The sequence below is a fragment of the Miscanthus floridulus genome, chromosome 6, assembly GCF_019320115.1.
Source record: "Miscanthus floridulus cultivar M001 chromosome 6, ASM1932011v1, whole genome shotgun sequence".
Lineage (NCBI taxonomy): Eukaryota > Viridiplantae > Streptophyta > Magnoliopsida > Poales > Poaceae > Miscanthus > Miscanthus floridulus.
Genome location: NC_089585.1, coordinates 83243090 through 83314040, shown reverse-complemented (window position 1 = coordinate 83314040; position 70951 = coordinate 83243090). Strand labels below are relative to the sequence as shown.

At 44.7% G+C, this 70951-nt stretch overlaps 4 protein-coding genes across 8 annotated transcripts; 2 read left to right on the top strand and 2 right to left on the bottom strand.

Moving 5' to 3' along the window:
- Positions 1-28825: 28825 nt before the first annotated feature.
- On the bottom strand, positions 28826-35025 carry LOC136460764 (uncharacterized). Its single transcript, XM_066460343.1, has 6 exons — positions 34870-35025; positions 34322-34406; positions 31186-31237; positions 29758-29850; positions 29496-29670; positions 28826-28846 (listed from the first exon to the last, which is right to left on the bottom strand). Exons 1-6 carry the CDS (start codon positions 35023-35025, stop codon positions 28826-28828), a joined length of 582 nt encoding a protein of 193 aa, XP_066316440.1.
- A 6467-nt stretch (positions 35026-41492) lies between these two features.
- On the top strand, positions 41493-47239 carry LOC136456227 (UBP1-associated protein 2C-like). 3 transcript variants are annotated; one of them, XM_066456021.1, is made up of 2 exons: positions 41493-42931; positions 47105-47239. In XM_066456021.1, exon 1 carries the CDS (start codon positions 41587-41589, stop codon positions 42928-42930), a length of 1344 nt encoding a protein of 447 aa, XP_066312118.1. In that variant the 5' UTR covers positions 41493-41586; the 3' UTR covers position 42931; positions 47105-47239. The 3 variants fall into 3 exon arrangements, with proteins under 3 accessions (XP_066312118.1, XP_066312116.1, XP_066312117.1); XM_066456019.1 differs by lacking the exon at positions 47105-47239 and adding an exon at positions 44851-45184; XM_066456020.1 differs by lacking the exon at positions 47105-47239 and adding an exon at positions 44835-45184.
- LOC136456226 (protein trichome birefringence-like 36) lies at positions 44846-50464 on the bottom strand. The gene is made up of 5 exons (XM_066456018.1): positions 48983-50464; positions 48679-48859; positions 47323-47504; positions 47092-47247; positions 44846-47008 (listed from the first exon to the last, which is right to left on the bottom strand). The coding sequence occupies exons 1-5, from the start codon at positions 49576-49578 to the stop codon at positions 46672-46674; spliced, it is 1452 nt and encodes a 483-aa protein (XP_066312115.1). The 5' UTR covers positions 49579-50464; the 3' UTR covers positions 44846-46671.
- Positions 50465-50591: 127 nt separating this feature from the next.
- On the top strand, positions 50592-58177 carry LOC136456224 (uncharacterized protein YNL011C-like). Of its 3 annotated transcripts, none has more exons than XM_066456016.1 (13): positions 50592-51200; positions 52178-52294; positions 52412-52544; positions 52658-52754; positions 52898-52941; positions 53184-53340; positions 53775-53846; positions 55093-55176; positions 55626-55727; positions 56510-56557; positions 56910-57035; positions 57177-57269; positions 57510-57866. In XM_066456016.1, exons 1-13 carry the CDS (start codon positions 50597-50599, stop codon positions 57543-57545), a joined length of 1713 nt encoding a protein of 570 aa, XP_066312113.1. In that variant the 5' UTR covers positions 50592-50596; the 3' UTR covers positions 57546-57866. The 3 variants fall into 3 exon arrangements, with proteins under 3 accessions (XP_066312113.1, XP_066312112.1, XP_066312114.1); XM_066456015.1 differs by lacking the exon at positions 57510-57866 and adding an exon at positions 57876-58177 and having other exon boundaries at positions 50627-51200; XM_066456017.1 differs by lacking the exon at positions 57510-57866 and having other exon boundaries at positions 50627-51200; positions 56910-57033.
- Positions 58178-70951: the final 12774 nt, after the last annotated feature.

The following is a 70951-nucleotide window of genomic DNA, read 5'->3' as shown; positions in this document are numbered from 1 at the left end:
GCATTCACTAAATAAGGTTTATTTCATAATGTTGTTATTTCATGTGATGTGTTTCAAAAACCCTAAGTACATATCATGACCACAAGGGTCAAATTTCATGTGATCATGTGAGGTCATATGTCATTTGACTCAAATAACCCTAATGGGCCATGTTACTGGTCAAAAATCAAAATCTAAGTGAAAGGAAGACAAATCAAATTTGAATTCATATTCGAATTATATAAGTCCTTTTTGCCCCTTTTTACTAATTCAAAATCCATGAGGAATTTGGGGTTGAGGCAAAAAGCAAAGTTGGAGATTATTTTATGTAGATCAACTTTGGTATTCAAAGTTTTTCAAGTTTACATATAAGATTTGGAGTAATTTTGAAATGATTCAAATTCTCAAATGCACCCCAAATTCAAATTTCAAAATGGAGGCAGAATTTGAAAATATTTCTAGAAGCAAAGTTGTAGAGTTTGAAAAATTGAACAACTTTCATTTTTGGATATTTTCAACTTCTTTAGAAAATTTGTGAGTAATTTGAAAAATGAATGCAGTGGCAGTTCTATAAATTTTTCAAAAATCTATCTCCACTTCTCTGCTTACTGCCGGCGCCACGCGGAGATCACCGCTGATCGGGTTTCACAGCTTTCACGTGCTGTGACACACCAATATCTCCGTGGCGAGTTCACCCGTGTGTTGTCAACACCGTACGCCCTCCATCTTGCTATAAATAGGAGTACGCCATCATCATTCGGAGTTTTCCCGTCGACTGCTCGCCGTCGGTGTCTTGCCCGCACTCTCGCAATTCGTCCTCGCCGTAGTATCTAGGGCCAATTGCTTTGGCCAGAAGCTTCGCCTCGTCTTCTTGCTCCTCCCAAGCCTGATCGTGTCGCTCCTGGAAGTCCAGCGCCACCGCGCAACGTCGTCTTCCCCGAGTCCGACCGGAGCTTCGCCATCCTCGGTCTCACGTGGTCCTGTTGATCCAGTGCGCCTCTGCCTTCACCGAGTCTACCTACGTGATCACGGTGAGCTCCTGAATGTGAAGACCGTTTTGCTTTAGTCCCTACTGCACCGTCACCATTGTTACGCCGTTCATCGACGTGCTCAGCCCGCCATGCCCGGCGTGGAGGTGTCTCCTATGCACCTTGTTCCTTCCTGATAGCTGAGTTCGGTTCGGGGGAAGTAGTAGATCATTTTGGTGAGGTCTGTCTCACCAGAGCGTCATCGTCGGCGCATTATGCGGCCGGTTAGTGAGGGTAGCACCGCCATGTTTGCTTTGAGTCACTGACAGTGGGGCCTGACTGTCAGTGCGAGTGAGGAAGAAGAATAGTGCTGATTTTTATTTTCTGAATTTGTGAATAGTGCTAAAACTTTGGGAATTTGTAAGAAATTCATGATAGCTCCAAAACTTCTGAAATTTTGTGTGTAGCTTCTGTACATGTGCTAGTATGATTTAAAAATTTGAAACTTGAAATTTGAATAAATTTTTAATGTTCAAATATTCAGTCCATTAATTGAAAAATGCAATTTCCATGATTTTTGTAGGTCACTGTATAATTCCAAAAATTATGAAATTTGTTTTGGTACACTAATTTGTCATGAGGAATCTTACATAAAATTTTCAGGTCATTTGGAACAAGTTCATTTTTGGGCTTAATTCCAAATTAATTCAAAAATAGATAAAAGCAAACCCTAAGTGTTTGATTAGTGTTGGATCTTGTTTTGGTCATGTTTTGTGACTAGTAGGGTTTCAAGATCCATTTGGTTAAGTCACATGTGTGGTTCTTAATGGTAGGATTGCAAGTTGGTTTTGTTGGCTTGCAACTGTACCAAGAAATAAAATGAATTGCGGGTGTTTTTACATTTCATGTACCGTGAAAGCATCATGTTTACATTATCATTATGTTAAAGCATATGTTATCATTTCATGTAGAACTCAAAAACGAAACGATTCTAGTTGAGCAAGTTCTGGAAGAATCTCCGGTTGTCACGGGATTCGATAATTGTGGTACTGATCCAGAACCTGAGATCGTCAACGAAGGCAAGCCCCGGTTTAAGCATTAAGCCATTACCTTGTTTACTTTGAAAAGTTTATCACCTATGTTACTTATTGCATTAAGTTGTTTAATTCAAATGTTACCTACTTGATGCATTACCTACCTTGTTACTTGTTTACCATCCTTGAAGATGTTTTTATTTACAAAGGTGTAGAATGCTTAGTATGCTTTATAGTAGGCTTTCAAAGTAAAAGTTTTGATACAATCAAAGATGGCATACTGGCCAAAGAAAGAAAGAAGGTTGAATGAACTAGAGACTAGTCAGGTGACTTATCTTGAATGTTGGGTAATGTTGTCGACTATGTCGCTTAAAGGCCACTCATTGTGGATCTTCTGAACGAGACACTTTGTAGTACTGGTCACATACTCCGGTAAGCCTACTTTGGCTAATCCGATACTAAGACGAATGCCCGCGCACTAGGAGTGGAGAGATTGCGGGAGTAGCATGTACCCTCATGGCTGGAATATGGCCGGATTTGAGTTGTGCTGTACTCTCAGGTGGTGTGGAGACGGCTTAGTATAGGAGGATCCGGTAGCGAGGTTGATATATGCAAGATTGAGTTCTACATATGTCGTGTGATAAGGAATCCCTAGCTGGGACTTGAATCAATTCGAATTGCCAGTGCTCCGCGGATATGGAGACTTGATTCATTACAGAAGCAATGCAGGACTGGTAAATTACTAAAATATGAGAAAGAATGGAATGAGAAGGAATGGAATATGGGAAACATGCATTTAGTTGAGATAATGAACTAAGAGAACTTAGGGGTAAAACTTGAAAATAGAATGAAGAATAGTCAGCTTTTGGAAAAGGACTTTTGAATCTTGCTACATCCTTACCTTGCCCCAAACCCCTGCATCTCTAAAAGTCTTACACCCCATTACGTCAGGTTAGTCTTATTGAGTACCTTTGTACTCAGGGTTTGTTAACCCTTGTTGCAGGTGAGTCACATGCGCAGGCTTGTTTTGGTCCCTGCTGCATGTCTGTGTTTGAAGTCAATGACGATGAGGAGTGATGAATGGCCTTTGGACAAGGCACTAGTTTGTATGATAAATAAAGTTAATGTAATATTATCCCACTACTATGGTTGTATAACACTTATGGTATTGTAAGTTTGAAAACAACTGGTTTGTAATTATGTTATCTTAAGACTTCCGCTATCTTTTACTCTAGTATATATTTGAATAAACTGTTGTAATCTGCAATGACTATGATTGGGATCCTGTTTGAAAAGAGAATCTTGGATGATTTGGGTTTCCCGAGGACACCCGACAGACCTGTTGAGTTGTTGGGAACTCGTGTACGCTATCTGAGGTCTGTTAAGATAACGATAGGTGCATGTGGGCCCGATTTCTTAGGAGGTTCTGCCACACAAACCAGGGCCATACAAACCTGTCAGGATGATGTGTCGACTCAACTGGTACAACTAAACAAAATGCTAATATGTTCTTACTTAGTTACACCAACATAAGATCCAAGCTTAATATGTTTTCCACAAAATGAACAAGCTTATGCTGATATACAGTTATGTTATTACAAGCTTGCTTGAAAAGGTCCAAGTTTACAATAACACAACTACATCTTCTTCTACAGCTACAGCCTATACTATTGGCTAGTCGGGTCACGCGGCACCTACTGCTCGCTGGGCCTGGCATCGTGCTCGAGTCTCGGGGACTCTTGTACTGGTCGAGCTAAAGAAGATGGCCCCGCCGATGCCTGGTTGGTCGAGACCGCAGGCTTCGTTGGTTGGCTTAAAACTGATGGCGCTTCCAGCTGACTTGTTGATGGCGTACCCTATACAGGTGTTGTCCCACCTCCACACAGGTTAATGTCACCAATTATTTTTGCCAACAAGTCCAGCTGGGTCATCCGAAGCTCCTCAGCCTTGTCTGGATCTACCACCTTCGGGTATCCAGCCTCCAGGCGTTTGAGATCGATCAAGGGGTAGTGAGCACGCACCATGCTTAGCACATGTGCGCCTGTGTACTCACCCGTCTCCTTCACGAACTCTTGGAACCATCCCCATGCCTTTTGGCATCTATCGACCAGTCCAAGCTATGGCGTCCTCGGCACGTTCTCTATAAGCGCTGGATCGATAAGGTTGAGGACCGGTAGAATGCTCGTTGCCACTTCCTGGCACCGGTACTTCCACATGTCCTAATCCTCGGAGATCTCTTGGCATCATGCCTTCCAGCCATCACGATCTTTTATCACGGCCTCCAGATGCTTCTTGGCATTGACTTTTAAAACTGCAAACCACACAAGAAATTAAAATGTCATACCACGACAAGATAAGGCGGGCAACAACAGTGAGCAAAAGGGTCTGGAACACTTACTTTTCAGTTTCTCTTTCATCTTGGTCGTGTGATCCCGGAGCTATGACTGGTCGTGTGCCAGTTTCCTATTGTCCTCCTTCAGGTGATCACACTCTACGACCGCACGACTATTCTCCTCTCGGAGACGGACCACCTCGGCTTCTAAGCCTGCACTACAGCTGTTACTACCAGCAATGCAACAACACTTGTCATGCACTCATTGTGATAAAGTGACTACTTACTTGTTAATTCCTGCTCTTTGTTACTGAGCTAGATGACCAGGTTCTGGTTCTGGGACTCTTGCTACGTCCTTTGATGGTTGGCGGCTTCAAGTTGGTGGCACAAGCGTTCCACTTCGGCCGTTAGTTCTTTATTGCTTGCTGTGATCCCCTCAATCTGAAAGAAGCATTTCTTACAATACCTTGCGGTCTTCATTAAGTCTTGCATGCAAAAGGCTAAGTAAGATAGTATGACTAGATGGCAAGATCAGGTGGTCAAGCAAAGCATACCTGGACTTCCATCACTAGTCATTTCGCCGCCTGTTCAACTTTCATGGTCTCTTCGACCTCTAGGATTTCCTCATGAACAACCCATTGGTAGTTCCACCAGCACAACACATATACATATTGTCGTCTGTCCTATGGATGGCCTAGGACCTCTTCTACTTCATCCTCTTTGGCCTCTTCTTCGGGTATCAGTGCTGGTCCGAAGTTAGCAGCTTCTGTGATCACTATGGCCTTCCCACGGGCTGCAGCTTCGACAAACATGCTCTATGCTCTTGCCTCCGTCCGTTGCTCCTCGGTCTGACCCATTACCCTTGGTGCTGAGGTATCGCCCCCCATAGGGTTGGTGCTTGGAGCATTTGTGTTTGGCTCGGTTCTTCCCTCGACCCCCTGCTCAGGGACTGTTGTCCAACTGCTGGTGGGCTGAGGCTCCGATGGTTTTTCTGCTATGGGTACCTCCATGGACGGCTGTTGCACAGTCTTCTCTGCAATTGCTATTGGAGCCACACTGCTCCTGGCTAGTTGATCTGGATTTTCGGTGGACGCCGACCTAGTACATCCAAGATAAGTTCAGAAGGCAACATAGTCAATAAAAATTGCAAGCTTACATCAAAGTTACAAATACTTACATGTTGGAAGCGCGGAATGATGTGGCAAAGGCATGTCTCTTTGGCCATGCTTGCTCCACATGCTATGCGGGTGACACCTAGTCTCCCTCTACATCCAGCACTAACGCCGGGGCTTGGTGCTCGACCCCTTCACCGCTTGTCCTCCACGCTGTAGTGGTCGGTGATGCGGGTCCCACCAACACGGAGGAGCCACCTTGCTCCGTCGACTCTAGTTGCCTCCTCCTCTTTCGAGGGACGAGTCAAAAGATGTCTGCATCCTCTATGTCATTGTCCGATAGAGTAAAGATCGCCTGACGACGCTTGCTGGCCACCGGCCGCTTACCAGCAGCTTTGACCGCTACCTCCTCCCCAACTCCGAGCATGACCCAGTTGACGTCTTCGATCCCGGCACTGGTCTAGGCGGTTGGGCCAGCAACTTGCGGCCAATCTACACTAGGGGGTGGAGACACGAACACTGTTGCTCTATCCCGACCATTAATCTAGGAAACATAAAGGAGATACCATAGTAAGTTTCTCTTACAACATAAAACTACGGGTACAAGGCAGGATGATTTACCTCTGGGGGAGGTCAGGCGAGCTTGAAAGCGTGCTCGATGTCGCTCAATCTGACATAATTTGGATTAGCTAAGTTAAATAGCTCTCTAATTCTAGCTCTGACTTCGATCTTGTCAAGTGCCTCTTGCCTTGTCCTTGTTGGGTCTGCGCTACCTTGGTACTCGTAGCCAGGATGTACCCTCCTCTAGCAGGGCTAGATCCTTCGGCTGATGAAGTTCCCGACCATGCTCGGACCGTCCAGTTTCTTCCATGGGATCATCCCAAGTAGTTCTGGGATCTGTTCTAGGTGCTTAGGCTTCTTCGACCAGCTGGTCCTCTTCTTCGGAATGAACCCCACGTCGCATAGTGTGATCGTGTTCAGCTCTTCACAGATGTAGAACCACTTCTTGTACCAGTCGTCAAGCGATGTGTTCCAAGGCAGTGTAGGTACTGGGCCTTCATCCTGTCATGAAGGTTAAGGTACACACCTCCGGCTATCTTTGAGCCGCCGCTTCCTTTCTTCCACAGATAGAAAAGATGGCGAAAGGAGTCGAAATGGGGCTAGAAGCCGCCATATGCTTCACAAAGATGAATGAAGGTTGAGACAAGAAGAATCGAGTTGGGATGCAGATTGCAAATCCTAATCTCATAATATAGACAGAGCCCCTGAAGGAAAGGGTGCACTAGAACCCCAAAACCCCACTTGAAGAAATCTTCAAAAACCACAATCTCACCTAGTTGTGGATCAGGGTACCCCTCGCCCTCCGACACACGCCATCCTGTGAGTTCCTTGTTGTGGAGTACTCCCATGATGACAAGGTCTTCGATGGTCTGCTCATTGCTTCTCGACTTCCACCACTCCTTCGCCATGACTCCGGCTTTCTTCTGGGCGTCACTTTTCGCCATGAATCCAACCTTGCTGATGAATGCAGATACGATGGAGGAGTGATTGGTGTTGATTTTAGAGGTATTAGGGTTGGCAAGAGGAAGAAGAAGGCTGCAGCGGCGAATGGTAATGGGGTTCGGTAAAAAGTAACTTACCAATTCTATACTATATTTAACCAAGAGTTCTATCGTTTCGTCTGCCCAAGATTCTTGGGAGACATGCGCACGTGCCACAGATGGTTGTTTTCACAACCTCGAGATCTATGCCAGTATATGCGCCTCTTCATTACCAGTGTGAGAGGGCCCACACTGACGCACCTCCTTACAGGTGCCAAGTGACTGTTTGCTTGAAAGGACAAGAAGGTAGTATGATGTGTTATACCCATCTACTCTTTTGACCAGACATGTCAGATTGGACTAGACAGAGTAAGAAGATAAATAAATACACCAAATAATAGTACAAGTGGCATTTGGTTCTTCGCCGCACGTCTCGTGCTCAGGGATGGTCCAAACCACTACCGTGCTCGGGGACTATCCAGACCACTACCGTACTCGAGGACTGCCCAGACCACTACCATGCTCAGGGACTGCCCAAACCACTACCGTGCTCAAGGACTGTCCAGACCACTACCGCGCTCAGGGACTACTTCGACCACTACCATACTCGGGGATTGTTCCGACCACTGCTCGAAGACCGCTCTCCTTGGCTACATGTGATTTGTACTTACATACAGTCGAGAGACATTTATTTGGACCTTGCTACAAGGCTTATACTTTGACTTCTAGTAAGCTCAGGGACTACATCGGTATGATGCACCTACCGGTGCATCTCGTATTGCTTGTACAACGATTGGATTCTTAACTTTAGTGGAAATTCTTTTTAGACCCTGGCACCACGTGCCTACGTCACCTACTACTAGGCTCGGGGACTAAGTGGGCACACTTCACCTTGTGGTGAATTTGTTTATCTTATCGACCCCTATGCTTTGACTGATTGCCAGAATTACTATTGTCCAAGGGTCACTTACATTTCTTTTTAGAAATACAAGTGGGTACACTTGATAAGGAAAGAAATCTTTTTCTTTTTTCTTTAAGAGCACCATGCATTCTTCGGACAACTAGAATCTTCGGCTATAATCGTGGTCTACTGCTCTCTGTTCTGACCAGAATGCTGGCACATTCGATTGGTCAATGTTTTAATCAGTTGGAGATGACATGAAGACAGATCGTATTAGTCGAAGGAGATCGAATGGCGTGTCACAGCATAATACATGGTGCTCGGGGACTAGCTATGGGGGTATTAACCCTTATACCCTTATGGCTAGGCTTGGGCCAGCCTAGATCAGGGGATCCAGTCCACTAGAAGATGACGTATGGCTCGGCCAACCTGTTCGGAATCCCGCGCAAGGAATCAAGGCAGATTTGGAGATCAAGCAAGATCCCAGTCGGTTAGAATAGGAATCCTTATCCGGACACCTAGGGCAATTGTAACTGGCTAGGATTAGTTTCCAGATCTATAACCCTACCCCCAAACTATATAAGGCGGGTAGGGGACCCCTCTAAAAAACATCTCTCATTGACATATAGCAATACAATCAGACGCAGGACGTAGGTATTATGCCTTCACGATGGCCGAACCTAGATAAAACCTCATGTCTGTCTTATGTCACCGTCTTGTTTGTGGCTTGCACATCTGTCTACTGACAATCTACTACCTTGGGCATACCCCTAGGTAGACTATCGACCATATTTGATTGACACTAGGGTGCATCAGGTCAATGCTGACCTAACACATCTGTTCACATTTTTATCTCTCTAGATCATCTCTGGAAATGACCTGACACCGAGATGCCCTGAGTCCGGTTATCACAGAGGTGAGTCTAGTCATCACTTAGTGCATGAGTGATCAAAGTTTTGACTGTTGAAGTCAATGAATGACATTCAAAAGTAGGACACATGGCAGCGATCTAGTGACTAGATGCTGAGGAAGCTACGTTCGGTCACTCCCATTTGCATGTTTGGTCAGGCCATGAAAGCAGGGAGCATAGGGCCAACGGCTCTTTCATGGTTGGCTCCCTATTTAAAGGTCTTGGCTAGCTCTTGGCTCACTCTCTTGGCATTTTGACATACTTGGCATCCTTGTGAGCCTAAGCAAACACCTCCCACTTATCTCCATCATTGATTCATCATCATAGTGAGATTGGGAGTGATTTCAAGTGTATTTGCTTGAGTGATTGCATCTAGTGGCACTTGAGGATCGTTGTGGTTGTAGATTTCTTGTTTCTCTTGGTGGTTGCCGCCACCTAGACAGCTTGGAGCAGCAGAGGAGCTTCGGCATGAATCGGTGATTGTTTGTGGCTGGCTCCAGTGATTGTGAGGGGTCTTGTGCCTTCCCTGTGGGAGCCTAAAGGTAACTCTAGTGGATTGCTCATGTCATTGAGTTACCTTACTTTTGGGTAGGTTCTTGTGGTGTCCAATTGTGTGGATGAGGTTCGTGCAACACCTCTTAGCTGCTGAACCACCAAGTGTTGGTTGACACAACAAGGACTAGCGTGTCGGCAAGCACATGAACCTCTGGAGAAAAATTGGTTGTCTCTTGCCCTTTGGTATTCTCCCGGTGATTGAATTAGTATTCATCTTATGATTGGTTCACTCCTCTACATGGCCATATAATCACCTTACTTTCTCATTTACATTTCCGCAAACTAGTTGTAGCAAGCTCTTTAGTGTAGCTAGAATTAAGAGCTTGCTTTATAGCTTAAGTTCATCTAGTGGAGCTCTTTAGTGTAGCAAGTTTGAGAGCTCTTAGTGAGTAGCAACTTAGCTCTTGTGTGTGCCTAGTGATTATAGCAACTAGAATTGTTTGGATAGGTGGCTTGCAACCCTAGTAGAGCTAGAGCAAAATTGCATTATGCCGTTTGTCATACTAATCAAATGGCTCTAGTGATCTTATAGATTTTTAAATAGGCTATTCACCCCCCTCTAGCCATATTAGGACCTTTCAAGTGATATTAGAGTCATGGTCACCATTTGATTGAAGGCTTAACAACCTCGGTGTTAAAAGATGGCTCAAATTGTGTTCAGCCATGTGGGGGGCAAACCACCATTCTTTGATGGCACATTCTATGATTATTGGAAGAGAAAGATGAAGATGTATCTTGGTTCAATCAATGATCAAGTGTGGGATGTGACCAAGAGTGACTATGCTATCATTGATCCTAACAATCTCACCAACCAAGACAAGGCCAACAAGCAATGCAATACAATGGCTCTCAACACCATATACAATGCCATTGATTCCAAGGTGTTTGAGCAAATCAAGGATTGTGATAGAGCTAATGAGGTGTGGAAGAGATTAGAGGAAACATATGAGGGCACACTGGCGATGAAGAGTGCCAAGTTGTACATCCTTAAGGATAAGTTGACAAGCTTCAAGATGAAGGATGATGAGAGCATTCTGGAGATGTTCCATTGGTTGCAAGTGATTGTCAATGACTTGAAGGCTTTGGGAGAGAAGATCAATGATGATGATGTCTCTCATCGGTTCTTGATGTGCTTACCTCCAAGATTTGAGATGTTGAGATTGCTTATTATAAGAGGAGGATTGAAGGAGATTACCCCTAATCAAGTACTAGGTGATGTCATGACACAAGAGACATACCGTGTGGAAAGGGAGGGGTTGACAGGATGACAAGAAGGAAGACAAAAACAAGAAGAAGAAGAGTATAGCATTCAAGGCTAGCTCATCATCCAAGAACAAGGGCAAGTCCAAGAAAGAATCAAGTGATGATGAGGATCTTAATGACATTGATGATGAGGCCATAGCTCTATTTGTGCGCAAGATGGACAAATTCATAAAGAAGAAGGGCTTTGGTGCAAGAAAGAGAAGAGATCACACTAAAAGCAAAGAGTATGGAGAAGATGCTACAATTGCAAGAGCCCTGATCACGTTGTAGCAGATTGTTACTACAATAGTAACAATGATGAGGATGAGAAGAAGAAGCACAAGAAGGACAAGAAGGAAAAGAAGGAGAAGAAGGAGAAGAAGATGACCTTCCAAAAGAAGAAGGGTGGAGGCTATGTGGTCACTTGGGATAGTGATGGCTCTTTAGATAGTGATGGCTCTAGTGATGATAATAAGAAATCTATCAAGAAAGCACTAGCAAGTATCGTCATCAACAACAAGCCTTCCATCTTCGACACTCCATAGACATGCCTCGTGGCAAAGCCTACCAAGGTAAAATATGATGTGAGTGATGATGATTGTGAAAGTGATGATTGTAGGAGTGATGATGATGATGAGTGCACCAAGGAGGAGCTCTTAGACATGTGTGAGCAAGTGCACACTTGCTTTGAGATAAAGAGAAAGGAGTGCAAAGAGTTGCGCAAGAAAGTCAAATTTCTTGAGCAATCCTTTGATGAGCTCAATGCCACTCATGAGAGGCTAATGGAAGCCCATGAGAAGCTTGACAAAGCTCACTCTAAGCTTGAAAAGGCTCACTCCTCTCTCATTGAGCAAGTCAAGAAGGAGCAAGTGATTGTGTCTTATGGCGTGGGACTAACTTGTGATATTATTGATGAATCTTTTTATAAGCCCATTGTTGTTTCTCCCACTAACCCTTCTTGTAGCACCACTACTTCCACTTCACCTTTGAGTGATGGTTTCATTTGTGATGCCTCACTAATGGTGGAAAATGAGACCCTCAAGAAGGAGGTGAATGAGCTCACTCATGCCTTAGGCAATGCCTATGGTGGAGATGCCTGCTTGCTAAAGTGCTTAGGTAGCCAAAGGTTTTCTCTCAACAAACAGGGATTAGGCTATACCCCCAAGAAAGGCAAGGCAGCCTTTGTCACTCCCAAAGCTAGCTTTTGTGAAGGGCAATGGTCGGTTTTGCAATAGATGCAAGCAAGTTGGGCATATAGAGCAATATTGCAAGACTAACATGAACAAGCAGCCTAATGTATCCTCAATTAGATTTGATTCTTATTACATGCTTGTTAAGGGTGCCAATGGTGTGAAGGCTAAGTTCATTGGTACACCAATTGTGGTCCCAAAGAAGAAGGCCATTTGGGTACCAAAGACCTTGGTAACTAACCTTTAAGGACCCCAAGCAAGTTTGGGTACCTAAAAAGAATTGATCTTCTTTTGTAGGTCAATTATAAAGCTAGAGGAAGGCATTGGGTGCTTGATAGTAGGTGCACACAACACATGATCGATGATTTAAGAATGTCCAATTCAATCAATGAAAATGAGAGCAATGGGATTGATAGTATCACATTTGGTGACAATAGCAAAGGCAAGGTCAAAGGTCTTGGTAAGATTGCAATATCCAATGACTTGAGCATTTCCAATGTGCTACTAGTAGAGAGCTTGAACTTCAACCTATTATCGGTAGCTCAATTATGTGATGTTGGTTTCAAGTGCATATTTGGTGTGGATGATGTAGAGATCATAAGTGTAGATGGCTCTAACTTGATATTCAAAGAATTTAGATGTGAGAATCTATACTTGGTTGATTTCAATGCTAGAGAAGCTCAATTGTCAACATGTTTGCGCACTAAGTTTAGCATGTGTTGATTATGGCATAGAAGGCTTGGTCATGTTGGAATAAAACAATTGAACAAGTTGATCAAGTATAACTTAGTTAGAGGCTTGAAAGATGTCACATTTGAGAAGGATAAGCTATGTAGTGCATGTTAAGCCAGAAAGCAAGTTGGTAACACACATCCTAAGAAGAGCATGATGAGCACATCTAAGGCATTTGAGTTGTTGCACCTAAACTTGTTTGGACTAACCACATACACTAGCATTAGTGGAAACAAATATAGATTTGTGATTGTGGATGATTTCACTAGATACACATGGGTGTTCTTTCTTGTTAACAAGAGTAATTTGTTTGCAACCTTCAAGACATTTATCAAGAGAATTCATAATGAGTTTGAAACAACCATCAAGAAAGTGAGAAGTGACAATGGAAGAGAGTTCAAGAACACAGGAGTTGATTATTTGTGTGATGAGTTTTGAATTAGGCATCAATTTTTGGCCAAATACACTCCACAATCAAATGGCCTAGTTGAAAGAAAGAATAGAACTTTAATTGATATGGCAAGATCAATGTTGAGTGAGTACAATGTAAGTCATTCATTTTGGGCCAAAGCAATCAACACGGCTTGCTATTATAGCAATCGACTCTATTGTCACCCCATGATGGAGAAGACACCTTATGAGCTATTGAATGGAAGAAAGCCCAACATAGCATACTTTTGTGTTTTTTTGTTGCAAATGCTACATATTGAAGAAAGGCACTAGATTGAGCAAGTTTGAAAAGAAATGTGATGAATGTTTCTTGCTTGGTTACTCCACTACTAGCAAGGCATATAGAGTTTGGAATTTGGCTAGTGATACTCTTGAGGAGGTTCATGATGTGAAATTTGATGAAACCAATGGTTCCGAAGAGAAAGATGAGAATCTAGATGATGTGAGAGGCACTCAATTGGTCAATGCAATGAAGAACATGGACATTGGCGATATAAGACCTAGAGAGGTGATTGATATTGAAGATGACAAGAATCAAGTGCTCTCTAACTCATATGTGCAAGCTAGTGGTTCTCAATATCAAAGTCAAGCAAGTGCTAGTGTTGACAAAGTGCAAGATCAACAACAAGTGGCTAGTTTATCATCTCAACCAAATGATCAATCAAATGCAAGCAATCAAGTGCTAGTGCTCCAACCAACCAATATTGCAAGAGATCATCATTTGGACTCTATAATTGGTGATATCTCTAGAGGTGTACAAGCAAGATCTAGATTGGTATCATTTTGTGAATATTTCTCATTTGTGTCATCTATTGAACCTAAGGAGATAGATGAAGCTTTGAAGGATGTTGATTGGGTCAATGCTATGCATGAAGAGCTAAACAACTTTAAGAGAAATCAAGTATGTGAGTTAGTTAAGAGGCCTATAGATCATAATGTGATTGGAACAAAGTGGGTTATTCAGAACAAGCAAGATCAAGATCGGATAGTTGTAAGGAACAAAGCAAGATTAGTGGCTCAAGGTTACACTCAAGTTGAATGTCTTGACTTTAGAGAAACATATGCCCCAATTGTAAGATTAGAAGCAATTAGGATCTTCTTAGCCTATGCTTGTGCCCACAACATCAAGTTGTACCAATGGATGTGAAGAGTGCATTTCTCAATGGGTACATCAATGAGCTTATGTATGTTGAGCAACCTCCTAGTTTTGAAGATGAAAAAAAACCTAACCATGTCTACAAGTTGAGAAAGGCTTTATATGGATTGAAACAAGCACCAAGAGAATGGTATGAGAGTTTGAGGGATTTCCTACTCTCTAAGGGATTTAAGATGGGAAAGGTTGACATCACTCTCTTCACCAAGAAGCTAGGCAATGACTTGTTTGTGTTGTAAATCTATGTTGATGATATCATATTTGGATCAACTAATCAAGATTTTGTGAGGAGTTTGGAAAGATGATGGCAAGTGAGTTTGAGATGTCCATGATTGGAGAGCTTAGTTACTTCCTTGGTCTTCAAATCAAGCAAATGAAGAATGGCATATTTGTGAGTCAAGGCAAGTACATCAAAGACATGCGCACGAAGTTTGGAATGGATGATGCTAAAGCTATTAGTACACCAATGGGGACAAATGGAAGCTTGGATAGTGATGCTAGTGGCAACATAGTGGATCAAAAGATATATCGGTCTATGATTGGAAGCCTACTCTATGTGACCGCATCAAGGCCGGACGTAATGTTTAGTGTATGCATGTGTGCTAGATTTCAAGCCTCACCAAGAGAAAGTCATTTTAAGGCAACAAAGAGAATATTGAGGTACTTGAAGCATACACAAAATATTGGATTCTGGTATCCCAAAGGAGCAAGATTTGAGTTGATTGGATATTCGGACTCCGATTATGCGGGGTGCAAAATTGAGAGAAAGAGCACATCGGGCACATGTCAACTATTGGGAAGATCACTTGTGTCTTGGTCATCAAAGAAGCAAAATAGTGTAGCACTTTCAACTGCCAAAACGGAGTACATTTTGGCCAATAATTGTAGTGCTCAATTACTTTGGATGAAGGCTACATTGAGTGACTTTAGAATCAAATTCAAGCATGTGCCATTGCTATGTGACAATGAGAGTGCCATGAAGCTCACCAACAACCTGGTTTAACATTCAAGAACAAAGCATATAGATGTCTGTCGTTATTTCATACGAGATCATCAACAAAAAGGGGACATTTGTATTGAGAGTGTTGGCACCGATGATTAACTTGCTGATATCTTCACCAAACCACTTGATGAGAAGAGGTTTTGCAAGCTAAGGAATGAATTGAACATACTTGACTTCTCCAATATGTGTTGATGCACCCCCATTATATGACATGCCTCTCCTTCGAACAAAGAAAGGTAAAGTTGATTAGCATGTCATTCATCCATTGCTAAGGATTTGTTTAGTGCATCTAGTCATTCATATCATGTCTAAGGCTCATTCATGAAAACCAAATGAATTTGATGCTTGTATGGTACCACTATTGCTTATATGCTTGAAATGATCTAGTGGTAGCATATGACATGTTTCTGGGCTTGTGAACCTAGTGTTTAATCTAGAAAATGAGCTATAAGTGTTTAACTCAACATAGTGTATGATAACCTTATTTGGAGGTGTGAAGAAGCTTGCCCTTGGATCAAACCAAGTTAAATATCTTTTGCAAGTGCTCTAGATTGGACAAAATTGGGAAAATGATCATCACTTCACATGGTTTCACCCCAACCTATCAAAAATTTGAGATCACCTTTTGTGCTAATTATTGAAAAAGGGGGAGAGAATTGACAAAGATAGTAAGATAGGGGAGCAAATAAACAAAATAACATTGTAAGGAGATCAATTAAAATTTGAAGCACACAAGTAGGCGGAGCAAGCTCATAAACTTGTTTGTTGCATTTGTATGTCCATTACATATGTTTGCTTTATGGAACAAGTTCTTAAATTCCCTATCCATGCTTGTGTGGTGTATGCTAGTAGTAACTTGAATGATGAATGAAAACTAGCATGCATAGGAAGAGTAACTAGACTTGTGCTTATCATGTAAAATAGACCCTTTTCATATAATGTTGATCTCATGAGGTTTTCTAGTTTTTGTGAATGTCTAGTTACTAATGGTGCTAAGGATGGTGTATATTGGCAACTCGATTGGTATCACGCTTCAAAGGTCTATTATTTACACCTTAGCATCCATGCATATGTGCAAGCTTTCAAATCCAAACTCTTAGTACATATGTAGGGGGAGCTAATACTACCAAATTAGGTTGATGAAACTTGTCCATAATCTTTACACATGGTAATATGCTTGGGCAAGCAACATGAATCCAAGAAAATTACATTGAAAATCTTTGTAAATAGGTTGTCATCAATTACCAAAAAGGGGGAGATTGAAAGCCCTAGTTTGATTTTGGATAATTGATGAAACCTAGCACTAACCTTTGTCATGAGTGATGATATGAGCTAGGTTGGTGCAATCCAAGTGATTGAGCAAAATGAGGTCCATTGTGATGGAGGTGGACATGAGATGATGATGATCAAGCTCAACTTGGAAAAGAAGAAAGAGAAAAAACCAAAACCAAGAAGATCAATGCAAAGGTATAAGATAGCTTTTTGTTTTGCACTCAAGACACCATAGAGGGTGTGAGTTACTTAGGATCGATAGCCGTACTATAAAGAGGGGAAATCTTCGGCTAAACAATTTATCGAGTGCCACTTGGTGACATAACTTTTGCATATGCATTTAGGAACCTAGTGTGCTAACTTTGACCCTTGTAAAATGCTTTGAAAAATGCTAACACACGTGCACACAAGTTCTACACTTTGTGGTTAGCAAGTTGGAAGCAAGGGTGAAGTGGTTGTGGAATTAGAAAAAGAAAAGGAGGAAGAAGTCCATGAACGGACGCTGGCCGTGGGGTGACCGGACTCACCCCGGGTGCGTCCGATCATTTATAGCCGTGTAGCGCAGCTGGCCGAGGGGGCTAAGGAGTGACCAGATGATGCCTCTGGTGTGTCTGATCACCTATTGTATATCGGCATTTAGAGGCGATCGGATGCGATGCTGCTGTGTCAGGTGGCGAGTGACATACGGTAATGTCATCGAGAGCGCGCATGTAGGAACAGTGACAGGATTGGACGCTGGGCACATTAGGTTAGCGCTAACCTAACATGTCTAGCCATGTTTTTAGCACTCTAGATCATCTCTAGAAATGACCTAATGCCAGGACTCCCTAAGTCTGGTTATCATAGAGGTGAGTCTAGTCATCACTTAGTGCACGAGCGATCAAAGTTTTGACCGTTGAAGATCAACGAACGACATTCAAAAGTAGGACACATGGTGGTGATCTAGCGATCAAATGTAGAGGAAGCTACATCCAATCACTCCCACCTATGCGTTTGGTCAGGCTATGAAAGCAGGGAGTAGGGGGCCAATGGCTCTTTCATGGTTGGCTCCCTATTTAAAGGTCCTGGCTGGCTCTTGGCTCACACTCTTGGCATTTTGACATACTTGGCATCCTTGTGAGCCTAAGCAAACACCTCCCACTCATCTCCATCATTGATTCATTATCATAGTGAGATTGGGAGTGATTTCAAGTGTATTTGCTTGAGTGATTGCATCTAGTGGCACTTGAGGATCGTTGTGGCTGTGAATTTCTTGTTTCTCTTAGTGGTTGCCACCACCTAGATAGCTTGGAGCAGTGGAGGAGCTTCGGCATGAATTGGTGATTGTTTGTGGCTGGCTCTAGTGATTGTGAGGGTCTTGTGCCTTCCCTAGCGGGAGCCAAAAAGTAACTCTAGTGGATTGCTCATGTTATTGAGTTACCTTACTTTTGGGTAGGTTCTTGCAGTGTCCAATTGTGTGGATGAGGTTCATGCAACACCTCTTAGCCACTGAACCACCAAATGTTGGTCGACACAATAGGGACTACCGTGCCGGCAAGCACGTGAACCTCAGAAGAAAAATTGGTTGTCTTTTGCCCTTTGGTATTCTCCCGGTGATTGATTTAGTATACATCTTGTGATTGGTTCACTCCTCTACGCGGTGGTATAATCACCTTACTTACTCATTTACATTCCTGTAAACTAGTTGTAGCAAGCTCTTTAGTGTAGCTAGAATTAAGAGCTTGCTTTATAGATTAAGTTCATCTAGTGGAGCTCTTTAGTGTAGCAAGTTTGAGAGCTCTTAGTGGGTAGCAACTTAGCTCTTGTGTGTGCCTAGTGATTTTAGCAACTAGAATTGTTTGGATAGGTGGCTTGCAACCCAAGTAGAGCTAGAGCAAAATTGCATTATGCCATTTGTCATACTAATCAAATTACTCTAGTGATCTTGTAGATTTTTAAATAGGCTATTCACCCCCCTCTAGCCATATCAGGACCTTCCAGCGTGTCATGTGTCCAACGTGTGGGACCCGACGACACCTTTCTCCATCACCATCTGACCTGTGGAACCCGATGGCTTGCCTGTCACTTATGGACCCTTTCTCCATTGGATCTGTGGGACCCGACGTCTTGCGTGTCACTTGTGGACCCTTTCTCCATCTGACCTTTGGGACCCGATGGCTTGCGTGTCACTTGTTGCCACCGGGGTTTAATAAATTCAAACTAAAAAACCATGAGACCTTGGAGTCAAACCTAGGACCTAGAGCAAGGAATAGACCGCCTTCACCATTGCGCTAGATGCCTAGTTGTGTTGACATGTCTTTGGAGTAGTATATGTTCTCTGTGTGGACAGGTTGACTTATATATTGGATATATCCCCTGCAAGTGGAAACAAATCTATGCCCATGGGACTTGTAGCTGTGGCGGCAGCAACGGAGGATCCCAGTGTGTTGTGGTGGCTCAGGCGTCCTTTCGAAGGCTAGGCAGTGAGGTCTTCCCAGTGGAGTGCGGTGGCATTAGCGTCCGTGTCCGTTGTGCGCAGCGGCAGCGGCGACAGATCCGATCCATAGGTCTCCTTTTTTGCCTTTTCCTGTTCACTTCACTATTTTGGTCGTTGCTTGTACTTGAGGTATACAAGAAATATTATAGCATTTTAGATCCGGTTAGGCCAATGATGATGAAAAGAACTAGGAGGTGACACTGGTTGGTTTTCTACCGATGCATGTCACTTGTAGATTTATCTAGGCAAACAAATAGTCCCTTCACTTCTACCTTAAACTATTTTTTTGTCTAGTGCTTGCTTGATTCTACATTTCTATTTCATAAGCTCCATTGCCACCAGTGAGTCCTTATGGTATTTTGAACTTGTAACATATCTGAGGCCACATTTCTGTGCCAATAATGTCTACATGGCTATTGGATGTATTAGGATGCAGCTCATATGTTTGTTTTCTATGTCTTCTCTTTGTTGACAACCAAGTTATCCATTTGGTTCCAAACAAGATAAAGGCATCAAAAGCAAATCAATGCTTTGTGTCCATCATTCACATGACTGAGGCCACTAATGTCTAAGCTGCACATGTTGCTACTAATGCCAATGATGATCACTACAACTCGTTCACTGACATTCTACTTGTGAAAACTGAGGCAGCCAGTTCGGGTTGTGTAGATTTGAGATGAGTCATCCCTGCTATGTTGTGTTCAATGGCCATGAGCCAGGAGTTTACTACAACTGGCCTGACTACCATAGACAAGTTCATAGGTTTCGTGGTGCTTGTTATACAAAGTACAACTCCTATGAAGAAGGAATTACTGCCTTTAAGTCAAGAACCAACTCAAATCTAGCCTTAGCTCATGATGATGACTTTTATCTTCAAAACCCACCAGCTGCTCCACCCTCTTTGTCCTTCAAAACTATTGTAATTGTAGTCCTCTTAATCTTTGTCTGTCTCCTATGGAAGAAGCTCTGATCTCGTGTACTGATTGTAAGTGTGATGGTTAGACTTGATTTAGCTAGAATTATAATGGTTATAGCTCCATTAACTGCTACTCTAGTTTGAGTTATATATATCTATGTGGTGCTACTCTAAATTTATATGAGGTTGTACCATGAAAATTGTTAATGGTTGTTAAAGTTGCACTTTGGTATGAGTTGTGGACTTCACTGATGAATCTTTGTAGGATTATTTTCTTCTATAGTGATCTCATTACTAAGCAAGCTCTCATCCTATGGCATGCACACTGACAAAATGGAGGAGGCCCCCAACAAGAGGAATGCACTGGCTAGCCTCATGGATGATGTCTTTGTCGAGATCCTCCACCGCATCCCTGCCTGCTCCTTGTTCTGCAGCAAATGTGTCTATCACTCCTAGAAATGCCTCATCTCAGACAACCATAAGTTGATGCCCCAGACTATGTCTAGTTTCTTCTATTATGGAATCAACGGCCAACAAAACTTCACTAGCATCATCGGTGTTTACCCCTCCTTGTCCTTCTTGCCCTTCACCAAGAATAATGTAGCTATCTCAGATTGCTGCAATGGCCTCATCCTATGCTGGTGCCTTGGGGATGATGGATACTCTATGTCGTCTGCAATCTAGCAACCCAAGAGTTGAAGGTACTACTGCCTAGAATCCATTCTGTTGGTGAGGCTTGATTAGAGTTTGATCTAATAGCCTCCTTGCACTTCTATGTGTTTGAATATATGGAGGAGGATGGTGAGTGGATGGGTGTCGACATCTACTGATCTAAAACTACAGCATGGATCTTTAAGGAATCTAAATGGGGTGAGGAGGCTAAGTGGACATTTTCAAAATTAGCAATTGTGTTTCTTAAAGGTTGTCTACACTATATTGGGTACTACAAGGGTTACCATCGTATACTTACTGTGGATATGGAGGGAAATTCCTAATAGGCCACGTGGTTTTTTATGCTCCATCCATCAAGCTCAAGGTCACTTGTGTCAATATATTGTTGGTGGTCATAATATGTCCAAGCTTTTGATCTGGATCCTTAAAGACTATGGTACTAATAATAAATAGACATTAAAGCATACTATCAGCCTATGTAAGTTGTTTGGAAAAACTAAGAAACAAATGGGTTACTTTGATTTTGAGTCGTGCTACACAGCGACTATGGGGGGTATGACCCTGGATACCCATGGTAGACCACATGGGCTGTGCCCCCAGGGGTAGCCTAGCCCATAAGATGAAGCCTTACGGGGCACAACTCTGCTCGGCGCCTCCCACAAGACTCTAGGAAGATATCTTGAAGATACTACGAGATCTGTTAGGAGACGTATGATCCCAAGATTCCTGTAATCTGTTATTATTTTCCAGTTATCTCTTAAATCTAACCAACTTGTAACCCTATCCCTAGACTATATAAGGCGGGCAGGGACCCCCTCCAAACTCACGCAATATCATATGATAGCTAATTAAAACCAATAGACCACAGGAGTAGGGTATTATGTCATACTGATGGCTTGAACCTGTCTAACTCATGTGTCTCTGTTGCCTTCTTATTCTTGATCACATGCTTCTCTATCGATCAATCTACTTTTGTGGGATACCCCTTGGAGGATAGCCGATGATATTCTATCAATAGTTGGCGCACCAGGTAGGGGTGAGCATGTTGTTTCCTTGTTGAACAAGATGGCTTTCTCTATAGGCTCTTTGTCCCTCCTACAGCCAAGCCAGATCTTCATGGTTAGATCGATCTCGTGGATCATCAACGCTGATAGAGTCAGAGAGCTCCTTGAACCGGTACAGATCAATTCTGTGTTGATCACCCCCGCACCTATGACTACAGATCTAATCTCAAAACTGCCTCTAAGGTTGCCTTCATCGATGACTGGCCGCCCACTTCCTCGCTACCAGAGGAGGTAGCTCAACAATGATGATCTGATTGCATCCATCGATCAGGTTGGTCTAAAGCTCGTCGATTGCCTCTCCATCACTGAATCAGCTCTAGACACTCTAGTTCAGCGCCAACCACCCTCTGATCTAGATCTATCAGAGGCTGTTCGAGAAACTCTAGGGGTTATAACCCTACCCTTCAGGTTCACCAACACCACCGCCGCTTACCAAGATGGCTAAGGGGTAGATTCACCGACCAGGTTGGAGATATCCATCCTCTCGCTGACTAGATTGCCGACCAACCTTCGCCCACCATCAATATGCTCCACATCGACCAATGCTCCGGAGCATCCCTCTAGACCATCTTGGAGGAGAATTCGGACTCTGAGTCCTAGGGCTCTACGGAGACTATCGCCAAAACAACCACCGAGCTACTTCTAACCCCTCTATTCCATGGCAGCACAATCTTCAACGTCAACGTCGATAGCCCCCTCGGAACGGCAAAACTGAGGAGGAACGCGCTACTCGCAAGAACCGGAACATCAACCATGTGCACCACCAAGCAAATGAGATTGTCCTTGCGAGGGCCGAGCAGCAGCTTGACTCATAAGGAAGACCACTCCAACACAACCTCAATGATGAGTTTGTCTGTGTTGACGACCACGATGTCTACAAGACCCCAAGCGCCAACCTGGCCATGGCTACCAATGAGCTCACAAAGCTCCCATAGACACCAGAGGTCGCCGCAATGCTTAAAGCGGTGCATTGCTAGGTCAATGAGATCTGCCAGGATCAGAGACCTTCTTACTCCACAACCTCGATTCGCCAATCAGTCGCCACAACATCCGATCACCACCCAAGTCGCTTCACTGACCAGCACCATGATGACTGGCAACCCCTCTAGGGCGAAGCTATGGGCAATGCATTAAACATCACCACCAACTCGACTAGGAGGTCGACCAAGACATCCTAGTGCACCTCAACAATCTCCAAGATGCACGATGATGTATCGACGAATGCCATTTCGGTTGCCATGAAGAAGTACATCGCCGCCAAGAGTACGAGCAAGAGTACGGTAACCTGGACTTAGCTCTCGAGCCGCTTGCCGTTGACAATGCTATAGATGATGGCATCAACAACCCTGAAGGGCCCCCAGCATTCACGAGGGCACTCCAAACACTTTAGTGGCCCTGTGGGTTTAAAATCACCGAGGTTGAGCCCTATGAAGGAAGGATGAATCCAACATAGTGGCTATAGGCTTATACCACTGTTGTCCACACTGTCGGAGGAGACACCAGTGTCATGGTGAACTATCTTCCTGTCATGCTCACACTAGCTACCATGAGCTGGTTTACAAGCCTTGTCTCAGACTCCATCAGATCCTGGGAAGAGCTGAAAAAGTCTTCACCAATAATTACATGGCTATGTGTACTCAGCCGGGCACCAAACACGATCTCAACTGCATCAACTAGAAGCCATCCAAGCTCCTCCGTAGCTACATCAGATGCTTTTTCGAGATGAGGAATTCTATTCCCAATATCACGGAAGTGGAGGTCATCACCGCCTTCATTAGAGGACTCCATCACCACGAGCTTCACTCCAAGTTCAACCGCAAGCCACCCACAAGGATTGGCGAGATGATCATAATTGTCAACCAGTACACCGATGCCGAGGAAGCCAAGGTGCGCTTCAATGAGGATGCGGGCACTCATCGCCCAACATGCTGCTATGACGATCGCCCCAAAGACCGACGCTACAATGACCGCCGCTACAACGACTATAGTTACCATCGTGATAGCGGTCGTGATCGGCCAGAAGGACCGAAGTCTAGCCAAAATCACCACTACTGGCCAGACCACATTGTTGCCACCATCAATGAACCTCGCACCAAGCGCAACTATGATGAGCAATACAAGAAGATCCTTGACGGCCCATGTCCCCTCCACAGGAATGCCAGACATAAGATGAAGGACTACCATAGCTTGGCTAAGGAGTTCTAGGACAAGAATCTAGATGACGACACCAACGATGGAGCCAGAGGCCACCAACCACCAAGGGGCAATAACAATGCCATCTAGGACCATGACAAGGTGGTCGCCACCATCTTCGGGGGCCTCACCTCCAATGAAAGTAGAAGAGAATGGAAGCTCGCCATCACTACGGAAGATGCCACCATCAACCCTAGCTATCGCCCATGGTTTGAGGTCCCAATCACCTTCAATAGGGCCAACCAGTGGGCAGACATCCCCTATACAGGGCATTTCCCCCTCATCCTTGACACAACCGTGTAGAAAGTGCTTTTTAGAAAAGTGCTCATCGATGGTGGGAGCGCTCTGAATCTTCTCTTCATCGGAGCCCTAAAGGAGTTGGGCCTCGGGATAGTAGATCTCACACCCTCAGACTCCTCCTTCTGGGGTATGGTACCTAGCAAGGCATCCAAACTACTTGGAGAGATCACCCTACCAGTACAGTTCGGCACAGCAAGCAACTACCACATCGAGCATATCAACTTCTACATCGCTGACTTCAACATAGCCTACCATGCTTATCTAGTGCTGAAGATGCATTCGCCTACAGGAGTCCTGGCCTTGCAGGCCAACCTCTTAGTCGCCTACACCTACAAGATAGAGAGTCTCGTGCTCACCGAAGCCACTGACCTCTCCATCCAGATGGCCAATGTGGTCACCAACGCCAAGACGGTGCCCGCCGACGACATGGAGATCCTAGAGCTAGAGCCTCCTCGTGCCTCCACCAAGTCCAAGGAAATAAAGGAGGTCAGCCTTAGCCTCGATGACCCCTCCAAGACCATGAAGATTGGGGCTCACCTCGACCCCAAATAGGAAAGCATGCTCATCTCCTTCCTACATGCCAATGCCAATGTGTTTGCTTGGAAACCTATAGACATGCTGGGGGTACCACGAGAGAAGATCGAACACTCCTTGAATGTCTCGCCGACCACCAAACCGATCAAGCAGAAACTCTATCGATTCATGCCAGACAAGAAGGAGGCTATTAGGGTAGAGATAAAATGGCTCTTAGCTACCAGATTCATAAAACAAGTGTATCATCCTAAGTGGTTAGCAAATCATATTCTCGTTCAAAAAAAGAATAAAGAATGGAGAATGTGTGTTGATTACACTAATCTTAATAAACACTACGCTAAAGACCCCTTCGGTCTGCCTTGGATAGACAAGGTTGTAGACTCCACTACCGACTGTGAACTGCTCTCCTTCCTTGACTGTTACTCTGGCTATCATTAGATCTCCCTTAAGGAAGAAGACCAGATCAAGACATCGTTCATCACACCCTTCGATGCGTACTGCTACACCACCATGTCCTTTGGACTCAAGAACACTGGGGCAACCTATCAAAGGGTCATCCAGATGTGCCTCAATCAACAGATCAGCCGCAATGTTGAAGCTTACATCGACGATGTGGTCATCAAGTCTAAGACCATTGATAATCTTATTGCCGACCTCGAGGAAACATTCGCCAACCTAAAAAGGTACCGATGGAAGCTGAACCCTTCAAAGTGCATCTTTGGAGTTCCATCCGGTATACTCCTCCTAGGCTACATTGTTAGTGCATGAGGCATTGAGCCCAACCCTGACAAGGTCTCTGCCATCACCAACATGAAACGACCAACATGCGTCAAGGATATTGTCGGTGTAGAAAGTGACCAACAAGTAAATATTTGTAGCTTTGTCATATGTTGTGATTAGAGGTGGCCTAGCACTCAATGATACAGGGTTTATACTAGTTCAAGCAACATGCCCTACGTCCAGTTTGAGTCAGTCGATGACTTTATTCCTAAGCCTAGGTGCTCAAAGTTTGCAGTGGGGTTACAAATGAGAAGGAGAAAGATGGAGGGTACAAGAGGTCTGGTCAAACTCCGATCAGAAGGGCCGAGAGCGACAGGAGCTCCGTTATGAGCTAAGTTATCAAGCGTGCGCTTGAGGTTCAAACCTAGTGGTTCTATGGTTGTGAACTAGTGAACTTGATCGATCTAATGAATTTGGAATCACTTGACTCTTTGGAAGAGAGCGCATCCCCTTTTATAGATAAAGGGGATGGTCTTACAAGTGAGAGGGAGAGAGTACGTCTACTTCTAAGCCTTGTTGCCCACACCGGTAGGTATAGCATGATGGTAGGTGCCCACAACATTGTTGGATGTCGGATGCACATGGGAGGCTACATTGTTTTGTTTGTGTATGGTAGATGTCGGTACCTTCTATACTATTGATGCCTAGAGGCATGTGAGGAGTTTCACCATGTTCATTTGGTACAGTAAATGCTAGCACCCACAACACTGTCGATACCCAGAGGCATATGGGGGGCCTTACCGTATGGGAGTTAATGGCACCCACAATACTATAGGGAAAATATCGGCACCTACAACACTGTTTGTGTCAGGGAGGTTGCAGAGTACTGCTTCTGTAGGTGTGCATGATACGGTTCCTAGTACCATGGTTTGACTTATGCACCTTGGCTTGCTTTCTTCATTCGTTCCCTGGTCCTTTCCGAGCGGGCGTCCTCAATGGGTTGGTCCCAGTCGGCTCTGCTTGCGCCAGTTGGAGAAGAGCGGTGAGCAGGGTTTTTGCATACCCCAGTTGAAGACATGGGGTCGGAGTCGGAAGTAGTGCTTTTGGCTAGGCCTTCTAGTTGGAGAGGCCATCCGAAGGCGGGCTAGAGACCGAAGTGAGCCCTCTGGTCGGAAAGATGGGCCAAAGTCAGAAAACAGGCATTGCTCCTCCTCGGCCAGACCTTCTGGTTGGTGATTGGATCACCCTTCTGGCCTATTATTTAGATACTTGGGCTGGCCCTATGAGTTGCGCATTGTTTGCTTGGGCCGAGCTTTCGTTGGGAAGCCAATCTGCGAGGGACCTCGGGTTTATGAACCCTATAGGAGCTCCCGAGCCCCTGGGTGATTCAGGCAGAATCATCTAGGGGATTTTTATCTTGACGACGGGTGCGCGCGAGCGCACCCACGGGTGTAGCCCCCCAAGCCCCTGGGCGATTTGGGCAGAATCGTCTAGGGGGTTTTGCTAGTGGGGAGGTTTTTTGTTCTGTCAACGGGTGCGTGCGAGCACACCCGTAGGTGTAGCCCTCGAGCCCCCAGGCAATTCAGGCAGAATAGTCTAGGGGTGTTTGTTAGTGGGCGTGTGTGTGTGTTTTAGTCGAGATGGAGTTGTCAACCAAGGCATCATTACGTAGCCAAGGCGGTTAGTTTTTAGGGATCGGGTGAGACAGAGCTTGCAGATCCTAGCGTCAATGCGCGCCGTGGGATCCAGCGAGGCAGTTAGTCTTTAGGGATCAGATGAGATGGAACTCTCGGGTCCTGGCATCGGTGCGCACTATGGGATCAGGTGAGTCAGAGTCATGGATCCTGGCATCGATGTAGCCTATGGAGTCGAGGCAGTTTAGTATAGGGATCAGACAAGACGGAGCTCACTGATCTTGGCGACGGTGCGTGCTGTGGGATCGAGCGAGTCAGAGTCATGGATCCTAGCCTTGGTGCAACCTATGTAGCTGAGGCACTTAGTATCACTACCAGAGGTGGCTTCTTTGTCGAGTGCATGAGGCACTCGGCAAAGGCCGATATACACTCGGCAAAGGGCGCTCGATATATAGTTTATCGGAAAAGACCTCTTTGCCGAGTGCACTTTATTGGGCACATGGCAAAGGCTTTGTCGAGTGCCAATCTGACACTCAACAAAGAAAAGCGACCATGATAGCGAGCGCCACTGTGATGGTGGCTTTGCCAAGTGTTAAGGTCAAGCACTCGGCAAAGGTACTCGCTTTGCCGAGCACCGTTGACTCAAACACTCAGCAAAGCTGGCCATTTTGCCGAGTGTCACCGATAAGACACTCGGCAAAGAGGCGACCTTTGCCTAGTGCCTGGCCCGTGGCACTCGGCAAATCTGTGATGTTTACCAAGTGCAATGGTCATTGCACTCGGCAAAGCATATTCCCAGGTAGTTCCCAGATGGTCACTTTACCGAGTGTCATGGCCATTGCACTCGACAAAGTGACTGAAAACAACCTTTTTTATTTGTTTTTTACATCCCATCCAAACAAATAGAACATATATATAACAAACATCACCAACATCATATATATATCATCAACATCACATATATATCACCAACACCACATATATATCACAAACGTCACATGTCTCACAATATATCACAAATAAGTTCACAAGCAATCCAAGTGCTCCATCATCATCAACCATAATTGCAAATAGAAGTATCATTAACAACCACAAGTATAATCACTGATTTGGTGAAGGATTTGCTGAAGCATGAGGATCATTCGATGCCACCGATTGATTCTGCACAAAGGAGAAGAGATTGCATGTGTGAGACAAGATAAATATATACCATACATGAATAAAACTTTCATACTCCACTAGGTTTGACCGTAAGCATGAACATACAAACTAAAATATTTATGCTCATAGGAGTAGAATAGTGAGGAGGTGGAGGTGGAGGAGGAGTGAATAGCGAAGGTGGCGGAGCTACACCCATAGCGGCGCCAAGACTTTGCATGTACTAAAGAATCTCCACCATCCTCCGTTGCTCGGCCTCCCGCTCGGCCTCCACCCTCTCCATCTTCGCCTGCATCTGCTCTCATATCCTCCTCTCTTGTTCTAGCTGGGCCTATAATATATTCACCCCAATGTTACAATAATGCAAAGGAAATGTATGAAAAAACCAATGAGTGATGAATAAACCAGGAATAACCTCGAGTGCCTCCACTCGGTGGTGTGAAGTGTCCTACCGAGGTCATATGGCATGGCTCCTGCTTGTGCTGCTTGCTCAAATCTAGGAGAGAGTGAGAGTAGCGACCGAGTAGATTGCGTCGTCGCCAATCCCATACTGCCCATGCTTCTTGCCTCCTCCCACCCTCATGACGACTTCTCCATCAAGGTCCTCGGTGCTCGGATCGTACTCTGACCCATGGACCTCCCTTGCCATTGATGTGTGCTCACTAAAGCAGTTGTGGACGGTCGCATTGCTGTATGCCTCGGGCCTATCCTCCGGGTTGTAGTCGACGTCGAATGTCACCTTGCCCTTGTGGGCCATAGCAAATGCCTTGAATATGGAGCAAGGCTAGCCACCATGTGATGCCAACTGCAAGAAAAAATGCAAGATGATTAGAAATCATACAGAATTGAGCATTAGAATAAATAAATGAATTTGCGTACCCATGTTTCTACGTATCTGCTAAGGTTGTGGCTGCCTTGATGGTGTGCTACACCTGGCATCATCAAATGCCGCTCCTGGCACAAGTTGTGCGTTTCCTCCCACTCGCGTGAGCACCACCTGTCCACCATCTATTCCCAGCACTAGGGATGCACGGCGCACCAATAAGGAATAATCTACAGGCCATCAAGTACATGACATATCAGAAGATGAAATTAAGCCTACTTAATCTCAAAAGGAATCAGTATTAATATTCTATATTTACCTGTAGGTACTGGTCTCGGGTCAACATCATGGATCTTGCGTCCCTTTTGGTGACCTTCATTCCAAGGACGGTCCCATGGTAAGTTATGATGGCCTAGATACGTGCCTCATAATGCATGTCCACGATGAGTTTTTGGCAGCATTTGGTAGCCACCGCATCCGCCCTAGCCTCATGTTGGTCCTGGCATCTAAAGAAATCCTATATACAAACATGATGTATCCATTCATTATTTCAAGAATGTATTGAGCAATGTAGTGCAAGGAAGACTTACCCACAGCTCTTGCTTCACCCGCTTGCCTTGTTGTTGAATACCCTATGGGCCCGATCTGCAGCATTGGGGGCGGCGGCATAGTGGTCAAACAAGTAGGCTAGCCCCATCACTCCGGCGTACTCATCCAGGCCAGGGAAGTGCTCCTTGCACAGAAGACCGAGGATGCCATTGACTTGGCGTGTGTGACCACCTCCACTCGCCACAATCATCCAGTTCCTGCCCAAGTGATTAAGAAAAAATATTAATTCTATTTTGATTTTCAACATATCATATAAAGTAGTGATAACATCTAAAGTTACTTACTTTTCCCCCTTGGGTCGAATCAGCGGGCGCCTATCATGAGGTATCGGTCGCTGAGGGAGGCTCGCGGGACCTCGCAAGTAGACGCTCGATGAACTAAAGGAAGCGGAACCCCCCGTTGTCGCCTCATCCTCGTTGTCCTCCTGCGCATCCTCCTATGCCTCCTTGTCGTCCTCCTACGTGTCCTCCTACGCCTCCTCGGTGTCCTCCTAGGGCACCTGCTCCTCCTCCTCCTCACACGATGGGGCGGCAGGCGACGACTTCCTCCTACAGCTACTCCTCCTACTCTCCCCCGGTGTAGCGGTCCTTGTCCTTCGGTACAAGGACGTTAGCTTCCTCATCCCACCACCCACCACCTTTGTTCAATCACCTGCAATTAAAAAGAGTAAACCAATAAGCACAGATAAACAAGAAGTACTTAGAAATAGATGCAAAATATGTAATTACAAAATAACATAGTATTACATGTATTAGAAATAATCTTCATGATCAGGATTAGCTAGATCATAAGTCTCATCATCACTATCAATCATGTCAAAATAATCAACACTATCCGAATGAGCAATGCTGTCATTGTCATTATCATTGTCTAAATGTAATCGCTCAAGCATTTGTAAGTCCTTCATATTTTGCACCTCATCTCTAGCGTCCTCTTCAATAACCGTTTCATTGTCTACTTCCATTTCGATCGCTTTGGTTAAGTCTATCTCAAACCTCCCTTCTAGTCCCTCTTCTTGAAAGAACTCTCCATCATATGTGTTTGGGTCTAAGTTGTAATCTTCATCGTTTGGGACAGGTACTTTACCGTGTGGCGATACCTCATGCACAATATCCCAATCCTTAAGATGCCTTATGGTTTGACATGCATATGGGAGATAATAAACTTGCGTGGCCTATTGGGCCACAATATAGACATCGTCTCCTGGTAAGACGGAATTATGTCTAATTTCGACTAGCCCAAGATTAGAATATGTCCGTCTTGTTACTTCAGGATCAAACCAATGGCATTTGAATATGACGGGATTAAAAGGTTTGGAACCATGAAACTTGAGTTCGTATATTTCTTCAATTCTTCCATAATACTCAACCTCATCAACGCTGGGCGTAAAAACTCCAGAACTTGTGGTTCTTCGATTGGACCGACTCTGCTCGTAGCTTGTTATGCGAAAGCGATATCCATTTACGTCATAACCAGAAAATGACCTAACCCTATAGGCAAAGCCATCGACAACCTGTCTCAACTCGGCATGCATAGACGCATCCCTCTGGCCCTACAAGCTCAAGCAGGATACATCGTTATATTATTTGCACGTACGATTAACTTGGAATGTCAAACTAAGTACGAGCTAAATTGGACGGTACCTTCCATTTGAACTAAGAAATGAAATCGGGCATTCCATTTCCTGCACCCTATCTAAGAAGGGTATCTACCTGCTGCGGGGTAGGATCCCTTGATTGATGCCAGAATTCATGAAGAAATTCCCTATAACAACGAGAAATAAGGGGGTTGGATGCAGAATAGTGACAACGTATTTAACAAGTTCGTTGAGAACTTACTGCATGTACGGTGCCACTTCATCAAGGTTGGTCAACATGTATAGCATGATATGGCACCACTCTTCATGATTCAAGGTCTTGAGGGTTGATGCACTTGCACTTCCGAGTTGCCCTCGGAAAAGGCTGAGGTTCGATTCATTTTTGCCAGCATTGTAATGAGAGGGTAGATTATGCACGCTAGGGAGGTTATCACCATAGTATGTTGTTGTGAAGTTCGCCACCTCCTCCAGAATGTATGCCTCTGCAATGGAAGCCTCGATTTTGCATTTATTTCTACATTTCTTTCGAAGAACCTTTAGACATCTCTCAATTGGATAGCACCAATGGCCCTGCACGCCCCCCCCCCCATTCGTGCCTCATACGAGAGGTGCAAAATCAAATGCTACATCGGATTGAAGAAGCCAGGTGGAAAGATCTTCTCCAACTTATAGAGCAACATAGGTGCCATTCTTTCCAAGTCAGCAATCACGGTCTGAGATAACTCCTTGGTATAAAGCTGGCGAAAGCAATAGCTCAACTCTACCAGCACTAGCCAGACATGCTCAGGGACATAGCCTCGAACCATCACCGGAAGAAGCCGCTCAATCCATATGTGATAGTCATGACTCTTCATCCCTAAGACTCGCATAGTAGATAAGTTCACTCCCCTCCTCAGATTAGCTACATACCCATCAAGGAACATTAACATCTACATCCATTCTAGTACTTCCCTCCTTTGGGGCTTGCTCAAGACAAAATCAGCCTTAGGCCTTCTCCATGTCTTGCTGCAACTAGGAGGCTTCATATGTTGGTTTGGTCTATCGCATAACATTGCTAGATCCACTCTAGCCTTAACATTGTCCTTTGACTTATCAGGAATGTCCATGATTATTTCCTAAAGTGCCTCAGCGACATTCTTTTCATTGTGCATTACATCAATGTTGTGTGGAAGGAGAAGGTCATCAAAATAGGGGAGCCGAGTCAAGCCCGACTTATAAGTCCACATATGTTGCTCTCCATATCCCACAAAACCACCTTCTAGATTGACCACGAGACCATCTATCTATTCACGAACCATGGCACCAGTCATTATCGGTGGTGCAGGGTCTATCACTATGACACCTTTCATAAAGTTCTTGATGTCTCATCTGAATGCATGGTTAAGAGGGAGGAATTGCCGATGTTTATCAAACAATGAATACTTACCACCCTTCTACAACCAAATGAACCTCAGACCTTCCTTGCATATTGGACATGGAAACTTCTCGTGAACACACCAGGCGTAGAATATCCCATACGCTAGGAAGTCATGCAGGGAGTAGTGGTACCAAACATGCATTTTGAAGTTTTTCTTTGTAGCTCGGTCGTATGTCCATACCCCTTCCTCCCAAGCATGGACCAATTCATCAATCACAGGCTCCATGAACACACCCATATTATTCCCCGAGTGTCTAGGAATTATCAATAATAAGAATATGTTATGTCATTGAAAACATACGCTGAGGGGAGATTAAGGGGGATAACGAACACGGGCCAACATGTGTATGGGGCAGCCATTATTCCATAAGGATTGAACCCATCTATTGCCAGCGCAACACGTACATTACGAGCCTCTTTAGCTTTCTCATGATGAATGCCATCAAAGTGGGTCCATGCTTCACCATCGGATGCATGTACCACCCTGTCAGGATTGTATCATTTGCCATTTTTGTGCCATGTCATCTATTTCGCGGATTCCTCGGTCATATATAGCCGTTGGATCCTCGGTATGAACGGAAGGTGCTGTAGAATTCTCACGGGAATATCAAGCTGCCTCTTCTGGCCATCACCAGAATCTACCTCTAGGAACCTAGAGAATTTACACTTTGGACAGTACTTTGCTTCCATGTATTCTTTCCTAAATAGGATGCACCCCTTTAGGCAAGCATGTATCTGCTCATACGGCATCTTAAGTGCACAAAGGAGTTTCTATGACTTGTGCATGCTCTTTGGTAGAAGGTGACCCTCCGGAAGTAGGCTGCCAATAACTGTCAACATACCATCGAAGGTGTCTCGACTCAGGCTATACTGGGACTTTAACGCCATTATGCGTCTAATGGCATCCAGTTGAGAAACCTTTGTCTGGCCATGAAGGGGTTTCTATGCCATGGTAAACATGTCATAGAACGCCTTTGCGGTTACCTCTAGCTCCTCCTCCGTACGTCCTTCAGCGAACTGTGTCTCGTGATAGTCATTTAACATGTCTGCTACCCCGGCATCAGCATCATAATCCTCGATGAGTGCTCTCACCACCTCCTCTCTCATACGATCGGCTTCACCATGGTAGACCCACCTAGTATAGTCTGTCGTAAATCCATTCTTCCAAAGATGTTCCCCCATGACCTTCTTTGTTTATCTTTTCCTGTTTGCACATTTGTTGCAGGGACAGCAAATTTTACTCGCTCCTTTAGCAGCCACACCAAATGCCCATTCCAAGAAAGCATCGGTCTTGTTGATCCATTCATTGGTGACCTAACCCTAACTTGCACGGCCTGTGTACATCCACTCACAGTCCTCCATCCTCTAACATATATAGCGGCGAGTAATATAAACATCAATTGCATCTACACGACGTTCCTACTATCTAATAGGTTAGGATAGGTCCTAATCTCATGCGAGGATGCATATGTGGGGTTAGTTTCTATGCTCTACTCCTATCCAAGATAGAATTTCGGCAGCACCTCCCCGCTGTTCTCTAAATACACGTCCTGCCAGGGAGAGTGTGTATCCGGAGAACAACAGGGAGATGATACCGAAACTCTGTCTCAGATCAGAGCAGACCATGGAAACTAACGCCACCTACGCATCCGCGGGCTATCCAAAAAAACATGGACAATTCAAAATAGATATGGTTTTAGATATGGAAATATCTGCATATTTCTAACCGTATCTCTTTTGAACGGGAGACGCCTAACTGGGTTACGCGATCTACGACCATGATACGGAAAGAGGGGTTATACCTAGGGTGGCGGTGGAGTTAGGCTAGTGGGGCCATAGTTGGTCGGTGCAGTGTCGAGGCGACATGGTGCAGGCAGACCCGCAGCAGCGAGGAAGACGATCGGGGTCGCCGAGGTACTCTAGCTCCGCTCCGACGGGCTCTTCTCTACAAAAAAAGAAACATAAAACTGTTAATACAAAATTTTGGTAGCACCTCCCCTGCATGGTGAGGTTTCCAAAACCTATAAGAAAACCAATGACATGATGGCCGACATGCACATATATATGAATGGCACGATGGCCGACATGCACAAGATTATATCCAACCATATATATATAACAATGTCACAACCACTCCTACGACTACCACCACTACTACTCTACCACTACTACTACTCTACCACTACTACTACCGCAACTACTAGTAATACTACGATGACGACGATGGAAGGGCATACCTAGTGGGCGTCGTAGGGCGGCGGTGGTGAAGGGGCTAGGGCACCGGTGAACAAGGCGATGGCTGGGGAAGCACTGGGGATGGCGCCGGCATGGGCGAGGCGGTGGTGACGCGGGCGTGGGCATAGGCAACGGCGGGGCTGGCACCTCCTTCTTCCTCCTCCTTCCTCCTTCCTCCTTCCTCCTCCTCCTTCTCTTCCTCCTTCTTCCTCCTCTGTTCCTCTCCTCCTCCTCTCTTTCTCCTCCTCCTCCAGCGGCGCGGGTGCAGGTGGCGGAGGCAGCGCTGGTGGCTGCGGCGGGCATACGTGTGTGCGTGCGTGCATTGTGTGGGCTGGCTGGACTAGGAGGTTAAATCCCCTCTTTGCTGAGTGCCCCTGATCTAGCACTCAGCAAAGTTTTTTATTTTTTTTAATTCTTTGCTGAGTGCCACATGGCCAAGCACTCGGCAAAGAGGGTTTTTTTATTTTTTTAAAAAAAATATCTTTACCGAGTGTCATAGGTCCTGACACTTGGCAAAGAGACACCTTTGCCAAGTGTCTTCTCCTACACTCAGCAAAGAGGCTCCTTTGCCGAGTATCATTTTTGACACTCGGTAAACCATATTTTTTCACTTTTGACCTCTAAACTTTTTCTGCAGTCCTCAGACAATACCTGGTACTCCATGTTCTAATGTGGCATATTTCTCGAACTTTTTCTATATTTCTTTAATTTATTTCATTTAATTGAATTTTTTTGGATAATTCAAATTATAACTGCTAGTCATTTGAATAATGAAAAAAATGAATGGAAAAATAATATTCATGTTATTTAGTATAATGTGAGGCCGTATCCAGGAACAGACCACTAATTTCGAACATCTTATTCATGAAACATGACCACAAACTTGCGATTGAGTTGTTTTTAAATTCTATAAAAAGCAGACGAAGTCCAAAAATCATGAAACTTGTCAAGATGTCAAGATATCATATGTGGAGGCTGTGATAAAAAATTGAGGAGGTTTTGAGCAAGTTGTCACGTACGATGTTTGCAAACCACCTTTTTGCCGAGTGCCATTTATTTGCCAAGTACTTTCTCTCTGGCACTTGGCAAACAGCCTCTTTACCATATGCCTGATAAAAAGCACTCGACAAAGTCTGGGACACTTGGCAAAGAAGTTGTCTCAGGTAGTGTATAGGGATTAGTCGAGACAAAGCTCACTGATCCTGGCGTCGGTGCGTGCCATGGGATCGGGCAAGTTAGAGTCATGGATCCTGGCCTCAGTGCAGCCCGCACAGCCGAGGTAGTTAGTTTAGTTAGTTTTAGGGATCGAGCGAGCCAGAGCTCGTGGATCCTGATGGGGCGAGTTCGGGGTCGTAGACCTAGGCGTTTGGTGTGCAGTCAAAGCATAGCCGGATGGGGCGAGTTTGGGGTCACAGACCCAGGTGTTTGGTGTTCAGTCAAAGCATAGCTAGATGGGGTCAGTTCAGGGTCACGAACCTAGGTGTTTGGTGTGCAGTCGAAGCATAGCCGGATGGGGCGAGTTCGGGGTCACAAACCCAGGTGTTTTGGTGTCTTGAGCCCCCGAGCCCCATTGGGTTTTGGTAGGGTCGATTTGAGTTTGTGTGTGTTACCCCATCCTCGGTTCCTCACAACTAGAGGGGTTGAGTTTTGTCCCTTGTCTCGATCGCTCGGGCTCGAGTGACGCGCTTTGTGAGTTCGCTAATAGGTATGATCGAGTGGAATTCGGGTTCATCATTTATGATAGGGTTGGCATAGCCCTATTGTGATATTCCACTACTCCTTTACCTGCAACCTGATAGATGCATGGGTCATTTCAAAGACCAACCCAGGTGGCCTAATGGCCTCCCCTCAATGGAGATTCTATGGGCTTGGCAAAAGGTTCAGGATCGAACGAGAAGGTTGAGATGACCATGTCTGCTTTGGGGCAGATGGGGCGAGCACCGCACGGGGCTCATCTATGTTTTCTCCCCTAGCTCTATTTGACATGGGGCAGCCATGAGTCCTTCGTGGGCTGGCCTTCGAACCTTGGTCGGTCGTTGCTCACGTCAAATGAGGCAACTACCGCTCCATGATGCAACATAAAGCATTGTGATGCATTTCGCTGCATGTGTGATGACTTAGTTCCTGAGCCCTCAGGCGGTTTAGGGGTCGAATTGTCTGGGGGCACGGGCGTATGGAATGAATGTGTGTATAGATGTATGAAATGATTTATAAAGAAATAGCGGGGGTTGGTAGTGTTACCTTAATGACTCGAGTGATGGAGTTGGCATGGCCTGCATGGGGCATCCCTTCGCTCCATATCTGTCTCTCGATATGTTTTCTAAGTCGTTCGATCGACTTTAGGAAGCTCGATGGTCTCTCCCGACGAAGATCCCATTTTGGGGTTTTCCAAGTCCCGCCTAGGGATGTGGAGAGCCACTTGCATGTGGTGATGCTTTGGTTTTCATGCTCGGTCATGCGATAGTGGTGGGCCATTCCCATGCCATGTCTCGACTCACCAGACGGTGTTCCATCTGACCAAGCGTCGTTCCATCATTCAGCGTGCATCCCATCGGTCAGGGTGTGTCCCATCGTTTCCCATCCGCATTGAATGGGGGAAGAGAGAGAGTTTTTTGCTCTAATCTTTTGCCCCTCTTCAGCTTGTCGTGTTTTCTCCTTAAATAGGGGGAGGGAGAGGGCTCTCTGTCATAGTCCTTTGCTTGTTCTCCAACTGTTGTCTTTCCTCCTTTTTCCTCCTCACTGAGAGTGCCTATATGCCATGGCAGTTCCTAAGTGTGAGAGAGGGTAAGCGAGGGGGAGGTCTTACAGATCCTTTTGTGAATCCAAAGCGTGATGTCAAGCTGGAGGCTGCCTAGGGCGGTGCTGGCCATCTTTACCTAAAAAGGAGTGGCTTTCGCCGAAGGGGGTGGTGTGCTGGATTCATCAGCGAGGCCTTTTTTGGGATGGAGCCGTGTGAGGATTTTCTCTGGTGGATCTTTATCGGGCAAGCCTTGTTGAAGGGGAAGTTGCTTAGGATCGTGCTGGTGGAGGGTTCCACGCCTATAGCTGCTCAGGTTGGCTAGTTCATAAAGTTTGATGAGATCTCTTCCAGTCATGGTGGCCATACCTTGGTAGCAGTGTCCTTGCCTAGGAGCTGCCTCGACTACATGAGAAGGTCAGGAGCTCCATATTCTTCTACTGAGCATCTATGGGTGCGACGCCCTTGAGGTGCCCGTTGCGCTCACCGAAGTCGAGGGAGCGAAACCGGGCAGGTCCCTTGAGGTACCCGTTGCACTCGCCGAAGTCAAGGGAGCGGAACCAAGTGGGGCCCCAGCGGCGGTGGTTATGTCCCGCAGCGTGTGTTGTGGTTTCTCCTTTGGCGTTCAGGCAATGTCGTCAAGCGGCCACAGTAGTATTTGGAGTAGTAGTAGAAAATATAATAGTTGAGTTCATGGGTGAGTCCCCATGTGAATAGTTTTTTGTATCAATGAATACATCAGTACTGTTTTTGTGATAGAATCATTATCCATTCCTTGTTTTTATTCTAGCATAGCTTTTGTTTTTGTCCTTTTTTTCACACCTGCCTGTTAGTTCCGTAGGCTGTAGCTTTTTTAAGAACCTGAGCATGGCCTGCGGGGCTCGTCTGCTTGTAACCGTAGGTCGTGGCGGGGTGCGTTCGGTTAGGAGTAAAAACAAAGTTACATAGGGCAATCAAAGGAAAAGGAATGCGCTTCCGTTCGGGGACGAAGTTGTTTACCAAGTGAGAGTAAAAAAGAGAGGTAGTATTCAGTATTGTACCCTCATGGAGCCCCCAAGCGACCCGGGCTAAAAGTGTTTGGGCTAGGGTGCTTTACAGGGGCAAGTGTTGACTAAAAGCGGTAAGATCAAATTTAGGGGAAAACGACGTAGCTATTCAATGTTCCAAGTGTTGGTGAGAACATTGCCGTTGTTGTCCTCCAGTCAGTAGGTGCCCGGTCGAATTACTTCAGTCACCGTATAGGGCGTTTCTCATGGTGGAGAGAGTTTTTGTTTTTCCTTCGTTGATTGGGTCCTCCAGAGTACGAGATCATCGACTTCGAGTATCCTCCCCCTGATCTTCCTTTCGTGGTACCTGCGCAGGGTTTGTTGGTAGCAAGCGAAACGGATGATGGTCGTCTCACGGGCCTCTTCGAGTAGGTCGACTGCGTCTTGCTAAGCCTCCGCGGCTCGATCGCGGTCGAAAGCCTTCACTCTTGGGGCGCCATGGTCGAGGTCAGAGGACAGCACTGCCTCAGCTCCGTAGGCCAGGAAGAAGGGTGTGAACCCTGTGGATCGTGAAATGGATCCGAATGTCTTAAACATCGAAAAAAATTATATTCATATCAGTTTTATTGTCAATATGGATATCTACATTCCTAGTTGACTTTTATATGAATGCCAAATGGATGTATTGGAATTTATCTTTTGTGATTCTTCTTTATCCCATTCAAGATCCATATCCGGAAAAAATATGAACTACTAAAAATTATTATTATCCGTGAAGAACAAAGCACCATCTAAAACTTATACTCCCTCTATTCTAAATTATAAGTTATCATAACTTTTCTATATACGTAGTATAAAATATAAGTTATGAATCTAGAAAAAGTAGAACGGCTTATAATTTGAAATGGAGTAACGATTTATGAGTAATTACAATGTAAATGATAATTCTTTTGATATAACTCATTTAAAGTATTTAAAAGTTATTTCTATGGCTGATATGTCTAAACATACAGGTTAAGTTTAAATTATGATAATTCTAAAACTTGTATTTATAATAATTTAAAACTATTAAAAATATATTTATGATAATTGTAATATTGAAATAATGATACATATAAAGCTTAACTTTAGTTAACTTGATTTTTTATATACCTGAATTAATTTATGGGTCCCTATTTACGTGCATTGAGATACTTATCTACACTTTTATTATTTTTATATATTTGATTATTAAAATATTTATTATATATATGTTATCTACGCCAATATTGTTGTTTTAAGGAAATCTACTTGTTATCTTCAAAATTAAGTAGATATCCAAATGCAAATCTAAATTCGAGATATAAATATCAGTATCCGTATTTGGATCGGTAATGTTTAGATGCAGCCGTCACGACGGATGGACGCGGCTTCCCAAACCATAGAAATTTCCCCACTCGCTACCATGTCGTACGCTTGCTCTCGCCCGCACCGCGCGCCCCTGCGGGCATCCCCTGTGGCGCCCCAATCCCGCTCTCCCCATTCTCGCCCATCCCATCTCTCGGTCACTCTCTCACATCCGCTAGCAGCAGCAGAGCCCCATGCCACCAACGCTGCCTCCTTCCGCCACCCAAGGCGACCACACTTGTTTCCTCAGTTCGTGCAGTGCCTCCCTGACCTCTTCCCCAACCCTAGTGTCGCCGTGTGCACGTACCGAGGCGCCTTAGGTTGTCCCCGGTCGAGCCAAGGGCACCCAAGAGCGTGGACGGTGCTTGTGGTGCTCGCGCGCCGCCGACTCCCACCTTCATGGCTAGAATCGACCAGCCCCGGCCTCTCCTTCGTCGACAATGCCGTGTTTAAAGTGTTCCATTTGTATGTTTTCAAGTGTTTTATCTGGGTGTTGCATAAGTTTCAATGGCTATATACGCATGTAGCAAACATATGTTTCATGTTGCAAGCATATGTTTTAAGTATTTTAGTTGTTTCAGACGTATGTTTCAAGTATTTCATCTGGATGTTGCATAACATGCATGTTTCAAACGTATGTTTTCAAGTATTTCAGGTGTTTCATACGTATGTTGCAAGTATTTCATCTAGATGTTGTAAAAGTATATCTGGATGTTGCATATATTGTTATGGCATGTTTCAAGTATTTCATCTGTTTCAGACGTATGTTCCAAGTGTTTTCATCTGTATGTTTCAAAAGTAGATTTTGGGAGCACATGTTGCAATGGCACCGGTGGTTGGCGGACAGCGGCCTACTGCAGCCTCCTGCTACTGCTGGGGCGCCGTCGTGGATCACCGTGCGGACGTCGTCGTGGGTCACCGTGCGGACGTCTGAGGCCTGCAGACGCCTCCGCGACGTGCATCCACAGGCAGGGCAGGCGACTTGGATCGATCCCCACGTGCATGCGGGCGTGTGAAAACAGGAGCGGGCTCGGGTGGTCCTGCGTATGTGTGGGCGTGGGCGAGCAAACTGTTGGCGCGCGACGTTTTCCTGCGAGCGCGTGTGACGGAGGAGGCGCAGTCCAAACGTTTGGACGCTAGCCCTTCTATATTTGAATTCAAATTAAAGTGTGGTAAATATAATCCGAATCCAATATAGCTTACCGGGCACAATGCTAGATTGGACCCTAAGAACGCATCCAAGTGGGGCCCACATGTCAGGAGTGGCATGGCGCTTTGATGGATAAAAATTCAATCCTTGGCTTTAATAGTATGGAATAATATAGATTAAAAGTTATATATATTTGCAAAGTATAAGATTAACGCGATAAATACTTTTATTGAACTATATTTTCTACTTGATTGAAACAGTATATGTTCTCTACGGAAAGAGCTGTAGTTCTATACGATTTTGTAATTCTGATTTCTGAAGGTGTATGGACCTTCAGGTTGGGATGGTAGGAGTTTGGGCCCATTTCAAAAGGAAAATTTTACGCCCAGAGGCTTTTGCTTGTGAAATTCTGGTCGGAGCCCGGCCCATGTCTATTTTTAGATTCCTCCCCAATCAAGAAATCCTGTTTCTGCAAGGTCAATAAAAGCTCGCCGATCCCTCTTGCGTCCCGTCCTCCCTCCTCGCCCCAAGTTCCAACCCCGGCCGCCTCTACATCGCCAAATCTAGGGTTTTGTCAAGCCCTCCCCTTCCCTACTATCGCCCCCATGGATCCCTTTTCCAAGAAGCGCAAGCCCGACGAGAACGGCGCCGTCACCGCCTCTCCAGCCGGTGGGGCTGCCACGCTGGGCCTCACCCGCGACGACGTCCTCCGCCTCCTCGAGCCGCTATCCCGGGACCAGCTCGCGGACATCGCGGCCGCCGCCGCGCTCGTCTCGGCGCACGCGCTCGACGCCGTGCGCGCAGCCGCCGACCGCGACCCGGCCCTCCGCAAGCTCTTCGTTCGGGGGCTCGGGTGGGAGACCACATCCGACTCGCTCCGCGCCATCTTCTCCTCCTATGGGGACCTCGAGGAGGCCGTCGTCATCACTGACAAAGCCACGGGGCGGTCCAAGGGCTACGGTTTCGTCACCTTCCGCCACGCTGATTCCGCCGTCCTCGCACTCAAGGAGCCATCCAAGAAGATCGACGGTCGCATGACTGTCACGCAGCTCGCCGCCGCCGGCTCGGCAGGCGGGCCGTCCGGTGGGGCCGCCGGCAGTGGCGGTGCTCCTGTGGCTGATGTGTCGCTCCGGAAGATCTTCGTTGGGAACGTTCCTGCAGACATGCCGTCGGAGCGTCTCCTTGCGCACTTTGCCGCCTATGGCGAGATTGAGGAGGGGCCGCTGGGGTTTGACAAGCAGACGGGCAAGTTCCGGGGCTTTGCACTTTTCGTTTACAAGACACCTGAGGGTGCGCAGGCATCCCTAGTGGACACGGTCAAGGTAATTGACGGCCACCAGCTTGTATGCAAGCTTGCCATAGAGGGGAAGAAGGGGAAGCAGGGGCAATCACAGCAATCTGGCCCTGGCAACCAGCAGCAGCAGCAGATGCTGCCGGGTGGTCCGCAAGACATTCAGGGAGGGCTTGGGCTTGGGTCACAAATGGGAGCACAGTATGGTGGCCCTGGGAGCGGTATGCCTTCGTTTGGTTTTGGTGGTGTTGGTGGCGGGTTTGGGGGTCCAAACCCTTATGGTAACATGCCATCTTCCATGGGTGGAGGAGGCGCAGGTGGTTTAGGGTCGATGGGAGGCCAGGTGCCCACTGGGTTGGCTGGTGCTGGGGCTGGTGCATTTGGGCCTGGGGGATTGGGTGGTGGCTCATTTGGGGGATCATCTCAGTTTGGTGCTGCTGGGATGGGGGCATATGGTGGCCTTGGAATGGGTGGAGGCTCCATGTACCGCATGCAACAGGGAGCAGGTGGGCTGCCTGCAGGCGCATTTGGAGAAGGAGGCAACTATCCTCTTCCAGGTTCTGGTTTCCGGGGCCAGGATCCTCAAGGTGGAATGTCTCCTCCTGGTCCAGGTGCCAGGGCTCCTCCTATGTATCCCAACGTGCCGCCTTATTTCTAAGGTATAAACGCCGCTTCCATATGTTCTTAATTTTATTTATATAGCTTAGTTAATGTTCTAGTATGTTGCTTGATGTGTAGTGAAACATGCATTGATTGGTAGATGATTTTCTTTAGCTTCTCTTGGATGAACTTGAGTACTTGACTAATGTGTTTGCAAATTATGTTGGCAGAGTGTTTTTCTTTGCTTTTGTTGAATGGCTGGGAAATCAAAATATTTTCATTGATTAAGTTCCAATGATTTGTAAGAGATTTAAGGCCATTGCCACACTAACAAGTAGTGATTGTCTGAATATTGTTTATTTGTCCTGATTTCATTGGTTTTCTTGGTGACTGAAGTTCTGATGGTGCTTTGTAAAAGACTTGAGATAATTATGGTACTTATGAAGTTGATTGGTGGGCATAGCTTCAAGGATGATAACTGTGAATGTGTCAGCGTAGTAGACCTTAATTTCTAGTTGACATTATTTCGTAATGTGTTTTCCTGTTCTGAAACTTCCCTTTGGGTGTATGGGTCTATCCTTGGACGACTTGCCTTTGTAGTGTGGAAGGTACTCTCAGAGCATAGCATAATCCTTTGGTGGTCAGTCCATCATTTTTACATTGGAATTTCTTTGGTTGTTTGTGACAAGTGTTCATTCCTTTGCCCTTGTTAGTTTCTTGCGTATGTGCTTGTTGGATTCTAATTTGTTGTCTTACTTATCCTGATGCTTGGGATCACCAAGATTCGGTATTCCTGATAAGTTTTATCATGATGATGACCAATAATGTGTATCTGTCTTGGTTATTTACTAGATCTTAGTATCTCACCTTGCTGGTTTGCACTTGATGCTAGATGTTTGTTGACATCTGAGATTTGAGATTGGTATGTTGGCTTGTTTAGGATTTACGTTGCATATGGGAATTGTTGCAGTAAATATGGTTTCTGGTAAAATGTGTACCTATATTTATTGTTTTTTTGTTAGAAGCCTTGGTTTACTTTGATTGCTTTGTCAACAGATGATTTCGATCTTCTTCGCTAGTTGGTCGGTCCTTTTTGTTTGCATCTTTTTTTACTCATTCTTATTATCATCGAGTCTTCACTGTTATTAGTGGTGTGTAGAATAACTGTTATTTATCTGTGCATGTTTTCCAGTATTCATGTCATTGATACAAGTACCTTTACTCCTATTTGGTACTTGGGCATGAGCATTGGCACATTTTTGTAAAGGAACCCCTTTTGTGGAACTCAAGTTGTTTCCCTATCTTATATTGCATATAGTGCTTGAGGCATTGATCCCAAATATTTTCTTTGCTCGTTTCATACTATAAAATTACTAGTTGCATACACCTACAGCCCTCAAATGTGTATTTGAATGCTAGAGATTTTCTGCTTGATCATTTTGCTGCAATGTTACGGATGACGACTTCATAAGCTTTTATAAAGTTATGTCTATTTCTTCTATTAACATTGCATATATATCATGGCCAATGTATTTTAAAAAACAAATCTAACCTTGATTCACTTGACATTGTACTTTGTTTTTGACTGATGGTGATATTTCATTTCATGAGATCTTTTGAGCTTTTTTGGATATATTTTTTTTATATATCATCAGAAATATGCTTTGACCCAATTTTTACTGCCTACATATATTTAATTGTGCTACAATAATATTCTGCAATCTTCGTGCTGAACTAAATAATTATGCAATATATTTGCACTTAAAGGTTTGCAAGATCAGTGTGCAGTTATCAAAACTGTTATACTTGATATTGCAATACTCTGAAAAAGAATATAGTCTCTAAGTTTAATAGTTTATATGCTTTATGTATTAAACATCATATATCTATTTTCCAATGTTGTTTTGTATATATTTTGTATTTATATATGTATATGCAGCTGAATTATTGATTGAATTCTAGTGAATGTGTGACTCAGGTGTGTGACAACTCTTGGGAGCATATCCTTTGAAATGGTTGTGCTGAATTCAGAAGTGTTGTCTGCTTACATGGATGCTTGCATATTCTGGCTACTTCTGATCTGGAATGTGGAATGAGTTTGCACTCTCAATTTTCGCTGTTAAGGGATACATGAAGCTAGTTAGTTGTGATAATGTTTAGCTGTGATAATGCTTCACATGTACTTTCTTATGACTGCTTTGCAGTTTAATTTTCTATATAGATAAGCGACGTTGCATTAAGTGTATGCTGTGTTGATTATTGTCGTATTAACGTTGCATGAAGTGTATGCTGCGTTGATTATTGTCGTATTATCGTATGAAATCCCTTTATTTTATTTTCATGGTCTGATGATGCGTTTAATCGTATATAGCTTTCTATTTGTCTATACTTTTGGTGAGCCGAGGGCAGTTTATATGTATGATTGGTGACTGTAATGCACTTTTTCTTTTAGAATTTATATATTGTCTATTTGCAAACAAACAGTTGTGATCCATTTCAAAATAAGTTAATAAGTTCCAATCTATAGTTATATCCCTTCCTTGAGACTGCAAATCATTACAGTTAATATTAATATTTTTATTGTCGGATTGGAAACATGAACTACACTTTGTTACTGCTAATATTTTGTACTTTTCTCAAGTCAAATGTGACTTAGATTTTGGGTGGTAACTGGAGATTCCAGCCCGTATTGAAACCTGAAGTTGGTTGAAAATATTTAATGTTTACCTTGTTTAGTGAATGTATCTGTCATTGTTAGTTCAACAACTTTTTGTTACTATTTTGTATTTGTGGATAGCCTACCCCAACTTGCTTGGGACTGAAAGGCTATGTTGTTGTTGTTGTCTAATCTGATCTGCTCTATTGTTACAAGTTTAATAAATTTTCTTTTGTTTGTTTGAAGCTAGGTTTGGCATTTCCTGCTATGAAATTTTTTGTTTGTGTTGTGTTGTGGAGGTTTTTTTTTTTGCTTTAAAAGGTACAATGACTGGATTGTATTATGGGAGGGTTTATGATTCTGATCGCAGCCTACCCCAACTTGCTTGGGACTGAAAGGCTATGTTGTTGTTGTTGTATGATTCTGTTCGCTGCCTTGTCAATGGTGTTGACATTGGTGATATTTTGTGATATAGTATTCCTCCATTCCAAATTGTAATTTGTTCTTTCTTTTCTAGATACATTTGCTACACACCTAGATATAGATTATGCCTAGATACAAGGTAATGTATCTAGAAAAGCTAGCTACAAGGGCTTAAAATTTGCAACGGAGGGAGTATAATAACTATCTTGCAATTTGGAACGGAAATGGCTTACAATTTGGAATGAAGTTGTAAGTCGTTTTGGTTTTTCTAGATATATAGATATAGATTTTACTAAGCATCTAGATATACATTATGTCTAGATACATAGTAGAAAGCTATGAATTTAGAAAAGCTAGAGCAACCTACAATTTGGAATGGAATATTTTGTTCTTATAATAATTGGTTGGTTGGTTATTTATTTGATTGTTTAGTCGATTTAAGAGCCATTGAGGTGTTTTTTCCCCTGCGATAAGAATTGTGCTGTATTTGATCCAGTGGTATATGTCGTTCAATGTAAATTTACCTATGTTGCAATGTCTATATATTGTGATTCTTTGTGGTAATGTCTATATCTTGTTTCTCTGTTTGTACGGATTCTGTTTTGATTGATTTGCCATTCACTCTGTAATAACTTGATAAACGACTGCCCAAAAATGTTTTTAACTCTAGCAAATATACATGAGGGTTGAACTATTGAAAAATGTTTTTCACCCAAGCAATTATATACTTGGGAGAGGTCTAATCAGGAAGTTAAACAGAAGCACGTTCCATGTATCTGGTAGCCCTGGTAGGCACCAGTGGCTGCAGTCACTATATGTCAGTGGTTGCTGCAGCTGCTCTTTGCTAAGTGGTTTTCCTTCCCGAGTAATTGTGTAAATTGATGGGTGTGCATCAATTCGGAGCTCGGAGAGACGAGTGATGTTCATATATACAATAGGCGTTTTCATCATCCTGATGTTTTTCTCGATAATGTTTATCAAACTTTTTGGAAACGATGGAGCGATGTTTCCGTTCCCCTTGGATATAGGAGCCGTTTGGTTGTAGCACCAATTTACGCTGCATGATAGAAGGGATGTAGTAAGTGATATACTGATAAAGTAGTTGGATGTGTCTTTTCAATTGTTGTTCGAAATATGCACCTCTTGTGTTCAGGTGAGACACTTCGGAAGAATACTCTGGTTCTGCTAGGGTCTATGTTGTAGTCGACCCACCTAGCCCAGGTCCTCAATGCTCCATCGAAGGCTTCCTCTCCTGCCATCTGCACCATCTTGCCGTCCCACTCGAGATGGTCCCACCTGCATGCAGATGGACAAGAACAGCAAATGAAATTTGACCTGATGAAGTTCGGTGCTGCGAGCTTGTGTACTTACGCCCTGAGTTTGCCTGTGTGAGTCCACCAGTGGCCGGTGTTGAAGATGAGGACGTCAGCACCGAGCGTCCGCTGCAACATAGGCGGCAGCTGGTCCAGCATGAGCGCCTTGGTCCGGTCGTCTTTTGTTTCGAGCTTTACGAGGAAGGGGCTCCAGAAGAACTCCACGGAGCAATTATAATCCTGTTTTTTTAGAAATTAGAAATTTGGGTGGTGTAAGAACAAAAGGTTTTAACTGTCATTTTAGATATCAGCTTATAGTCAATCAAATAGAGAAGTAGAGAGCATTAGGGTTCTAGCATATCATTATTGATAATTAATTTGCTGACATGCTCAAGAAGACAAGAAATTTAAAAACATCCGGAAATTATCTCGAGAACATTTGGAACACCCGAAAATCAATGCGTGTACGAGCTATAGTGACGCCATATTTTAGGATCCTACACGTGCAAGCCACAGCTCTCGTAGTTCTGGTCGACGCACACAAATTTTCACTCTTTCACTATGTCATGCATATAAGAGTGTACTCCCTTCAGTCCGGTGTATTTCTCTGCATAATTACTGCATTAATATATTAATATATTCTTATACAAAATTGATGTTATCATGTTCATATTGAAACAATGACCACGTTCAACGGCCACCCTCTACTTTGAAACTGGAGAATACCCCTTGTTATCATGTCATGCTGCGTAGACTATTTATATTTATACCTGTATGAATGAAACTATCTTAAATTAATTTGGTGAATGGTTTGACACATCGATGTGGACAGCTATAGTGGATGAACATATAACTATTATAATTATATGTGTTAGTTGGCTATAATTATAAGTTCTAGTGGATTGTTGATATGAATAGTTTGTATGAGAGAAATCTCTAGTGGGGTTTAGCTTTATAAGAGTATATATGATTAAAATGAGTATTTTGTTAGAATCATGATTTGATTGAGAATTGCTCTACCAATCTACTTTTCAATAAGTAAGTATTTTTTCAATCAATAAAATTTGAGATGTATAATTGTCTTGGAACAAAGGAAGGATGTGATATAAAATGATAACAACAATCAGGTATTTTGAAATACGGTAACATCAATGAAGGATCAGAGTACTACTTAAAAAAAAAAGTTGCTCAACAGTAACTAAACGACATAAACCATCCCAATCTCCGCACCCAAAATCCGCCGCGATATCATGCGTACATCGATTTCGGTCAACTGCACCCACATGCCCCGATGCCCGCCACGATACTATGAGGTTGGTCAACAGTAAAATTCTCCGCACCCAAAATCCCAAATGCTCGCCACGATATCATGCGTACGGACAGCGTAGGTAGTCGCGTGGAGGCAGTCACTTACCATGGCGCGGAAGATCCTGTACTCGGAGCCAGCGTCGTCGACGATGCGCGTCCGCGACCGGTCCGGCACCGCCGCGTAGAGGATGCAGGCGAGCGACTCCCACATGTTGCGGTTCAGTGAGTCGCCCACCAGCACCAGCCGCTTGTCCCGGCACAGCTCCAGCGCCTCCGGGCCGCCCAGCCTGTGGAACACGACGAGAAGGCGACCGGCATGGCGGCATGCACGCCAGAGTCAGGGATCGATACTGGAATACACTCACTAGTCACTATATACAGTAGTACAAATGAATGCTTGTCACGGTGACCTCGTCCGGCCGCCGCATCGCTTGGGCTGCCACCGCCACCGCTCGTAGCCGGAGTCCGGGCGGCCGTTCCGGCGGCACGCCACCTGGTCGCTCAGGAACGGGCACTCCGCCGCGTCGTACAGAGGGTACGACCGCGCCGGTTCCTCCACCCACTCCCCGTCGAACAAGTCGCACTGCGCGTCCTCGTCGTCCTCCCCTGCTTCCTCAGACGGCGCCGGGGCCGGTGCAGGCGGCGGTCCGGCCTCCTCCTCCTCCTCCTCCTCCTCAGGGCTCCAAGCATCAGCAGGGCCGCCACCTGCTGATGGTGAGATCGCGTCTGGCGCAGGCACCGGCGCAGCATGGTGCGAGTGCGAGCCAGTACGGGCCAGCGGTGGCGGCGACGCCGGGGCCGCCTTCTGCTGCACCCTGGAGAACCGGTCCCACGCCGCCGCCGTGCGCGGCTGGAACGGCCGCCGGTAGCCGGCGGCGGCGAGGAGGATGCCGGCGGAGAGGAGGAAGATGCACGCCAGTGAGCACATGGAGGTGGCGAGTACCCATCTGCGGGACGAGGGCGCGGCGGCGCCGGCAGCTGGTGGTGGTTTGATGGAGTGATCCATTTGGTTAGCTAGCTATAGCGCGCGCGCTCTAGGTGGCCAAAGCGAGGCGTGGAGGAGCTAGTGGAGAGTGACTGGAGTCCTGGCGTCGTGGGCAGGGTGATTACATAGCGAGACGGGGCGGGCTGGCCGGGTCCCGGGGACCAGGAGACTGGAGAGGTAGGGACGGCGGCGAGCGAGGCGTGGAGGAGCTGCTGTGGCGCGCTGGATGGTTTTGGTTGGGCGCCCTGGCCGGTTTTGGTGAGGAGGGGTTGGGGTTTTGGTTGGGAATTGGGACCGTGTGCACCGCTAGCTAGCTGCTGCTGTTATCTAAGCGCGTATGCACCGTCTGTATGTGTATGTACATAAGCTTGTGTACTCACGTGACTGAATGATAGTAGGTTGCTTAATTAGTGACTGTTGTTTACAGTTACAGCGTTGTTGTTAATCCACTAGTGGTGGTGGTAGTGCTTGGCGTGGGACGCAAATATTCTACTGCCCCTACGTACGTACACTACACATCAAGTGGCCTGCATATGCCTATCTAGCTAGTTGTTTGAGAAGGGTACTTTAGGGCCGATCTGAATGGGCTCAAGAGTTTGTTTTACCAGCCACACGGGAGTAGGCCAATAGGGTACGTCTCACGTTCCGTTTCGCAGCGGCATTTCAATTTACGTACACTAGCCACGCAGACAGGCAGACAGTGCAGCCAACGTGGGGTTCCTTGCTTGCTCCAGTTCGCCATGACGAGTACACGTGCACGGGGCACGGCTGCCCGGAGTCCCGAGCGCCGTCTTGGAGAGGAAGCGATGATGGTTATGGGACATTGGAAGAAGCTAGCTGGTGCTGGATTGATCATGGAGACTGGAGCGAGAGCGAGTCCCATCCCGTCGCGTAAAGAATCGGTAACGTGCAGCTCTCCAGAACGTTGTTTGTGGGGGGATTTCGCTCGAGTGCGCATCATGCCGCGTTTGGGTTCGCAGAGGATGATGCGCGCAATGAGCATGCCGGGCCTGGGAGACGTGCGATCCGAGCCACGGAAATGATTTGCGCGCTTGAGGGTGTCGGAGCTTCGAATGCCTCTCCGTTCAAGGCGAGCTTGAATCCGGGCGCGGTTTTCCCATGGGCCGGTCGAGAAGGTAGCCCACAAGGCCATTTCCTCGTCCAGCCCGTCCCGGAGGCAGCCCACAGCATCCACCATCCAACCATGGACCACAACCGTGCCGTGTCACTCACTCCAGAAGGAAGGAAGGGTCGGTCAGTGCCAGTGTGCCGCGAGCACGAGGCCGAGGACGCGCGCCGCTCGTTTCGTTTGGCGCAGGCCGCCGCGGCTGCTTCCTCCGCACGCCCCGCCCCCCCGTTCCACTTCCACAGTTCCACCCGAGAGAGGTCGGTCGGGATGGCACTCGTCGCGTGCCCGCGCTGCAACGTAACCCCGCCCCAACCCCAAGCCTCCGCTTCCGGAAGCCGCGGCCTACTCCGCGCGCCGAGATCTGCAGCGTCCAGGCCCCCGCCGGGGCGTCTCCGCCGCAGCCGCGCCATGGCCGCCTACGGAGGCGGGCACTCTGCTGCCGCTGCCGCCGGCGCCGATGACGGTGCCGGTGCCGCCGCTCCCCACGCGTCCCCGTCGCTGCTCGTTTTCTCAGGTGACCAGACCTCCCCCTGCCTGAGTGCCTGTCACGAGAGGGGTTTCATTTTGAGGCGGACGGGGGATGCGGGCTCGGTGCGTGGAATGGAAGCGTCGGCGGCCTATGGGAACGTGCGCCCGCGTGTGCCAATTCCGGTGCTTAGTGCTTACGATTGGATCATAGTGTAATGCGTAGCAGCAGTTCAAGAGAGCTTGCTATGCATGAGATTTCAGGCCTGTGCCTAATCACGAGGATCCGCCAGAATCTTTTCGAGTGCTCATTCGAGAACTACGATCTTTGGCTCTAGAACTGAACCATTTCCTTGTATCTCAGAAGAACTTCCGGGTTAATAGGGAGGATGTTTGATCGGAATAAATATTTTTTTTTTCTTATTTCTATTTTATGATTGACCAATGTAAACATAAACAACTTCAAATTGGACTCGTTTCCCCTCAACAAATAAAGTCTTGGGCTAAAAAAATCCTACCTAATGGGGAAGTCGTTGGCGAAGTCACAAGGCCGTCTTTAGTAGAGAACTAGGTAGCTCCAGCTATTGTTGTAAATTTTCATGCATTGATACATGATCCGCTGTATGCTTGAGAACAAAAATATTGATAGATGCAAACAGACAAGTGGCATCTCTGTTTTTCTTTCCTCACTGTCCTGCCACAGAAAGCTGATTCATGGTTAAATGGGGACTTCGGAATTGGCGTGGAGAGAAATGCATAGTGCTCAGAACTGAACTTGTCAAAAAAATTGCATGAAGTAGAACCAGCTGCTAGGCATATCTGCCATCAGCCTGTTCGTTTCGTCGTAAACGATTGTGGATTATTTACTGCTGGCTGGTTCGTCGGTGTGAGAGAAAAATATTGTTCTAGATTATAATCCACGATCGTATACGAGCAAGCGAACAGGCTGCATCTGGGTTTTCCAATTCTGTGATACTTTTCATTTCCTTTTTAAGACATTGCCCTTCATTTTTGAGTTTGATTCAGGTGGGACAGCATTTAATGGCGTTGTTGAAGAATTGAAGAAAGTCACTACTCGAGTTGCGCATGTGCTCCCTGTTTCTGATGATGGTGGAAGCACAGCTGAGATTGTGCGTGTGCTTGGTAGGTTCCTATGTTTCCTACAACAAAATTCACTTCCCCTGTTACTTGAGAAATACTTTAGTGTATCTGCGTGTGTCAAATATGCTATGATGGTCAGTGTTGGCCTCCCTGTATTAGGTGGTCCTGCTGTGGGAGACATAAGATCAAGATGTTTGAGATTGTCTGATGAAAGTACTGCAGAAGCTCTTTCTGTTCGGAAATTGCTTGGGCATCGTTTGCCTATTGATCCTTCAGAGGCAAAGCTGGAATGGTAGCAATGTGTTCCTCTTTTGCAGATCGATTATATTTTCTCTTTTTAGTTTGTCCTAGTGTCCAATTAATTTCTTCTTTATGAATAGCCAATTTTAATTGTGGATTTCATAGGTACCAGATTGTAGAAGGAGACCACTCTTTATGGGAGGGAGTCTCTCGTCCATACAGGGAAACTATTCGTGCCTTTTTGGTCTACTTTCACAGTGAGGTCTGTCTCTCATGTGACATGTCTTTTCTTTTCTCCCATAAACATGTGTCTAAAGCCTGCCCTAGTTATCCATAGGCTGAAGATTAAGCAATGCATCACCTATTCTCTTAGTGACACATAATGACTTCTACATATTTGTGCAGATACTTCGACGGTCAGCTGAAATGTTTTGCTTCACCCATGGCAGGTGATTCTTCTAAGGTGAAATTTGCAGTAGATCATATTCTTGCAAATCATCACTCTTTTCCTTGTGAGACAATTGTTTACATATTGCAACATTTTGACGTATTCAATGGTATGATGTGCATAATACCTTGCTGTCTGTGATGTCACTTTTCGTACAGGGAACGACCCTTTAGGTCAAGTTATTAATCCTCCCAAGTCGTTTACATTTCATTTAACTTACTACAGATTTATTTATTTTTGCAGCATTGGAAATTTCTTTTTTGCTGGGGCACGCATATTCTTCCAGTCGTTGGATGCTGCAATTTTTTTGTTTTCACGCGTATCACAGATCCCAGCAGAAAGTCTTGTGCTTCCTGTTATATCCACAAATGACAGACTTACTCTGGGATGTGAACTATGGGTAACCTCACTTGCCAAGCCAAAGTTTTACCCATGTTGTACAAGTTGCTGTATATATTTCTGTGTTGCTCCTTGTTACATGCCCTTTGGATAAAACTTTACTTCATCTTTATTTACTCTGTATCCTTCTTTCTTTTAATGCTGGAATGTATTTGTTACATTTACTCCAATTAGGTAAGTAGCTTTGTTCTTGTAGGCTTCCATTTTTTCTACTAAAAAATAAGCTTGCATTTTTATTATTCTGAGTCTTAGATGTGGCAGGGTTGTTTGTGTTGGCAAAGTTACTTCTACATATAAGCATGCACATCTCTTAATCATAAAACCGTAAATAAACATCTTAATTCCTTTGTTTATACAAATTCTTGTTCTCTCTCTCTCTCTCTCTCTCTCTCTCTCTCTCTCTCTCTCTCTAATGAAAAACCCTTCTGTTTTCAGGATGGGACTATCATTCGTGGCCAAAATGAAATATCACATCCAAGCAATGGACGCCGAGAAATTGTCAACAAGGTACTTGAAAGAGTACTATGTTGAATGGTGATAGTTCCTGAGTTTTTTGGCCTGCATGATAAATGAGGCACTTTTGACATCTTCCATGTATTTTGAAGTTCTCTTGTTTTTATTCCACAAAAGGGGAATATATTAGTAGATCTAAACTTAGCTCATCACGGCTGTGTCATCATACTTTGGTAACATGCCTTTCAACCTGTTCTTGTTGTAAATTCTTCCTGTAGCTAGCAATTCTCAGTTGGTCTTGGATGGCAGATAGATTGGCTAAAGTGGGGTTTGCCTCATCCTTTTTCTTGCCCACTATGCGATCAAGAAAACCAGTAGTACTATCCAAGACCTACTGGTTTTGTGAGTAGTTGAGATGCAAGGTTGCTTTACCACACTTCAGCAAATAGAACTGCAGGCTAGGCTTATACGAGGAGTCGTTTCAAGCTGGTGGTGCAAAGCCTTAAAGCAGGCCAATAAGCAACTTAGTAGGGGGCTTAATTCTCTGAGCACATTAGTCACTTATGAAATCTGGAAACATAGGAAAAACCGAGTATTCAACGGAGTTGCTCCTGAGTGGCTTTGGCGGTGAGGGCAGTAGAGAGCAGGGCACTTTGTGCTGTGCAACTGGAGCCACAAGGACCTCCAGGGTCTGGTCACTAGATAGGCTAGATGCCCTATCGGCTGTTTCTCCCATTTTTTGTGACATGCTTGTTCTATAAGTTTTCCTGGTGTGTGTGGTGATGTAAATAATAAATCTTCCCGTCTTTGATGAAATGACACGCAACTCTTCTGTCCGTTCGAGGGAAAAAAAACCTATTCTTGTCAAATCATATATAGCAATATAGCATGTTATTCCCAAGAAAGTTGGGGGTAGGCTAAAGATGAAACCATCACGTCCACAATATGCTTTTGTCATTACAGTTGCTATGTATTATAACTAAAATTCTTGAGGTGATGTCTTGAAGAGCAAGGCAGCAACACCTTCTAATTTGAGTCGGGGATGGTGTGCTTAGTCTAAGGCTTTAAATTATCCTGTGATGTCGGTTGCTAGTTGCTACTATGTACTTAGTTACAGTTTCTTTGTTAATGACATGCTTTATGTCTCCATATTCATTTCAATTGCTTCTGACCTTTATATGCTCTTTTTCGTTATTCCAGAAAAAAAAAACCTTTTCGTCACTATATGCATCCTTGTTGATTTCTCACCGTGTTTATTCTTGTCTAATTGATTTTTCTGTTTTCTGTCCTTTTCTGGAAGGATTGTAATTCATGCAGTGCACTTCCTTCAAGGATCAAGCGTGTGTTTTACATGTCAAGTGAAGGCAGCAACCTATTGCATGAGGTAGGTACTCATTTATTTTGACTTGTTAGGCCTTGTACTTGTCCTTGCCATGCAGGTCTACTATGAGTGCTAAACTATTCTTTAAGGCAATGGATGCTTAAATATCTTGACCTTAGGATTTTACCAAATCTTGTAAATACATTTAATATAACTCAACAGGCTGGTTCACATGTCTTGATGTCTGACATAATGGTGAACTTGTCTTTGAAAATCACACTTGCATCTGCCAGTCACTGTATGGTGTCATCTAAGAAGGCATGATCCTTTTAAAATGCCCATATCATCAAAACTCATTTATCTTCTTGCATGAATAGAAATATATTTAAGCAAATATCAGTAATGGCTTACTGGCATATAAACTTGATAAGCTATCATGATATCCGAAAATGATATTTGATATCTCATATCTTCACCATTTCTGATAGTTTTCTGCTACACTTTCATTTTAGGTTTTCCCTGAAGTTAACCATACAGTTTTGGAGCAGCTAAGTAAGGTGGACTGCGTTGTCTATGCTATGGGATCACTCTTTACATCAGTCTGTCCATCACTGGTAATGTTCATAAGGACCTATATCATTTACTTTTGTCTTTTTGTCTTCATAAGTTTCAGTGCATATATGACTGTTGTTTGACATTTGCTGAAGGCTGAGGCCATAAAACTATGAGATACTTTGTCCTGACTGCTAGACTCAGAGAGTCATAGGCATGGCCTTTGTTCATGTTCAAAATAATTGTGTGGGTTAGCTAAGCTAATCTAAACCCTGATGTACTGACTTTCTTGTACATTTTTCTCCAGAAACATATCTTGCTTGGCTTGATAAAGTGTGTTAGATGGGGCAGCTGTAGAAAAAAGAAAGGCTAGACTACTTGTTAGGAGCACTAAGTTACTCCACTGAGCAAATGGGCCTGTCGCAGAGTCTTAGTGGCACCCCAGTGGCCTGAGGACACCCCCCCCCCCCCCCCCCTGGTTAAAAAAAAACAGCTCTTGTCCCTTGCTGTTCCAGTGACACAGTTGTGGAGATATACGTGGCCTGCAAGGGTGGCTGCTTCTGGACAAATGTCCTGCAGTGAGAAAATCTCTTCTTCACTTAAATACCCGGAGGGTGGTCTTTCCCCCAAGGGCCGTGGTCTCTTTTTTTAGTTACTCCGCTGAAGTGCTTGACTCTGACCCACCTCTTACCTTAAAACCATGTGGGAGTTGGAATATTTACTTCAGGTTGACTGCCAATGCACATTCTGTTGAATAACACTGGATTTAACTTCTCACTCTGCACTTGTTTTGCATCATCCCCTCTTGTACCTCCTTTCTAATATTAAAGCTTATTATATGCAGGTATTACATGGCATTGGTGAGACTATAGCATCAAAATCCATCCCCAAGGTATCAACTATGCTAAGACCAGATTAGGGATCAACTTCCCATGCTTGGTTACAATGATGTTTTGATACCATTCATCTTGGGTCGAATGTGCCGTCTTAGTTATTTATAAATCAATCTGTAAGTGCAATTTGTCTAACTGATGCTTGGCTAGAAAGATGCTCTGAAGTGGCAAGCTTAAATGTACTCTATTAAATGGGTTATTGACCTTTTCACTATCCAATGGTTATTTGACAAGTGAAGCAAAGTGTTCTAAACTTGCAGAGCTCATTGGTATTTTCTGCAGTTAGTATTAGTTATATCTCTTGGTGCTTTCACTAAAAATATGTTTCTGTCTGAATCCTGCTGAATCCAGGTACTTCTTCTGAATGGATCACATGACAGAGAGACTGCTGGGCTGTCTGCCTCTGGCTTTGTCACTGCAATTACTGATTCTCTAAATCGGACATACGGTGATCCTCACAAAAGCTTAAAGAATCGTGTAAGTTTGTTCTATGATCCGCTAACAATTTACTGGAAGAATATGAAGCTATGGAGGAGTCAGATATTACAGTTTTGGGAATACAGGCGTCATTTTTCTGCTAAGATTAACTGTTGATTATTTCTCTGCCTTTGTGTGCAGCCCAATGACTATGTAAATGCTATATTGGTTCCAGAAGGAGGCCAAGTTCCTTTAGATATTGCAAATTTGGCAGCTCAGGGAATCTTTAATGTCGTAAGTATCTCTATTTTATTGGCTATGATTGTGCTTATTGATGTGAAAGAGGATGAGGAAATGTTCTTGTTTTCCCTACTATTTCCATTGTCCTGCATTTCAACTACCTCACACAACAGCGAGCTATTTTCCCAAGTCTTGTTTTGTCTGTGATGGTAACTCTTGAAGTTCATGTTCTTTCATTCCTATTTGGGCCTCTCATTATGCAATCAAATGGTATTCTGTTTTTTTTTTCATCAGATTATTGCTTGCCTGAATAAAAATATTTGCTGCTGAATCGCAAAAGGCACACTGGGGTTGCCTTGAAGTTTTAGAGAATCCAGTCGAGCAAGCTTAGTTTTAAAATTTGGTTATATGTAAACAACATTAGTCTTGTACTACGTAAAAGATATTATTGTGAGAATCCAATGGCCCCATTCGCTTTGCTGAAAAAAAGACGAAACACTGTTCCGACTGAAAAAACAAGCTGAAAAGTACGGATTATAAGACAAGCGAAAAGGGTCATTACATAATCTTGTGTAAGACATTGTATTATTGTTGTCCTAGTGTTTCCACACTATAACTTTTGCTGAAACGTTTGTTTTCGTATGCCAATCCATATTGTAGGTAACCGTGAAGTCTATTCATGATCCGAAAGTTGGCGTCATATTTGATGCACGGTCATTGATCCAAGCCATAACCATTCTCATATCTGAACAGATGGATATGTGTCTCTCAGAACGTGGTCATCTAACTCAAAATGTAAAAGTTGTAAATTGAGCTTTCAAGTAAAAATTGAATGTATAGCTCCCCTTACCAATTTATTGTTTTACCAATCGATCCATAGTGTTAGTACTCATATTTGTTCACTAGTGTTGCAATTCTCCGTGACTTGACATGATTAATGAAAAATGAGACGTATTTTTCAATCTGTAATTTCGTTTCATTTCAATTCCTTTGCTCTGTGATGGTTACCTTTTTCCAGCATTGAAGCTTAAATAAAGCCCCCAGAATTTGCCAAAAATTATGAGAAAGACTGGCGCTCGGACGTCCGGACCTGCCCAGACGCCTTACGTGCTCCCTGTGCATAACCTTGGGCAAAAATAACCGAGAACCGAACCGAAATAACCGGAACCGAAATTGAATTAACCGAAACCGAAAATTTCGGTTCCTAGTTCGGTTCCTAATATTGAAGAACCGAAATAACCGAAGAAAATTTGGTTCCTACTCTCGGTTAACTGAATTAACCGAAAGAACCGAATTACATGAATTATACTTCACTTACTTGTATTTTGTAGGATTATGTTTAGTTTATGTGTAATGTTTTATATTTGAACTGTTATATATTTGTGTTACTATATTGCTATTGTTTTCTTATATATTATTATTATTAAAAATGAATATAGTGTTGCATAAATTTGCCTTAGAACAAGTATATTTATTATTGTCTTGAGGTCTTCTGAAAAAATTCGGTTAGTTCGGTTAGAACCGGAACCGAACCGAAATAACCGAGAACCGAAATGCTCGGTTCCTAAAATTTTTTGGAACCGATCGGTTCCCGTTTTCTAGGAACCGAATTTTATCAATAACCGAGGGAACCAAACCAAAACCGAACCGAGAACCGAATGCCCACCCTGACTTGTGCATGCGGCAGGTGGATGCATGAGGCCAACAGAAGGGATGCTCCCTGTGCATGCGTTAGGAAATGGCGCAGGCAACATAATTCCCTGGATGCATGCGGCTAACGGAAGGGACGCGTGCACCGTGCCTCCGCCTCCCACTTTGCCTGGGTGGGCCCCATAGCATATGCATGCAGCTCCCGCTCGTCCGCCGGCACGCCCTGTCCGCGTGTTGTGCAGCTCCTGCCTACCCGCCGACACGCCCTGTCCGTGTGCTGCTGCTGTTGTCGCCACACGCTGCAGCTACCGCACCTGCTCGGCCCTGCCTGCGGTTGCGGTATGCATGCTCCTGCGCATGCATATGGGGGCCGTCGCGCACGCGGGGCCTGCTACGCCCGAGGGGACCACCTTCGTCTGCACCCACTTCCTGCGTCTGGTCATGGAACACTTGTAGCATAAAGCATTTATTGCAACATATGTTCGAAACAGATGAAACATTCACAAACATACGCTTGCAACATGTGTATGGACAATGCAACATATGCAACATTCAATTAAAACGCTTGCAACATATGTTTGAAACAACCGGAACATTTGAAACATACCCTTGAAACATACGTGTATCACCAGTGCGACATATACAGCATCTAGATAAACACACTTACAACATACGTTTGAAACATTTGAAACATACACTTGCAATATACGTTTATAGGCATTGCAACATATGCAACATTTAGATAAAACACTTGATTCATTCGTTTGAAACATACACTTGCAACATACGTGCATAGCAATTGCAAAATATGCAACAGATATAGTTTTAAAATATCCAGATAAAACAAATACAACATACATCTAAAATGTATAAAACATACGGTTGCAACATGTGCTCATCTACTTGTTGCCCTCCAATGGAGGCTTATTGACGCGGAGCTTGAGGTCGCCCATGGTCGATAGCCAGATGGATTGCAGCCACGGCGGGAGGCGCGAGGTATGGGCGAGGGTGTGCAGTGCGAGGCACGGGGGCAGGTGGGTCGGTTTCCGTCCGGAAAAGGACGATCGCCCTGAGGTATCATTATCGAAAAATAATCGCTATGCAAGTTTCAGCATTAGTATATAAAGTAATTAAATTCGCTTCCCTCGCTAATGAACAAGTTATATGTACCTTTTCCACTTGCTTTGAAGACTAAAGCATCCGGAATTTGCCAAAAACTCTTGCCATGCAAGTTCATGCATTTATATGCAAGTAAATAAATGTTTGATAAGTCAAAAAACTCGTAGGTTGGGTGTTACCATGGTTGTCAAAATACAACAGAAAGAATAATTTCCACTCAAGACATAAGAAAACCGAAATTATATAAATGGTAAAAAAAATACCTTTGTATTTTTTGGAAGGCAATCCTATGCACGTGAGCCTTCAATATCTCAGGAGTGACTTGAAAATTTTAGTGATATGACAATTTTTAACGTTTATCATTTATGCATGTGCTGCTACTGTAACACCTCGGGTGTTAGCCTTGCATAACTTGACTTGCATAACATGAGCATGAGCATCAAGCATTCATAAATCATCATTTATAATTGAAACATTTGATCGAAACATATGAAACATTGCTTGTTATCTCGTGTTTCTTGGAACCTATGCATATGATCTTGTACATATGAATGCAAGTGGGTAATGCTAGTCACTAAAACACCTTAGCCACACTTAGGTTAACAAATGGAACCTTGTTCATGAAGGCCACATCTCATGATCAAGCATTTAAGTGATATTTCATGTGTTGACCTGGATAGCTCTATGTGTGACCACTACATAAAATGATTGGATGGCCTTGCAAGTTGCTCAAACATGCTTAGGATATCATTAGGAACAACTTTGGTATTTAGTGCTAGGGCTAGTTTGGTCATTAAGCCATGCTTTGATGTGTTTCCTCTTTTAAAAGTGACATGTTTGACTAAAGTTGAACTAGGTGTTAGGGACCTTGCATGGAGGAGTTCACTAAAGCAAAGTTGTAGTGTTTGACATAAGGAACAACTTTTATTTTTGGGTCATGGACTGATTTAGCTTCTAACATGCTTGAACAAGTCCCACAAAAATTAGAAAAATCAAGAATTCAACACTTTGTAAAATTTTTCTAAGTCTAGGTTTACTGACCGACTGTCAGGCTGACATTGGTGATGATATAACTTTATTTTGGTTGCGAATTAGAGTATGATCCTTTAAGAACAATTGAAGTTGGTACATAGGTCTACAAAATCTATTCAGGATGTTTGCACGAAGGAGCCACGGATTAGCCGATAAATCGTTTTGAAAACACGCTGTCAGGCACCACGCTACTGATCTGAATCGACTGAATCGCAACATTCAGTGGCCGACACCGGCAGAACCCGCGCGCCGCGTGTCCCCGGCGACGGCCGCGCGTCACCTCTGCTCTGCCCAGCCAGGCCATGACGCGCCCGAGCGCGGCCTTAACGTCGCCAGCGCCCGCCTGAGCCATCCCGCGCCCCCATTTGCTTCGCCTCGGCCTTTCTTCATCGCCGCAGCAGCAGCCGAGCTCCCGCTGCTCCGCCATCGCCATCACCGTGCGCGAGCTCGCGCCTAGCCACTCCAGCACCACCACCAAAGCTCCACCGTCTTCTCAGCAACCCCCTGCCTCCTCCCGTGCTCGCTGACCGAGCTTGGTAAGCCCCAGTGCCGTGCAACGCCTCGCCGGAACTCTTCCGCCACACTCCATCACCGTGGTCCGGCTGACTCCGACCACCGCATGCCACGCTTCTGACAAGATTGAATGCATGCCTCTCACTTAGCTGGCCGGATAACTCGTTCCGACCGCGAAGCCGAGTAATTCAACTCAGGCCGGGAACCGTTCTGTTGTGCGCTCCTTCCGGGGAACGATCAGACTGAGCCCAAGGGCAGGCTTGGCCTGAGCATCCTAGCATCTGGTGTTCCAGATTGTGCGGCGCGGTACAGACCCGCGAAATGTGTACCTGAGTTGTACCAAAGGTGACCTAAGACTATCGTGGATGATAGATCTGGGTTTGTGTTAGGAATAAATTCCCAGCTGGTTGAAATCGATTCGAATCGTCGTCTCTCCCGGATAGTGAGAAACTTGGCTAGTCCCAACATCGTAGTAACTATATTATGAAATATGATGATTCAGATGAATATGGAATTACGATACCTACTATGGTTACTATTGTATGATTCTAAATAATATACCACATGTTTGGCACAGGATAGTTGCTAATCTAGAAATGGATAGTTATAATTAACTTGATAAAAGAATCACAATTGTACAACGGTTAATTGCCTTTTACGCAAAATGTTGTCAAGTTACGTCCACTTATACAGCCTTACATAATCCTTGGAGTCATTTTATTTCTGGTTCATGACGGGTAAGTCTAGCTGAGTACCTTCTCGTACTCAGGGTTTATTTTCCCATTGTTGTAGATGGCACTGTGTATCATGGTTATTGCAAGAGTTGCTTCTATCCCGCTGTGGATGAGGAGTAAGCCTTGGGCAGGCTTCTTTAGTAATCCCTATCTTTGCTTTTGTGGACCGTGATCTAGCTTGGCACTGTATCAAACTATGTTGGAAAACTTTATCTTGAACTTATTTGCTTCCGCTTTATTTATCAAACTCGGTTTGTAATAACTTTTATTCGTACTCTGATGATGAAAAGTATCTATGAACTTTATGTAATATGTGGCATGTATGTTGAATCCTGTACGATCTTGGTTGTTGTAAATCATTTATCGAGATCCGTCGCGGTACTCGACGGACTACCGGGTTTATATGGGTTCAAGTATGATAGTGCGACCGCTTGCGGATTGCCATTGTACTTATATTCTTATAAATTAGTCGGTTCTGCGACAGCTGGTATCAGAGCAGGATTCGACGTTAATTGTCACAAGTGTATTTAAAACAAAAGTTTTTGTTTTCCAAAAACCATTCTCTAGCAACTAATAGTTATTTAATAGGTATTTGAAATCTAAAGCGTGCCAATGATCACTTTCCTTATGCCCAAATTAAGGACTATTAGGTGGCTATTAAGTACTAGCATGGGGGTTTTTACTTCGTTGTCCATACGGCGTGCTATAGTATGGATGCCATTCACTTGAGTGGTAATGTATGGATCAAATGCCTCTACGCCAAGGTAAGATGAGTGTATGACCGCAAGATGTGAGCGTGCGGTCGGGAAGAGTTAGCTTTGGTACGGCTATGTATGCATGCTTGCATGTGTATATGGTACGTATTTAATTGTGGGTTTAAATTATTGTTGGGTAGATTGATACGGAAGTATATGTATGGGGATACATATATGAAAGTATTTACAATTACATTCTGCATATTTCATTATGGGTTTAGGGCTGAAATGAAATTTTATGCAGGTACACTAACAACGAAATGTGTAGCTCGACTAGTTACGATATATATGAGAGAACGTATGTATGCCACCGTGTCTACCATTAGAACAAATTTTTCCTAAGTTTGTAAGGACGTACGGAACGGGCATGCATCATGTTAAATTACCATTCACAAAACTACATGGTTCCTCCCCTTATAAAATTCTTACTCGGTTATGTAACTCTTATCCATTATGGCATTGTCTCACAAAAGGGTACATGTTGATGGTGCAGATGGCACGCACCAAGCAGACTGCTCGCAAGTCCATCGGAGGCAGAGCTCCTAGCCGTCAGCTTGCTCCACGTACCCATCAACGTCACACGTTCCTTGGAGAGTTTGGGATGCCTACACTCTTGTGGAGAGTGCTCAGCTATGTAGGTTATCCTAATGGAATGGAACCCCGCTACTTCTGGGCGAATGAGCGGTTGGGAGAAGGTCTCTTAGTTACTGTGGAGGCCGTTGTTCGTCCCCGAGGTGACGATTCTGAGTGGACAGGTTGGTGTTATGAGTCGACGGGCAGGACTGCTGAAGAAGCAGCTGGCAGGGCAGCCTTTGGGATCCTGAGGGATATCATGGATCGTTTTCCTTAGGAGTTGGCAGCCGCTTTGGTTGGAGTCTTTCCAAGAGGTAATCCCTCCACTGACTCATGGCAGCAGGCAAGAGGAAGATCTTTGGAGATTGGTGCAGCAGAAGGGCAGAACAGTGATAACCCTTCCATGAGCGCCATGTTCGTAGTGATGAGAGTGTTAGATGGAGTTGAAGGTAGCCTCAGACGTGTGTCTGGTGCTCTTGGTCATGCCCGCGAAGACCGACGTCAGCTTCAGAGGGAGCACGACGCCGAGATAGAGAGGCTCACTGAAGAAATGACTCGGTTAACTCACCAGCGAAATGCAGCTTGGTCTAGGGAAGATGTCCTGAGGGCTTGACAGTTTGAGCTAGGACAGCAGCTGGCCAATGCGGAAGAATACAACGATAATCTGCATGAAGAGGTTCATTTACTGCACAATCAGCTCCACCCTTATGTCCCACCTGGAGCCGCAGAAATGGATCTAGAAGGGTACGAGGAAGAAGAAGAAGTGGAGCCTGAAGAAGAAGTAGAACCTGAGGAAGGAGATGATTCTGCGTCTGACCTCGATAGTGATCATGATGAGGATTAGGTCGCTTAGCACTTAGTAGGACTCGTGTATCACCTTTATTCGTGTAATGGACCTGTAGTTCCAAGTTGGCATTAGTAACCAGACTATCATGTAATGTTAATCGCACATTTGGTTGAACGTCAATGCAATTCCAGTACTTTGTCGGTAATCACGCTTTAAAATTGCATGCATTATGAGCACGATAAGTGGTCAAATTGGCGATGTCATGTTGCAAGAATGAATTATTATGCCTCTGTTTTTATTGTGCTTTTGAGAATTTTCTCCAGTAATTTCAGTTTGGCATGAGTACCTAATTCATCTGCAATCTCTTGGCATCAACCAATAATCGCTTATTGTTGCAACTTCGCATATGACGCGCACCCGTGCTGGAGCTAGTAGCAGCCAGGATGGCAACCAGGATGACTTGCCACCCCCACCGCCACCGTCTGCTCAGGAATTCTTTACCCAGTTCCTAGGAAGCCAAAGGACAATGGAGGAAGCTTTGCGCCTCATCGCGCAAAACACTACTCGTGGCCACCCACAACAACCAGGGGCCGAGCCAAATCATCACAGTTCATTCAAGGAGTTTCTAGACACGAAGCCTCCGATCTTCAAGGTGGCTGAGGAACCACTGTAGGCCGATGAGTGGCTAAATACCATCGAGCAGAAATTTCGTCTGCTAAGGGTCACAGAGCACCTAAAAGCAGAATATGCTTCTCATCAATTGCAAGGACCAGCAGGAATCTGGTGGACGCACTTCCTGTCGTCTCTGCCTGCTGATGCGAGAGTGACCTGGGATCAATTCAAGCTGGCTTTTAGGGGACACCATATTCCCCCGGGCCTGATGCGCATGAAAGCAGCCGAATTTATGAGGCTCACTCAGGGAACAAAGTCACTCACAGAATATATGCACGCATTCAACAACTTGTCAAGATATGCTCTAAGTTTCGTGGATACTGAAGAGAAAAAGATTGAGAGTTTCAAGCGAGGTCTGGGTACCAAATTAATGAAGACTATGGCAAATTCTCGATGTGCCACGTATAATGAGTTTATCAGTGATGCCTTGACCCAAGAAAACCACAACAACATGCATGCAGTTGCTAAAGGTCACAAGAGGGCATATGAGGCCGGTGCATCCGGATCTTTCCAGTCAAAAGCGCCTGTCGCAGCTAGGCCACAATTCCGTCCACCTGCACCCAAGTTCAGGCCTCCACCACCGAAAGCTCAGAATAACAGGCCATAGAAACCGTTTCGTAAGGCGTTCACTATTGCCTTACCAAAAGGAAATGGCAATTAGGACAGCTCCACCGGATTCAAAAGTAATCAACCTTGTTTCAACTGCAACCAACTGGGTCATTGGTCCAAGGAGTGCCCCCACCCCAAGAGGAATAGCAACTCAAATCAGAACAATCAGAGGCAGGTGAATGCCAGGGCACGTCAGGGACAAGTGCATTATACCACTGTGGAGGAAGTGCTCGCCGGGGAAGTTGTCACGGCTGGTATGTTTCTCGTCAACAAGCATCCCGCAGTTGTTTTATTTGACTCGGGAGCTTCTCATTCATTTATGAGTCAAGCATTTGCGTCTAGACATGATCAAGAAATTATAAAAGTAAGTAAAGGGGGTTTAACATAAGTTCAGCAGGGGGAACTGTTACTACCAAAAAGATAGTCAAAAATGTACTCATCTTGATACAAGGGAGAGAGTACACAATAGATTTGATAATATTGCCGGGGTTGTCGATAAGTGTAATCTTAGGCATGAATTGGATGAAGGATCATGGTGTTCTTATTGACACTAGCACCCGCACTATTATGTTGAGAGAACCCACGGGAGGGAATGCTTTTCTAGTTCCACTCTCCCGCGATTTCGAACCCCAACATTTAGCCTGTGCTATCCAAACCACCACCATATGTGATATCCCTGTGGTTTGTGAGTTTCTGGATGTATTTCCAGAGGAATTACCAGGTCTACCACCGGATAGGGACGTGGAATTTAAGATTGAATTAGTGCCAGGTACCGCACCCATATCCAGAAGGCCCTATAGAATGCCACCCAATGAGTTAGCAGAACTTAAAGTTCAATTGCAAGATCTATTGGACAAAGGTCTTATCCAACCTAGCTCATCTCCGTGGGGATGCCCAGCATTGTTTGTGAAAAAGAAGGATAAGTCACTGAGAATGTGTGTAGATTACAGACCACTCAATGCTGTGACCATCAAGAACAAATATCCATTGCCCTGCATTGACATCTTGTTCGATCAACTAGCGAAGGCAAAGGTATTCTCCAAAATTGACTTGAGATCAGGGTACCATCAAATAAAGATCAGACCGGAGGATATACCTAAAACCGCTTTCTCTACTAGGTATGGCTTATATGAGTATTTGGTTATGTCTTTCGGACTAACAAATGCCCCAGCCTATTTCATGTACCTAATGAACTCGGTATTCATGCCCGAACTGGATAAGTTCGTGGTCGTGTTTATCGATGACATATTGATTTATTCAGAAAATGAGTCAGATCATGAAGAACATTTGAGGATTGTCCTATCCAGATTGAGGGAGCATCAGCTATATGCCAAGTTTAGCAAATGTGAATTTTGGATGAGCAAAGTACCTTTCTTAGGTCACATTTTATCGAGAGACGGAATCTCAGTAGACCCATCAAAAGTACAAGAGGTCATGGAGTGGAAAGCCCCAACTTCGGTTCATGAAGTTCGGAGTTTTCTAGGGTTAGCAGGATACTATCATCGGTTTATTCCAGATTTCTCAAAAATAGCTAAGCCTATGACCCGACTACTTCAGAAAGATGAGAAATACAAATGGACACCAGAATGTGAAATCGCTTTTCACACCCTCAGAACTTTGTTGACTACAGCACCTGTGCTAGCACAACTAGACATTGAAAAGCCTTTTGATGTATTTTGTGATGCATCAGGAATAGGTTTGGGATGTGTGCTTATGCAAGAAGGGAGAGTAATTGCATATGCCTCTTGGCAATTGAGAAAACATGAAGTCAACTATCCTACACATGATTTGGAACTGGCAGCCGTTGTCCATGCATTAAAGATATGGAGACATTACTTGTTGGGCAATGTATGTCATATCTATACTGACCACAAAAGCCTCAAGTATATCTTTACCCAGCCAGAACTGAACATGAGACAACGTAGATGGTTGGAATTGATTAAGGATTACAATTTGGAAGTGCATTACCATCCGGGTAAAGCAAATGTAGTAGCTGATGCACTTAGTCGAAAGTCCCATTGCAACACTATGGAAGCACTATTGGAAGATGGATTCAACTTGCTACATCCTGCTGTACTACACAATATCACGATCAGTTGTTCGCTTGAGAGTAGAATCATAGAGCTACAGCAGACAGATGTAGGAATAAGTCACATCAAGAGAAAAATGCAAGAGCAAGAAACCAAACATTTTAGATTGGACGAAAGAGGTGTATTATGGTTTGAGGACCGACTAGTGGTGCCAAAAGACCGTGAGCTAAGGAACCAAATTTTAGAAGAAGCTCACTCGTCCAAATTATCTATCCACCCGGGTAGTAGTAAAATGTATCAAGATCTAAGGACCTGTTTTTGGTGGACTAAGATGAAGAAAGAGATCGTAGCCTATGTTGCTAGGTGTGATAACTGTAGTAGAGTGAAAGCCGTCCATATGAAAATTGCTGGATTACTTCAGCCACTGCCTATTCCAGGATGGAAATGGGAGGAAATCAGTATGGACTTTATTACAGGCCTTCCAACAACGCCACAAGGTCATGATTCAATCTGGGTCATTGTCGATCGTCTTACCAAGTCAGCACACTTTATACCCGTGAACACGCGGTATATAGTTGGGAAATACGCTGAGATATACGTATCCCAGATCGTGAGATTGCATGGAGTACCCAGGACCATAATCTCGGATAGAGGACCGCAGTTCATAGCTCGTTTCTGGGAACACTTACACCAAGCTTTGGGAACCAAGCTAATCAGAAGTTCAGCTTATCATCCGCAAACTTTAGGACAGACAGAGAGAGTAAACCAAATCCTAGAAGATTTACTTAAAGCTTGTGTTATATCTTCAAAAGGGTCATGGGAGAAATGGTTACCTTTAGCTGAATTCTCCTATAACAACAGCTATCAAGCGAGTATCAAAATGGCTCCATTTGAAGCCTTGTATGGCCGAAAGTGCAGGACTCCATTGAATTGGATTGAGCCCGGTGAAAGGAGATACTTTGGTATTGATTTTGTAAATGAAGCCAAAGAACAAGTACGTATCATCCAACAACACATGAAGGCAGCTCAATCAAGACAGAAGAGTTATGCCGACAGGAGAAGAAGACCACTGACTTTTGAAGTGGGTGACTATGTGTACTTGAGAGTATCACCCATGAAAGGTGTGAAAAGATTTGGGATGAAAAAGAAACTTTCACCAAGATATGTAGGGCCATACAAAATTTTGGAACAAAAAGGAAATGTTGCGTATAAGCTACAACTACCACCAGAGATGAGTGCAATCTTTGATGTGTTCCATGTTTCTCAGCTAAAGAAATGTCTTCGAGTACCGGAAGAAGCGATTGCACCCACCAACGTGCAGCTTCAATCGGATTTGACCTATGAAGAAAAGCCAATTTGAGTATTAGAAGAGATGGAGAGAGTGACAAGGAGTAAGATTATTAAGTTCTATAAGGTGGTGTGGAACAATCATAGTGAACAAGATGCTACGTGGGAAAGAGAAGATTATCTATGAGAAGTTTATCCCGCCTTTTTCCAAGAATGGTAGGTCTTGCAAATCTTGGGACGAGATTTTTATAAGGGGGAGGGGCTGTAACACCTCGGGTGTTAGCCTTGCATAACTTGACTTGCATAACATGAGCATGAGCATCAAGCATTCATAAATCATCATTTACAATTGAAACATTTGATCAAAACATATGAAACATTGCTTGTTATCTCGTGTTTCTTAGAACCTATGCATATGATCTTGTACATATGAATGCAAGTGGGTAATGCTAGTCACTAAAACACCTTAGCCACACTTAGGTTAACAAATGGAACCTTGTTCATGAAGGCCACATCTCATGCATTTAAGTGATATTTCATGTGTTGACCTGGATAGCTCTATGTGTGACCACTACATAAAATGATTGGATGGCCTTGCAAGTTGCTCAAACATGCTTAGGATATCATTAGGAACAACTTTGGTATTTAGTGCTAGGGCTAGTTTGGTCATTAAGCCATGCTTTGATGTGTTTCCTCATTTAAAAGTGACATGTTTGACTAAAGTTGAACTAGGTGTTAGGGACCTTGCATGGAGGAGTTCACTAAAGCAAAGTTGTAGTGTTTGACATAAGGAACAACTTTTATTTTTGGGTCATGGACTGATTTAGCTTCTAACATGCTTGAACAAGTCCCACAAAAATCAGAAAAATCAAGAATTCAACACTTGTAAAATTTTTCTAAGTCTAGGTTTACTGACCGACTGTCAGGCTGACATTGGTGATGATATAACTTTGTTTTGGTTGCGAATTAGAGTATGATCCTTTAAGAACAATTGAAGTTGGTACATAGGTCTACAAAATCTATTCAGGATGTTTGCACGAAGGAGCCACGGATTAGCCGATAAATCATTTTGAAAACACGCTGTCAGGCACCACGCTACTGATCTGAATCGACTGAATCGCAACGTTCAGTGGTCGACACCGGCAGAACCCGCGCGCCACGTGTCCCCAGCGACGGTCGCGCGTCGCCTCTGCTCTGCCCAGCCAGGCCACGACGCGCCCGATCGTGGCCTTAACGTCGCCAGCGCCCGCCCGAGCCATCCCGCGCCCCCATTTGCTTCGCCTCGGCCTTTCTTCATTACCGCAGCAGCAGCCGAGCTCCCGCTGCTCCGCCATCGCCATCACCGTGCGCGAGCTCGCGCCTAGCCACTCCAGCACCACCACCAAAGCTCCACTGTCTTCTCAGCAACCCCCTGCCTCCTCCCGTGCTCGCTGACCGAGCTTGGTAAGCCCCAGTGCCGTGCAACGCCTCGCCGGAACTCTTCCGCCACACTCCGTCACCGTGGTCCGGCTGACTCTGACCACCGCATGCCATGTTTGAGCGCGCAATAGGCCAACCATAGCTCGTAGATGCTCGTTCGAGCTTGTGTTTGTGTCACCGTAGCTTCCATCGGCGTTTCACCGTCGACCCGCACCTCCACCCCGCCATGGCCGCCGCCGTAGCCGCTAGCTCCGACGAGAAGGCCACCCACGTAGCTCAATCGATGCGCGAAGTCGAGTAGATCATCGTGTGATGATGTCACCGCCGGCGAGTTCGCCGTCGGCGAGCTCTGGCCGCGCCAGCGCTGTGCAGCGCCGCTGCTCTGCTCCGTGTCACTGACGCGTGGGGTCCCCTGACCAGCGGATCCCACCTGTCAGCGACAGTAGTAGTGAACGCTAACTCATTTTGAATCCAGTTTTTGATTTATTTTGTAAAATTTGTATCTTCAGTTTGGTAGCTCCAAAAATTCTGAAATAAATATGATTGTGTTGCTTAG

Excerpts from the sequence above, each read along its gene's own strand:
- LOC136456226 (XM_066456018.1), bottom strand. The coding sequence starts at position 49,578 with ATGGATCACTCCATCAAACCACCACCAGCTGCCGGCGCCGCCGCGCCC. Across the intron at positions 48,860-48,982 it reads CGATGCGGCGGCCGGACGAG|GCTGGGCGGCCCGGAGGCGC; the intron begins GTCACCGTGACA and ends CGTGTTCCACAG. Across the intron at positions 47,009-47,091 it reads GTCTCACCTGAACACAAGAG|CGTAAATTGGTGCTACAACC; the intron begins GTGCATATTTCG and ends TCTATCATGCAG.
- LOC136456227 (XM_066456021.1), top strand. The coding sequence starts at position 41,587 with ATGGATCCCTTTTCCAAGAAGCGCAAGCCCGACGAGAACGGCGCCGTC.
- LOC136456224 (XM_066456016.1), top strand. The coding sequence starts at position 50,597 with ATGATTTGCGCGCTTGAGGGTGTCGGAGCTTCGAATGCCTCTCCGTTC. Across the intron at positions 51,201-52,177 it reads GTCGCTGCTCGTTTTCTCAG|GTGGGACAGCATTTAATGGC; the intron begins GTGACCAGACCT and ends AGTTTGATTCAG. Across the intron at positions 52,755-52,897 it reads TGGTCTACTTTCACAGTGAG|ATACTTCGACGGTCAGCTGA; the intron begins GTCTGTCTCTCA and ends ATATTTGTGCAG.
- LOC136460764 (XM_066460343.1), bottom strand. The coding sequence starts at position 35,025 with ATGCCCGCCGCAGCCACCAGCGCTGCCTCCGCCACCTGCACCCGCGCC. Across the intron at positions 31,238-34,321 it reads CACTGCACCGACCAACTATG|GGAATTTCTTCATGAATTCT; the intron begins GCCCCACTAGCC and ends TCGTTGTTATAG. Across the intron at positions 28,847-29,495 it reads CTGCAGATCGGGCCCATAGG|TTGGCATCACATGGTGGCTA; the intron begins GTATTCAACAAC and ends TTTTTCTTGCAG.